At 36.1% G+C, this 72,089-nt stretch overlaps 1 protein-coding gene across 1 annotated transcript; it reads right to left on the bottom strand.

Annotated features, from left to right (window-relative positions):
* Positions 1–60,343: 60,343 nt before the first annotated feature.
* LOC145681977 (uncharacterized) lies at positions 60,344–61,162 on the bottom strand. Its single transcript, XM_081753578.1, has one exon. It carries the CDS (start codon positions 61,160–61,162, stop codon positions 60,344–60,346), a length of 819 nt encoding a protein of 272 aa, XP_081609704.1.
* Between the last annotated feature and the right edge of the window lie 10,927 nt (positions 61,163–72,089).

Raw genomic sequence — 72,089 nt, 5'->3', positions numbered from 1 at the left:
GAAAATAACAATGCAAAAGATACACTAACACAGGAAGAACTTCAAAATGATTAAAGTAGTCAAACGACATTTACACAACAGTATAGTAAGCAAACATTGTACCTACAGACATGCTCAATAACATCATATGTAATGCAGTGTTGCCAACTGAGTACAAAATGAAATGAAGTTTTGTTAAATGGCACGGAACACAAATTATAGCATCTAGAAAATCTAACTAGGAGTAGAACCATACCTGTGACGTCTTGATGTACAGTATTGCCAACGTTTGAGGATAGGTCTATATGAATTCCTATATGAATCTTGGATGTAGAAGAGTACATACAGTGCACGATTCGAACTAGCTAAAACCAAAATATGACCACAAACAAGAATATAATCACTGAAGTACAAAAATAAGGGACGAAGCACAGTGTCGAAGCAGATTTGCCCAAGAGGAAAATCAGAATAGTATCAAACACAGCACAAAAAACTGACATGATACATGCTCTTAGATTGACAATTGATTAGCAGGCTCACGTTTCTGATGCTCGTAATAGTGTATTGTAGCACCTCACACATTATTGGCAACACTGTACATTACGACTTATGGTTCTATTCCTAATTAGACTTTTTAGATGTTATCATTTGTGTTCCGTGCTATTTAACAAAACTACATTTTGTACTCAGTTGGGAACAATGTATTTCATATGATATTATTGAGCATGTCTGTGGGTATAATGTTTGCTTACTATACTGTTCTGTAAATATCATTTTGATTACTTTAATCATTTTGAAGTTCTTTCTGTGTCAGGGTATCTTTTGCATTGCTATCTTCACATGATTCTAGATCCTTCTTTCCTTTGTATCTCTTGTGTTTCTGGGTGTCGGCCAGTAAAATTTTAGATTTCTCACTTTTCGTTACTCCCCTATCGATTGCACATTGTTTGATTGGACAATGCTACTGTCAATATAAGATGTTCCCTTGTCAGACGCGCCTCCTCAGTTTCGGCAATTGAAGAATTTAACCGAAATGGGCTGTCATCATTGCAAGTTTATTTTCTTCAGCCTTTTACATCATTTTTTTTGTGTGTGTGTGGAGAAAATGGAGAAAACGAAACAAGGAATAAGGACAAGGGGGAGGAGGGACAAAACCACAGCACAGCAGAGACAAAACAAAACAACAAAAACAAAACAGTAACAACAAAGAGCAACACACTTGAGCTATGTAATCCTATCTTTTAAAGCAAGCATGCTCATTAAGTAATTTTAATTCATAAACTAATCCTCATCCTACCCTATAAGCTCATCGTCCTATTTTATATAAATGAAATCAATAAATTTACATTATTTCTGCACTGTTGAACTCTAGCTTCATTTTCACAACTTAGGATGATTCCTTACAGCTGGATTCCTCTTCATCTTCTTGTTTTTTTCACCTATGTTTTCTTCTTCACCTGTGCGTATGTTTCTCTCCTATGGTTTACTCTGTTTGGTTAATAACCATTGTATTCACTACATTTACAGTAAACACTACACTTATACAAAACACTTCACTATAATTCACCTGTGTGTCCTTCACATCACTTCATTCACTAATTATTGTTTGTAGTTATAACTGTAATTTCTCAGTTGAATTTAAAGTATATCTATCGGACCGTGATGTATCGGCTTGAGGTCCAGGGCCCACTCGGAGCACTTAATGCAGGCCCTGGTCAGTTTTATCCTATCGCCGCGTACACCCGGACCGGAAGTCGCACGCTATCGTAGCCGAATCACGAAACGGCTTCGAGATGATGCCCTTTTCCCGAGTCTTTCTTATCACAATTGGGATGTTACTTTATTTTGATTAATTTTGCTACGTAATAGCATATGTTTCCAGTTTACTAGCACATATGGGTAAATACTCATCCCACCACCAATACGTCCAGTTACACTCCCGAGCACCCGAAGTTCCTTATCGAACCAATGCTCGGGATGTCCCAGGCTCTCGCATACCATCACTCACACTTCCATCCTGGCTGCGCGGAAATCCTGCGCCTCCTGGAGTTGTTTCCGATCCAGAAGGAATCCTTATCCAGCAGCCATATTCATTTCCATTTAAGTTATATTATCTCCATAAAAGGCTTTTCTGCATAATTCTGAATATTCCTCTGCTACATCTACCAGGATTTTATACTCCTCTTCTGATTCCAAGATGTCTTTGATTCCTTTACGGCTAATTTTGTCGCTGTCTCTCAGGTACTCCTCCAGCAGTGGGCACCACAGAACACTGTGTTCAGGTGTATCCAACTCTCCGCAATCACATCTGTCATTTTGCTTCTTATTCATCCTGTAAAGATGGGTGAAATAGGGACCATGTCTTGTAAGTATATATATTAATCCTTTGTTAGGGTTTAAGTAGTTCCAATTTAATCGTATCTCAACATCTAGGATAAATCCAAATAATCTTCTAGATGTGTCTTCCTTTGTCCATTTTTGTTGAATTAGCTTTTCTATTTCCTCCAGTTTTTCTGCTTTAGTTTCTAGTAATTCTTTCGTTTTATTTATATTTCCTTTTGTCTGCCAGTACGTTGCCGCTCTCTGGAGTAGTTAAATACATAGGTTTAATGCCCATCAGAACACACAGAGCATTATTCGGTGTCGTACTAAAGGCGCCACCGAGCCGAATTAATAAGTTTTTTTTTCTTTTGGTGGACGATTGATTTTTACTTTTAGAGAATTATTTTCTGTTAAATGATGTGCCCATACACTGGAAGCATAGTTCATCGAGGCGCTTAGGAATACCTCCTGATAGTTTTTTTTTTTTTTTTTTGGTAGCCTGTACTTTCTTAATGCCAATGAGATGAGTTTATTGCCTATTCCATGACCCTTTCAGTAACGTAATTGATATGCTCTCCAAAATTTAATTTATCATCTACCATAATTCCTAAATATTTGAATACTGATTCCTTTTCGATCTTACTGTTTCCAATTTTAATTATAGAACCTCTTAATAAGTTAGTACCAAAAATCATATATTTCGTTTTCTTTTCCGAGATTTTTAATTTAGATTTTCTACACCGTATAAGTAATTCATTTATAACACGTGATGCTTTTCTTTCGTTCTTGCCTAGAATTGACTGAGATAATTACTGCCAAATCATCAGCAAAAGCAATTACTCCTACAGTATCTTCTAATTCGTTTAATCTTTCTAAACACGGCTGGAATTCCAAATCCCACATCTAAGGTCCTAGAATCGATCTTTGTGGGCATCCTTTTTGTGTAGTAAGCTTTATTTTCCGTGCTCTCATGGGACTGGGGGGACTCTTCTCCCCGTAATCCGATTTGAAATGTGTTTTTTGTGGGAAAAATATGATGATTTGTGCCCTACTGCCACTTTGTCTACATCGCCTGAATATAATATACAACAAGTTCACCTCAGAAATAGATTCATCTATCGTAATATCAGTCTCATCTCTCCCCTCCCCCAGAATAAACTTTAAATCGGTCCACCTCCCAATGTTGAAGACAACTCTGCTGCCCCGATCCTTCACTTCATTGTTTTTCATCTTCATAAATATTTTTAACATCGCAATAAATAAATAAATAAATAAATAAATAAATAAATAAATAAAATATAGGAGGGACGGTCTTAACTAGTTATGAGCGCAAGAATCTCGCATGCAAGATCAAGACCATGGTGGAAAGACTACAAGGTGGATGCAATGCAGTGCTACATTCTTGTCGCTCTGGCGCATAACGTCATTTTGGTCGCAGACTTGGCCAGCGAGAGTCAGATGAACTTTTAACAAGCGCTTGCTCGCTGGTATCTCACACGCAAATTTCTCTTCTATTTATAGTGATCTTCAACGAAGTAAAAATTTTAGTACAAACAATAATTATATAAATGTAATGTAATCAATGCTTAAGCTAACTGAATTCAAAGGAAAATATTTACAATAGCAAAAGAAACAGCAATATCAGTTCATAAATTTATTAAACAACTTTGAAGCTTGAACAAGCCAATACTACTCACTACATTTTCTGCTTTTTCTTTCTTTTCTTTCCTTTCTTTCTTTCTTTTCTTTTTTAAACATCTGAAGTAGTACACTCGAGTATGTATAGGCCTGAATAATCTATAACACAGTGTGTCGTTAATGCATTTCATTATTATATATTTATGTATGCTCAAGTACATTTTCGTAACACATTAATCGGTTTTGATTTACTATTATTATTGTTTTGCTTGAAAGAGAATTCTTTACTGATGACCCCATATAAATTTTGAGAATATCTCAAGGGGGAATTCATGGTTTTCGTAAACAGAAATGCACGTACGTATATTTTCGTTATGCTTGGATAGTTTTTTTTTTTAAGAGGTTGCTCCCACGTAAGTTTCGTCAGAATCTCAGGGAGGTTAAAAACTTTATTGAGCAGGGACGCACGTATTTAATATTTTAAACATAGTTTTTTTATTTATAAAAAATCATCTTATTTGAAGTCGCTGATCGCTAATTTATAGAATTTGTATTTAAACAAAAGGTTTGTTGAAACTGACAGTTCTCTGAATATTAGTGTCAAAATTTACGCCATAACAAACTGTATTATTGAACATTTGTACGAAATAAATCGTTACATATACTATTGTGTTCCATAAATATATAGAAATAAATATGTGTAGCTATACAAAGCACCTCAAACAAAGAAATTGCAACTTGACTATTTCAAGCAAGAAACAAAGTACTAGGCGTAGGTGAAGACGATGTAGGGGTGTTACAGCTAGACTAGAAAACATATAAACCATAAAATTACATAATTTTCTTAATTTTCTTGATAAGTTTTCTGTCCCGTGGACTAAAGAAGACAAAAGATAAATGCAAGTGAATGATTATGTGGAATTTGGTGGAATGAGAATGCGGGAGTACCCCGAGAAACTCACGGACACGATGTTGTCCACCACAAACTCACTTGACCGAGAAGCAGACCAGTATCCCTTGCACCAGAGGTAAGCCTTCTGCCACTGAGCCACCGTGCTTCCTTGATTGGTTGAGAATCTATCATATTTTTAAATTTACTGCAGTCATTCTTAATTTTGGAATTCTGGAGGGGGCCCCTAAATATGTATATGTAATTATCCAAAGTTATGATTAAAATGAACAAAAATTTCAAAATCTGAGTGTAAAAATGTCCCGACAATGTCGCCCTGACATGGTAGGTGGATACTTTATTCTCTTAATCTAATACATTGTTATATATCTTTGTAACCGTTAATCGTTATTACGAACCTTCCATTTGTTAGTTAATCTGAAGTGCAACGTCCCGTTTTAGCACCGAGGCTACAGGGGATGCAGACCTCCAGAATGAAATGGGACCTGAACTACTTTAACGCGTTCAATGCTCTCCATTTGCGTAACTCGAGGGAGGTAAGCTTCCTAGATCATTGTGCCTCCCTTCTGGAGTTACATGCCTGCCTCTGTGGAGAAAATTTTGTCTCAATATCTTATGTAGAAGGAAATTATGATAGAAATGATAACCTCTGTCGGTTCCCCTCCCTCATGATTTCGAATCCGGGTCTTGCCTCAAAGTTTGTCTTTTTAAATCGTACCATTGGATTTTTGTACGCTGAATCAACACAAGCTACTGTAGCCCTATGTACTATTATTACATACTATTAATACTAAAAAGAAACTACATAATGAAATCGCTTTTTTATAATTTCATTTAACATTGCATTTATTTATTACTTTTATGTAAAACTTACCGTATTTTACATTTATTTTGCCCTGTCGTCTGCAAGCTAAAATCCATTCTGGAGACATTCCCCCTCTTTTTGAGGAAATCTCGTTGCCTTAGTATTTTATATTAGTTCCCTTAGTTTTTCTGTAATAATTACTACAGCCGTACACTGCACAGTTAGGCATTCTCGATATCATTTAAAAGAACAAAGTAACAAATAATTTCCACTTGTCACTTAAAGCCGCGCCTTTTCCCGTTGTCTCTTGCAAACCAGATGACGTCACAGCCACGACAGCGCTCCAGGCGACATGCGCATGCAACCACCTTGTAGTCTTTCCACCATGATCAAGACCAAGACCAAGACTGTTGCGCAAGAGTCTTGCAGAAGTATCGACTCAGTTGTATAGCGTTCATCTGTGGTGCATGGGGTCCCTGGTTCGATCCTAGCTTGCGCAGTGATCTTTTTTGGTGGGAAACACCGTGTGCGTGGGTTTTCTCGGGATTTTCCCGTTTCCTCCTACTTTCTTCATTCCACCATTTCATTCATTTCTCATCATTATCGTCTCCTTTAGCCTCGGTGCACAAACGTGAGACGTTAAACTAGATATTTCATTTCATTTCAAAACATATTAGTGGGGTTGTTCTTCAAAAAGTAAAGAGAAATGTAGTATTGAACATCGGGTAATTCCGTACACTATGGCCTTGCCGACTACGTAGGTATGGCTCAAGCATCCGTTGGAAATTTTTAGTGTGTGTTCATAAAATTAATATCGAAATAACATTTTCATGACATTGAGAAAAACTTAGTGCATGTGACCGCAAGCTTGATTTCATGGCCGGATGCTTATATGTTGAATATATTTTTTTATCAATATAACTTTAAGCCTCCTTAAGTATACAGCACATCGAGAATTGAGCGATAGAACATTATACAACAATAAATAATCCATATTCAAAGGTACAGTAATTTCAAATAACTTGGAGTTTGATGCCGTTTATATTTCTAATATACAGTGACTCAAAAAAGTATTCATACACACAAAGTTTTTGACGTAAGATTATATATAAAGGTTAAATAAAAACAATGTTACAATCATCTGAAAATGTACATAATTTATTATGTTTGCTTGTACAAAAAATATCAAAAGAAGAAATATTTAGATGACAAAGATAACTAAATGTACTTTCTCAGCTCAAAAAAGTATTCATACAGCAACACAAACTACAAATCTCGACGAGTTCTAACAATCTGTACTAGAAAATCAAGTTTTTAATACTCTGTATGCATATCTTTAAAACAAATTAATGCCTCGAGACGCCTTGGCATGGACCGAACAAGCGTCTTGGTCATTTCTGGGGAAATCTTAGACCACTCGTCCAAAAATATCTTTTGTAGTTCTTCTTTGCTCAATGGACGGCATTTCTGTACTGTACGGGTGGTGTGGTCGAGATATTCCCACAAGTGTTCGATAGAAGTGACATCTGGGCTTTGTGAAGGAGTCAGAAGCCGTTGTGGAGGGTTCTACAGTAACAATTCCCTAATTTTCAAAGCGGTGTGCATAGGGTCATTGTCCTGTTGGAAAACAAAGACTCTGTCAAGACCCAACTTCTGCACACTATTTGATAAGTTAAGGCGCAACATACTAATATACTTATTAGCATCCATGATCCCTTCAATAAAAACTAAGTTTTCCACTCCAGAAGACGCCATGCATCCCCAAACCATCACACTTCCTCCTCCAAGTTTTACTGTAGAGATAATATGTTGCGATTGCCATTCACTGTTTGGCTTTCGTCATACCCATCTTTTGTCATCTGATCCGAATATATTAAACTTCGATTCATCGGAAAATACAGCAGTATCCCAAAATTCGTTAGGTTTAGTATGGTATTCGTTGGCATATTTTAGGCGCTTTTGTTGGTTTACTTCTGAGATGTATATTTTTTATTTTGGTTGTCCTAGCATGAAAATTGGCATTATATAGTACACTTCGTATAGTTTGAGGATTCACAGTGCAAGTAGATGTTGACGCGATTTCTTCAACCAAAGACACAGCACTTCGGAAGGGTGATTTTCGTGTTAAATTGACTACTTTCCGTTGGTCGCGGCGTTTAAGCACTTTTGGGCGTACTGATCTTCGTCAATTTTCTGTTGTTCCAGTTTCTTTATACTTCTTTATAATGGAACTACAGTACCAAAACTAATTGAGAGAGTTTTTGCAATTTCACGATAACTCCTACCTTCTTTATAAAGACAAACAACCCCATCAAAGTTCACTTTTCTTGCTCCGCATTTTGACTACTAGCACTCACAACAAGAGCAGACTAACAGACATGCAATGAGATGCAGGTAACGAACAATGCAGGTACAGTACAATTGCTCGAGTTGAACAGTACAAGTGTTCAAGGCACAGAACAGGATAACAATCCCTCTGTATGAATACTTTTTTAAGTGTCATAATTAAGTGATTCACATTGTGTTCCTCTCCTTATAGTCTTGGCAGATTTTCAACTCATGCAACTGTTAGTGCTCTTCCGTCTCTTTGTTTGAATATAACTTTTAATTTTCTGCTCTCTCATATAACTCACCCACGACGAAATTTTTGGGTGTATGAATACTTTTTTGAGTCACTGTAGGTCAAAATTATTTACGTAAATTGAGTTTACACAAATGACATAGACAGTTAAGTCGTTTTCAGTTTTCACTCAAATTATTCTAAGCTTTTAAGTGGTTTGATTATAATCATTAGGCCTATTATTTTAATTTTTTCTCTTATTTGGCCAATACTGCTAAACATACCATAACCATCATCATCATAGCTATTCTGCCATTAATAGCAGGTCACTTACTGCAACTGACAAGAAATGGACATCAACTGGACATCTGAATCAAACCTAGTCCGTTCGATAACAAAGATATGTTTATGCACAAATAATTAGGTGCCATGGACAATGGAGTAAGTTGATGGGGCAAATTATTCTTTTTCTTGAAACACTTTGGTCGTTGCGCAACGCTAACATTAGCCGCCACTGACGTCACCGTTTAAACGACGTCGCCGATAACGAATAAATGTTTACCTTTGATGTCTACCTGGGTATTACATATATTGCGCGTGTGGGGAACATCGCCGCCATCTTTAATGAAAGTTTTAATTTGCAAGTAGAAAGAGCAACACGTCGTATATCAAGCAACACTGGCGAGAACTCGGAAACTCAAACGGGAATTCTTTCTTTCATACTTTGTATCAGAGATGTACACAGAGGGTGAAAGCTAGGCGTTCCAACCTCCGACATTTTGACTTTTCTGTAAATTTAGTCTAATTTTAGGAATGAGTTTGCAAATTTTAATATAATTTACGCTCATATTGAATTTGCACTCTTCTCGAAATAAATTTCTGCGTGCATGCCATTCTTATATGGTGTGACATTTGTTCGAACTGGGTTGTTGATACCAGGGGCGTCATTTAGGGGGGGGGCAGGAGGGGGCAATTACTCCCCCCCCAGGGTTTGAGGAATACGTATATTTTAATCGATTGTCTACTTATATACTGGTACAAGACGAGAAATTCTTCGGTGGCGCTTTTGCCCCTCTCAAGCGAAGTCTGAAATGACGCCCCTGGTTGATACGATTAAAGAACACAGTCCTGTAGAGGTAAATGGTCTGGTGAAATATAAGGGACACCAGCATCATCGATTCATTTTTCATCGGCACTATCTTAACGCGCAACACTATCTGACGTCCCTTGTTAAAACATGTTTCCTTCCATTCCGAACCCAGACAGTAACATTTCTTTTTAATTTCAACGCAATGGGAACCCTTCACGCTATGATGATAGTGCATATACCATACAATTCCCAGGGAAGTGGATTGGTTGTCGTGATCCCGTGGAATGGCCACCCAGATCACCTGACTTTACCTTTGATTTCTATCTTTGAGTCCATGTATAGCAAATAGTGTATACTGAGAAACCCAGCAATATAAATCACCTACAGGAATGCATTCAGCACGCGTGTGACCGTATTGCACTGGATCTGCGTGTGCAGTCGGAATGGATACGGCGATTATAGTTGTGTATTAGACAGGACAGCCATCACATGTCCTGTAACGTGTTGTTGATACATGATTATCAAACTGCCAGTATACGTAACGAGCAAAGTATACAACATATGAAAGAAACCATTTTACTTTTGGATTCCTGAGGTCAAACCTGTGTGTATTGCTTGATATTCGACATACCCATATTCTCACTTGAAATTTCGAACTTGCATTCAAGATGGTGGCTATTGTCACAATGTACCCCACAATTTGCTTCTCACCTTCTACTATTATCTCTCAACAAGAGATGTTGTATATTGCTCTCAAATTTCAAAGTAAAAAGATGCCCTTAGACTTTTGTCTCATCCTGTATATCATAAAATGGATATAACGTGATTAGTTAGTGAGATGGGTCGGATATGATTGGATATGATGGCATAATTGAGGTTTGTAATTTGTGTGATTCCCCATGATATTTATTTCTTTTTTTCATTCTTGTTTCTTTTCCTGTGGCTTAGGTGTAAATCCAGTGTATGCTCGGTTCAATTCATTTGCACCGCATGAAACAATGTGCTAATGCATGAAACGATGTTCCTCCCCATAAGGGAAGAATTCCAGTCCAAATACACTTAATGAATATTTCATAATTACGATAATAGCCATATTTCTATCGTATGATTATATAAATTATATAAATATTTCCATGCCCAAAAACCTATCAGGAGAAAATATCTCTATTTAGCTGTCTAAAATAACATGGTTCGTACAAAATTATCAAAAGCATTAACATTTTACCCATTACAATATTGATGTTCTCGTTTCTTTTAAATGAAACTTTTTTTTTTTTTGTTCATTTCCTGAAGTTTTTGCTGAGCTAGATTATCATAGATTTGCGAGGGGGCGGCGGTTGAAAGCGAGAGCAAGAGAGAGAGAGAGAGAGATCGAGGCTCCAGGTTTTGCATTAGGAAGTGGACGCATGCGTAGCGGCGCCTGTTTTCGGCTCCAAGTCAGCTGTTTTTATTCCTCCGATCGCCCGTAGCTGGGCTAGTTGTAGGAACTTACGTCTTAGCTCCGGTGGGTGACATAAGTTCCGTGTTTCGCTCGGCGAGTGACAAGTGCTCTATGGCGACCAGTTGCTAACAGCACGTGTAGTTACTATTACAGCAACACGCAATTGACAATAATTTACGTTGTGCGGTTATATTTAAAAAAAAGAAAGGAAAAAAACTCTCGTGAGTAAATTACAAGTCGTTCGTACACAATGTTACTGTGACAACAAGAAATATAGGTAAGTTCCATTTTCATGTTGTGGTACTTCCTAATTAAAAATAACACATATACATACATATTCCTTGCTATAACTTAGTGTATTAAGCTGTTTTGTTTTATACAATTTCTAATGACAAATTCTTTATATCGTGACGGTCAAATTAAACTCTCTCATGGCTAAGCCGTTAGCATGCACGTCTTTCGTGTAGGAGATCCGTGTTCGAATCCCACTTTAAGCTGTAGGTTCACGTCTCATATAACCTCGCTGCTGAGAGAGACGCTAAACTCGAAAGCAAATCTGGCAGCCAAATTGCAATGAGTTGAGGACCAATAAAGGAAAGGACAAAATAAGAACCATTCTTGACTCATGGATACGGTGGAAGAGGGTCTTTGGAGGAGCCGTTAAAAGTATATATCTATATATATATATATATATATATATATATATATATATATATATATATATATATATATATATATATTCTTCATTCAATTGGGATTTTTCTTTCAAATTTCAAATTCCCAACAGCGACAAAATAATCATAACTATTCTAGAAACTAGATTAAAATAAAATTAGGTTTAAAAAGAAAGGATTTAGCAAGAATCTACTGGTAAACACCATTTGGCAACTGATAATACAGGAATTTATCGACTTTTGAATTTTCACTTCGTTATATTTCATTATTATAGATTGGGGACAAGGGGCTTAGAAAATTTGTCCTTAGGATCATGATACATATGGGTAGCCCTGCTTGGGGACCGTACAAATTAAAAATAAACATACAACGATAGCATTTTAAGACTATATTATTCCTGAAATATTAAAACCAAAATATTTCATGCACAGAGTTTCAAAGAGAAATCATTCCATTTTATTTTTTTTTATTTGCGGATCGAATAAAATCTACATGAATCATCATTACATTGTATCATTTCAGAAACGACGGTAGTGCGGTTCATGTAAAGGGTCCAATAGATTAGCATGTATTAATTCCTTTTCTTTTAAAAATCAAGTAATTTGTTTTCAACCAACAAATCCAAATAACAAGTACAAATCATAAATCACTGATAGTTATATAGGTATCGTCAAATAGCGTACCACAGTGTTTGTTACCCCTTTGCCCACACCCCCGGCCTTTCTTACTATACTATTGCTTTAAAAAATGTGCCAAATTACGAAAACAAAGCAGTTTCATATTGTTTTCCATTGTTGGGGAAATACTCTACCAAATTTCAATAATTCATACTTTTTATCATCTTCGTCTTGTTCTTATTCTTCTTCTTCTTCTTCTTCTTCTGGAAATTGCAATGAAGCATCAGTTTTCGTGAAATGAAATAAAATCTTCTAAAGGAGACGAATTATTAATAAAAGTGAAAGGAATCAGAAGAATGAAAATGTGGGAGGTAACAGGAAAACCTTGAGAATTCCATATAAATACAATGTTATCCATCATAAGCTGGAATCATGACTAGCGGTCGAACCAGGAATTCTCGACATATGGATAAATATAGGACATCTATAAATTCTTTCACAGAATAGAATTCTTACGCTTCGACTATTTATCCAACACTTTTAATAATTTATTTATTGACAGTAAATATGTTATGATTGGTTATTTCCTTTAAAAAAAAGAAAGAAAAAGAACTATATAGGAATTTTTCTCACTTGAATTTATGAAATACATGTTTAAAGTGTTAGAGTGAATTGGTAGGTTTTTTTTATTAGGGTTATATAAGAGCAAAAGCGCCCATCTTGTGGTTTCCAAGGGGGGGGGGGCAAGTATAAGCGACATTTCAAATGTAGTCTCAAATTTTGCGGTAACTATTCTAAAATATCTATTGGGTTTTCGATCTTCCGAAGTACAATTTCCTCTAAAGGGGGGTAAGTGCCCCACCTTGCCCCCTTGATGGGCGCCCTTGTATAAGAGTAACCTATAGCTACGAAAATTTCATTATTTAAATATACCACTTTCACTTAGCATAAGCAATTGTGAAAAGTTATAGTCCACAGGAATCATTCTGAAATTCAAATTTTGAAATATTTTCAGATAGCGAAATATTGTCCACGACAACTCTGGTAAAACGTATCTGATTTTGATAAAACTTACATGTACCGTCCTTTCACTTCCACAAGGAACCCTGTGTTTGGGGATTTAACCCATAAAGAATAAAGGAGGTAAAATTCCTCCATGTTGCAAGTTTGAATATAGACCCTACACACAATTAAATTGATAGCTTTGCAAAGCATTGTACTCTGAGTAATAGATTCTGTGAGTTTATTTGTGAATGTTTCAACTGAAGCAAATTTATTGCATGGGTTATATCGCAATTGATATTTACCGATATAATACAAGTAATTAAGTATTACCTTAATTACTTCTGTTTCCATTAGCACTAAATTACTTCGGCGTGTTTATCAAATATTTATTATTGGCAAACCAGCATGTAGTACAAATTTACAATAAGTGTTCCTACTGGAAATTTATTACGAACTATCTTCCCTTTGGGCACAATCAACTCAAAGTATCTTGAAATTGGTTAACTTTAGAATAGCCCTGGTACTGGTTAACTTTAGAATGGCACACTCGTTATACCTATAAATACTCCTATATATAGCTATCTGCCAACAATTCGCAACAACCTGTGCAAGGTGGTTACAACAAGTATTTCTATATATATCCCAATTCAGAGTAAGAAGCTGTTGGGCACCTCCGGATTTAATTTAAAACAAAACAAAAAAAAAAAACATTTATTGAGAAAATAAACTTTCGCTTGGCTTATAGAATGCACATCAATAGCTGTAATTATCTTTTACTGATCTACATAATAGGTGCATTTTGTATTGTTCTAAACACATTGTTCTGTGGATATTTTTAAATATCCAGAAATAGAAGAAATACTATACTTGTTTTACTTTTTCAATCAACTTCTCTAAATTCTTCAAAGTATTTTGAAAGTTTAATTTCAGTGTTCGCTTGTGTTAGGAGCATATTAAAGAACGCTGTCTACAGGATTTCAATATTTGGAGTGCAGAATGATCTGAGTGAACCATACATTTTCAAATCATGAAGCAATTAATAACAAGTCAAAATCGATTTTGAGATAGACTGTACCAGTCAATGTCTCTGACAGCAGCAGCACAATTCAATGCTACGTATAGTCACTATTTTATAAAAACTTACTGTCTTACACTGCTATAGTTTATATTATTATTAATAAAAAATTTAATAAATGAGTCGCGATTTCGTGAGCGTTCAGTAAAATAATACATCAGCCAAAAAAAGATTGGGAACCACTGATTAAAATAATGAATTACTTCTATATATCGGTGGCAAGTATTCTGTGCTACATATGAGTAATCGGTATGGTAAAACAAATTACGGAAGACTGAAATGAAACATACTAATAGCTATATTTAAAAAAAAATCAAAATATACGTTGTATGATGGAAAATATGAAAATACGAATAAGTATTTGAAGAAACATTACACACTATACAATTTAAAGTAAAAAGAGTGAGAGTAACTCCTCCATTTTACTGGATTTATTTATTTGTAGAGATCCGAGTGCATTCAAGAAATCATATCTGCATCTGCAACATCTCGATCCCTACCCGTATTCGCAGATAACGAAATAACAAATATATAAAACTTGTTTGTTTTATGAGAATTGCCATTTGAAAAAGAAGTTTCTGCAATAACAAATGTAAAAATATCTCCTTTATAGCTCTCTGAATCCTTTAATAGAAACTCCTTGTTCACCTCAACCATAGGTTGATGGGCAACATGGAAATTTTAAAGCTTTTTCCTCCGTTGGGAGAGATGTTTTATACTTCGATAAGACCTCTTTTTCGGAACTGCATCTAGATATTCTATCCTTGGTCTTCCTCTTCCTAGTTTTCCTTCTGTCTATTGGCACGGTGATCAAAAAATGAAATGAAATCTTTAACTTTTACGTCCCACGTTTATGCGGGTTAGGCTAAAGGAGACGGTGATGATGAGAGATGAGTGAAATGGTGGAATGAAGAAAGTGGGAGGAAACGGGAGAACCCCGAGAAAACCCACGAGCACGGTGTTTGTCCACCACAGCACGGTGATCCAATCGGAGTGCCGAATAAGATGGCAAAACATACTGTTTCTTCTTTTTCCCATTATCTTCATGATCTGTCGTCCTTCATTAGCTTGCTTTGGTACGTCTTCATTCCTTTCCCTTTCGCTCCATGATATGCGCAGCATTCTGCGTCAACACCACATTTCAAATTATTCCAGCTTAGAAATTTTACTAACAATTATTAATAGAATAACTATTAATAAAATTTAAAGGTTAAGCATTCAATACTATCTCGTCTTACTATAAATAAACTCTGCTAAACAAAATGTAATAACATTCATGCAAACAGAAATACGAAATTAGTGGGAAACGCACTCATTACACTTAAGATTCCATCAAACGCAGATTTCTGACAAGAAGATAGTAAAGCTGTCAATATCATACTTTATATGTGTTACTTTAAAGAACAAATCCTTTGCTTTGTTTTTCCTAATTTATAATAAGACATTTGTGTCTTTGTTTAGAAAGCAAAGTTACAATGGACGTAAAGGATCATCCAGAAAAAAGCATGTCACGTCACACATAATACCATAAAATCAGATTAGCACGTCATATTTATTAAAGGGTTTAAAAGCAGAGAAAATGACTAAGTAATTAATGAAATTCAAGTTTGGTCTGGTAATTATTTGTTCCAAATGAGTAATCATACTTTATTACAAGATCTCAATCTATATTATAAAATTGAAGGTGACTGTGTGTGCCTCTTAATCTCTTGAACCGCCCGACCGATCTCGATCAAATTTTTAACAGACGAGGTTCAGTCCTGGGATGGTTTTTATCATATAACTTTGGTGATGGAACTTAGGTTAGAGGAGGGGAGGGGGAGATATATAAAAATAAATAAAACCTAATAACTCTTGAAGCACCAGACCAATCTCTTAATCAAATTTTCAACATAGATGAGAGTCGGGACTGGAAAATTTTTTTTAAAAAATATTTTCTCTTCGACAGTAGAACCTAGGGTCGAGGGAGGGGAGGGGGATCTATCTATCTATAGTTTATATATATATATATATATATATATATATATATATATATATATATATATATATATATATATATATATATATATATATATATATATATTGAAACACCCGACCTATCTCCATTAAATTTTCAGCACAGATGAGGTTCGGACCTGTGATGGTTTTTATTATTTTACTTTGAGGGGGAGCAGGGATATATATAAATGAAAGTAACTGTCTTTCTGACTTCATCACTCTTCAACCACCCGACTGACAAAATCTCGATGAAATTTTCATCTTAGATAAGTTTCAGACTGAGATTTTTTTGTCATATCACTAACGATGCAACCTAGGGGAGGAAGGAGGGGGAACATTTATAAATGATCGAAAACGACGGACATTAGTGTCGTATCTATAGTTCTCCGGGTTGCTTAGATGCATAGTGACACTTCTGATGCTGATTAAATCCAAATTCAGCGCAGCAAGTTGGGGGGAGGAGGAAGGAGATACATAAAAATGACTAATATCAGTGTCAGATCCATGGTTTTCGGGGTCGCTGAGATGAACAATGATACTTCTGATCCCGTTTTCATCCAAATTCAGCCCCGTAAATTGAGAAGTGTTAAAGGGAAATAGCTGCATAAAACTGATCAAAAATAACCCATATTAGTGTCGAATCCATAGTTTTTCGGGATCGCTGAGATGACCGGTGACACTTCAGATGCCGTACCCGCAACAGGGAGGAGGAGGAGGAGGGGAGATATATAAAATGATTGAAAATGGCCGATATTAATGTCAGATCCATGGTTTTCGGGGTCGCTGAGATGAACAGTGATACTTCTGATCCCGTTTGCATCCAAATTCAGCCCCGTAAATTGAGAAGTGGGAAAGGGAAATAGCTGCATAAAACTGATCAAAAATAACCCATATTAGTGTCGAATCCATAGTTTTTCGGGATCGCTGAGATGACCGGTGACACTTCAGATGCCGTACCCGCAACAGGGAGGAGGAGGAGGAGGGGAGATATATAAAATGATTGAAAATGGCCGATATTAATGTCAGATCCATGGTTTTCGGGGTCGCTGAGATGAACAGTGATACTTCTGATCCCGTTTGCATCCAAATTCAGCCCCGTAAATTGAGAAGTGGGAAAGGGAAATAGCTGCATAAAACTGATCAAAAATAACCCATATTAGTGTCGAATCCATAGTTTTTCGGGATCGCTGAGATGACCGGTGACACTTCAGATGCCGTACCCGCAACAGGGAGGAGGAGGAGGAGGGGAGATATATAAAATGATTGAAAATGGCCGATATTAATGTCAGATCCATGGTTTTCGGGGTCGCTGAGATGAACAGTGATACTTCTGATCCCGTTTGCATCCAAATTCAGCCCCGTAAATTGAGAAGTGGGAAAGGGAAATAGCTGCATAAAACTGATCAAAAATAACCCATATTAGTGTCGAATCCTTAGTTTTTCGGGATCGCTGAGATGACCGGTGACACTTCAGATGCCGTACTCGCAACAGGGAGGAAGAGGAGGAGGGGGAGATATATAAAATGATTGAAAATGGCCGATATTAATGTCTGATCCATAGCTTTTGGGGTCGCTGAGATGACACTTCCTATCACGTTTAAATCCAAATTCTGCCCCGCAACTTAGGGGGAGATTCATAAAAATGATCGAAAATGACCAATATTAGTGTTGAATTCGGGGTTGCTGAGATGAACAGTGATCTTTCCGATGCCGTTCAAATCGATGCCACTAAAAGCGAAAACAGCATATTTCACGAGTACCAAAAAATGAGATATGGAGTTGTGAATTTTCATTTTAACCCAGCGAAGCGGGTAATCGATGCTAGTAATTAATAATACAGTATTTAGAAGAACATTCACTAAAATTTTTTGTATTTTCATGAATAGCTATTCGCATAAAAATATATTTGCAAAAACTTATAATAATCCGGAGATGACACTACTTCTAATTATTTGTATTTTTTTCTTTTGTCAACATTGAGGCTATACAAGGAGAGACCTACAGTGTAAATGGGATTTAAACCACAACAGCGCATGGATACTCTCCTGTCTGAAGACTGAATTTCTGACCTTGTCTACTAAAGGAACGAAGCACTAGCCATTAACAGTGAAGTGGACTCGTCCCATTGTTGTACCGACGTCTATTTGTTAGCTGTGTTTCCACAAAACTATCAACTTCTAAACTTTCTGAGGGATTCTGATCTTAAATCCATGATTTAGAAATTTTGTTTTACGTCCTCACAAAATATCGAGGATATCTCACAAGGTTGAGTACCGGTAGTAAGTCTTGCAATGTTCAAGTACACAATACACCAGTATTCATTTTAGTACAATGAAAGCAGGTTTTACATACAAAGTATAGCTCCTCGTGTTGGACTGTCCGCAGTTACGTTCCTGCCAGTTCCTCAGTTCCATGTTGACACCACGTCTCGTCTTTAGAAGCAAAAAAGTCGGTTACTGCTGTATCCTTGTCCTGATGTTCCTGATGTTGGTGAACTCTCATTATTTGAGTAAATGTGCCAAGGTTGTAATCCGAAGGGGCAAGGACAAGACGCTGTGCCGGCGATCCCACCAAGTTCCTAAATATTTTGTTGCGTTTTTTAAGCTGAGTATGGTTTTGTGTTATCCTGTTGCATCAGGGCGCGCTTTTGGTCCACCAATGCACGATATTTTTGGCGTAGTGCAGCACGCATCCGCTCCAACTGTTCAGAATAAAGGTTGACATTGATGTTACGACCGTTTGGAATGACTTGTATTGTTGAGGGCTATGGTCTCGATGGACATTAGAGATGCTTTTTGTACATCATCAATTTTTAGGATTACAATCTATCTATCTATCTATCTATCTATCTATCTATCTATCTATCTATCTATCTATCTATCTATATATATATATATATATATATATATATATATATATATATATATATATATATATAATGTGTGTGTGTGTGTTATGAAGTCAACACAACGGCAACCAGCTAGGGTTTGGAGTGAATAGGCCTAAGCAACAGGCGTTCGATTATCACTTCTAAATAATACATTTTTATTAACTTTACAGTAAAATAGTGAGCCATAGCAAAATATTATGTGAAAATATTGAATTGTCCTCGAGTTGACGCATCTGTACAACATTTCGAGCTCTAGTTACTTGTATATAAAACTGCGTAAAGTTTCAACACTTCACTCAAACATACAAACAAAAAAGAAGTCCATGAGCATTGTAATAAAGCACATGTTGGCAACAAAAAAGAAAAAAAGAAAAGAAAAGAAAGAAAAAAGAAAAGAAAACCCCAATATAAATTACAGTTGCTTTCTGTCTCTATATGTATTGGTCGTGACGAGGGTTAGCTAAAAGTGACCAATGCTTGGCCTAAAAGGTAAACTTTTGTTCATTAGAGCGAAAAGGACTTCTTCTGCGGGCTAAATTGGCTTAATATCTGGCGCAAAAAAAACTTCAAACAAACTGTTCTTCGCTTCAAACGGAAGAAAACAAATGAAAACAACAACAACAAAAATGTTTCTTCATTCTTTTGTCTTTCCTGGAAATAAAAATCAGTTTATTAGCTATTTCCTTTAACATTTACTATTTTTAGCGTTTCACTATCTTTAAATTTTGAAAGAATATAAACACAGTAAAGTTTATTCAAAACTGTTACCGAAAATACTCGTAATAATAAAATACCTACTAATTATATTTTTCAAATGTAAAATGATTCTAGCGAAAATATCTATAGTATTCCGGATTTTCCTGTATTTGACACCGTCTATTAATGTGGGTAAAAAAAAAATAAAATATGCCCTAAATTGCTTGATACTAGCAGGTATTCAGTTCACAATTTACGAGAGTGGTATTAGCTGATTAATGTAAATAGTAGAGTGGTTTGTGAATACGTTGTTACATGTTTCGTAGTTGATAAATAATTAATTTCAAATGCATTTTTCTCAAGTAGTACCGGTACGTCACTTGACAAAAATGCGTTTGAAATTAATTATTTATCAAATACGAAACTTATAACAACATACTTATTACAACGTATTGGAAAATACTTGAAATTAATTCGCTTAAATACAAGTAAGTTACGGAACATTAAAGTTGGTTCCCAAAATTATATTACCAACAATATTATGGAATATGATTGGATTGAATTTAGGTTTTAGCGTTTCGTTCAGCAGTGAGGGTATAGGAGATGTGGATCTACAGGTTAACGTGGGAATCGAACCACATGACCTTCCTCCGGGAATCGAACCTGGGACTCCCACACCAATGGCGCATACCGTATCAACTAAACCGTGAGGGAGCTCATCATATATTATATGACGCATATATTTTCAAATTGCCGTAAATTGTGGACCCAAATTTAATGTTTCGTAACTTACTTGTATTTAACTGAATTAGTTTTGAGTATTTTCTGTGCTTTATGATTTTAGAGCGAATGGAATCACGAGGCAGGTTTTTTTTTTTTTTTTAACTTTTCCAGTATGAATTAGCTATAGCCGGGATTACAGCTTATAATCATCGCGGAATTAGGGCATATAACTCGTTAAATGACCCATTATTCACCAAGTGCAGCAATCCGTTGCGTGATCGATGGTGGTGGATAAAATTTATCCAGACTATTGTTGATAGTAGGCATTTCGTTTAGTGCACATAAAAAATGTAAAAAGGTTATCTTGATTGCAATTTGCTGTGTGGAAAATCTCAAGGAAAAGGTTTACCTTAAAATTTACTAAAACATTCAGGCTAATATTTCTTCCAGATTACACTATCTTCGGTTTAAGAAAAATGTCTATCATAATATATTCGATTAGCAGTGTCATTGCAAATTTTGCCTTGGAAAAGGGGGGCAAATGCCCACCGTCATATTTTTTTTATTACTATATTAATATAAAATCGATTAGAAAGTATGGACTTCTCAAAATTAGAAGGAGCAATTGCCACCTCCCTGCAGTTCCCAAATGATCCCTCTGTCTTCAACTCAACAAAACTTTAATTTAGTCTACTTGTTGAGTAAATGGAAAATCGAAGAAAAGGAACGCAAACATTTTGTGCTCATAGTTCTTTTAAAAACTGAACGACAACGTTTCATGACCTTTTGTAAGAAAAGAAAGAAATGCGTTCCATCGTGTTTCCATCCAAAAATGAGCCAGAGACCATGTTCTTTCTGAACCAAGGCCATACCAAGGAAATTATGGGAGGATATAACCTCCGGAAATTTTCTGTATTTTACAGAATAAAATCATATGTAACAGAATAAAATGGTAATCTATGCTACTTTAAAGTCACTTATATATTTAGAAAATTAAAAAAAAATATATATATTAACATCCCATGATAATGCCTTCTAGACTAAAGGAGACGTAAAATTAATGAAAGTGAACGATCTTGAATTTTTTTTTTTTTTTTTTTTTTACTGGGAATCGATTCTGGAGCCGTGTGATATATATTCAGATACAAACCTATCTGCCTCAACTTCTTTCCTAATACGACTTGATTTTAAACACTGGTGACAATTTCCGCTTTATTCTTACGGTATCGACGGAAATAATGTATTCTATAATAATAATAATAATAATAATAATAATAATAATAATAATAATAATAATAATAATAATAATAATAATAATAATAATAATAATAATAATAATGATAATCGATTCCCGGTGGGGTCACTCGGTCGAAAAAGTGTGACACGCTTTTTCAGGCCATATACCCTGAATGAGGTTTTCCTGGGTTTTCCTCATTCGCACCAGGCAAATGCCGGGGTGGTACCTAACTTATAGGTCCCAGGCCGCTTCCTTCCTTCCCCCCACCCTTTCTTCCTTCCCTTTCCCCGGATTGTGTGCTCGCCAAGGGACGTCATCCCTCAAAACGTGAAGGGCTAAATGGCCTTAGATGCCGAAAGCCCAGAAATCTAAATCCTAATAATAATAATAATAATAATAATAATAATAATAATAATAATAATAATAATAATAATAATAATAATAATAATAATAATAATAATAATAATAATATAACTAAAAGGGTTCTCTACTATTCTGCACGAATGTGTCAAGATTTTATTATCGAATTAAATTAAATTATTAAAAAAAAATAATTTTCATATCATACTGTGTGAATATGAAAATCGGCTTCTTACTCGTAAAGGAGATCAGTGGTGTAGCGAGAAATTACCATATATGTTACGTAACAAAAACATAGCTTATAGAAATACCGATTACATAAATAAATTTCTTCGTAATGAAATGAAATTTTTGAGTTTTACGTCCCACGCTTATGCCGGTTAGGCTAAAGAAGACAGTGGTGATGAGAAATGAATGAAATGGCGGAATGAAGAAAGTGGGAGGAAACAGGAGAGCCCTGAGGAAACCCATGCACACGGTGCTTGTCCACCACAAAGTTTCTTTTTTTGTATTATTAGCTGATTTGCTCTATTTGCTTTGAAATTGATAATTGCAACAATATTAACGAACATTAGCAGTTGTCTGAACCACAGATGAAGTGGGTCAGTGGATCGTGGGTCAACAGGAAGTGACTCACTCTGACCCACCAACTAACTCTGCTCAGTGCTTTGTAGACATCTTCTGAACAGAGGTGAATTTGTGTACGTTTTACTTTCACGGCTTCTATTTTTCTTAATTTTCATTTTTTTGTATTTTTAACCTGATATAAGTGTATCTAAGTATTGAAAAAAATCTTCAAGCACTTTGGGATATTGATATTTGTAATTTTAATAATAATTGGATTTACTACATAGTTTTTGAGACACAACTTATGCGTTTTTAGAGGAACTGATTACTGAAAAAATATTTTTGAATGACGTCTAATATATGAATTATTATATAAAAAAAAATGAATGTAACTGTGTGGGCGTGATCATCATGGCTAAATGTCAAAGTCAAATGAAATTACTTTTGGTATAGTTAGATCCAATCCTAACTGGGATGTTATTGCTTTCATTATAACACATATCCTAAAGAATCAAAATTTTTGCGAAAAATTGAGTGGGTCTCAATCTTACGAGTGGGTCACGATGGGCCGTGGGTCAAAGTGGGTGTTGGGTCAGTGGATCGTGGGCCAGGTTTTCATTGACTCATGTCATCTCTGGTCTTCACTCCCCCCCCCCAAACCGGGACAGCTTTCCATTTTCCTAAAATCATACTCGGAACATTCTTGGGGCTCAAAAAAGAGGATATTTCCGACTAAAAGAGGAAGTCTTTTAACTCTAATTATTGTATTGACCCACGAGAGAGCTTCCTTCCACAGTAATTTCCAGAGCTTTTCTATCTGCAGCAATGAACCCTTGATTTTGTAAGAATGAATCTTTTTTTTTATGTATTCCACATAATTTTCAAGATGTCTCCAAGTATAATCAATTATATTAAACTTTTGATATTCCATTCGTGTTTTATCTGAAGTCGATAGTTTAAATAAATAAAACACGAATAGAATATCAAAAGTTTTAAATTAAATAAAGAAACTTTCTGTTTCTGAAGCATAAACTTACTTAATCAAGTGAGTATAATACTAATTGTTGTGCTTTCTAAAAAACTAACTTCTTATAACTTTTTCCAGGAACTCTTTTTCCATAGACACACACAAACATAAATACCCATACATTACACAAAATTATCGTCAAAGAAATGTTTAGTAGTAGGTTGATTAGGAGTTTAACGCCCCGTTTGAATACCGATTCTATACTAGATGTGGACTTACACGTTAATGTGAAATTGCAACCTCAAGACCTCCCACTGGGAATTGAACGCGGGGTCTTCTTTACCGAAGACACATATTCTAACCATATTACCACCAGTGAACTCAAGGAGTCTATAGCTCTCCCGCTTGTCTGGTGCACTACTGCGCACACGTTCGGTATACGAGGTTCCGGCTTCGATTACCAGTGGGACAGTCTTGACCGCATTACAGTGCTTTGGATTGTAAATTAAGCTGTAGGTCTACATTTCATATAGTTTAGGTGCTAAAAAGAGACATTCAAAGAAGGGACAAGGAGCGGGTAACAAATTGTGATATCTTCTCAACCCGACTATCCGGCCCAGCTTTTTGTATTGTTGTGTAGGTCAAGTATCATGAAACTATTACTTTCGGTATAAAAAACATTGCTGACCCCCAAAAATGTCTCTGCTCCTCTGCTTGTATCCCTAAGCAATCAAAGCTAACGTTGTCACTACCTCTGAGTCGTAACGTAAAATAATTTCATTAGTTTTTTTTTTTAAAAGAAATAGAATAGTTCATTTGTTTCTTTTATACATTTTGAAATGTGTAAAAATGATAACTTGTGGAAATGGATGAAGAAATATTTACGTTATTTCTGTAATAATTATCATGTATAATGCCGATTTCAGCGAAGAAGGCGCGTAAAGCGATTTGAAACTCAAGTTCTGTTTCGTATTGCACTTTAAAGTCCTCTCTTACACAAAAGTAGTGTTAGGAGAGGATATTAAATCCCAATTCATTAATCAATCAATCAACGTAACACAGTAACAAACATGACACAGTGCATTGTAGAAAATTTAGCATAATATAGAGTAAGGGAGACCGGGGCTGCTTGGCAGCAGGAGCTGGTTGACGAACTGCATATAACTCTTTCATTAATTAACATAATGATCTGTTGCTGCTGTCATAAAAAAGCGACCTATGGATGCAGCTGCCACCTTCATATGGAGTTTGTAACTTGCGGATTATGGCGTCTATTAGATAGAGTGTTTTTGCCAGTCTGAACTATTTTTTTCAGTTCTCCGTTCTCCGAATGAAAAGCTCGCCAACCAGCCCCGGTCTCCCCTATAGACCTTACATAAGTTAGGATTTGGTTATTTAAAGGGTATTGAGCATTTGGGAGTAAAAACTGAGAAGACATTTATTGTCATTTAAAAATAATATTATGAAATCATATATGCACCATTCAATTCGATCACCTTCTGCCATTCTTCCGACAACACCATAACCCCATTCCTGTGGAATTTCTGTTGTTTTTGGTAAGAAAAGTGACACGTGTGTTTTTCCTGGTTTCGTTTCAAACAACCTAAACACTATTCAGATAACTCTGTTGAGACCGAAACAAATGATTGTGTGAAGACGCCAGGTCTGTGGTATACGATGGATGTATTAAAATCTTCCTGCCAAGTTCTCGCATGCAAGAAATAGTTGAGATAACGTAAATAATAGTCGAGCGATTTAGGCAAGTAATTTGTTAACTATTTGCTCGTGTGTTTAAATCGTGTAGAATTAAGTGCTTTTTATTTTTTATTTCGTGCTTCTGACCTAACCCGAAAATGACGACATTCCTTTGAAAAACCCTTTATTAACTCCTTCATATTGAAATTAGGAAACGATATTATACGAATTGTAAATGTAAAATTCCATAACAGAAAACATAGTATAAAGCAACTTCACTGTTCTATTCTTATTCCCTCGAGCGCGAGAGACTAAGGTTCAACTCTCGGTAGGAACACCTGGTTTGAATCTCGCGTTGAGTCGTGAGTTCACGTCTTATATAGGATTGCTGCTGAAAGGGATACCAAACTCTGTTAACCAATCTCATTCGTAATATAAAATCTTTCCACAAGGTTTTCTTAACAAATAGAACATTTCATCTGTACCTTGTTATAACTTTTGAAATAGCATAATCATAACTTTTGTGGAAATGAATGTTACGTTGGTATTATAGTATTACCGGTCCTTTAGGTGAAACCGATAGTGTTACAAGCCAAAATTCAAACAAGGTTGTACCTCCGATAGAGTCCCATTCTGATTTCTTACATTTTTATTTTATAAAGTAGTAGAATACGGTAAAACTTTAAAATTAATACGAACTGAGTCAATAAAATGCAATAGTTATGTTATTTAATTTTCTCCTTAAATATGACAAGTTTGATAATGTAAGACACTGTACTCATGGATTTTCATCAAATCCCAATGCAGTTTCGTCTTTAGAATCAAAATAAGATTTACAGTTAGTGTAACAAGTTGTTTGGAGTGGAAATCGGGAATGAACTGACGTTTCAAAAATATGATTTTATTGACATTTTATTAAACTTTGACATTTATATCAGCTCACAGTTCACCAATCGCCATTGGAACGAATACCAGTAATTCTTTAACTCCAAGGAAACGCATTATACTCGTGTATCACTCTTATTTCTACTCCTATGTTTAATACCATACGATGACTTATTTCTACTCCTATGTTTAATACCATACGATGCACTCTATCATATTTGTTACTATGGTGATTAATTAATTAATTACATAGGATTTAATATCCCTTTCCAGCACTACTTTTTATGTAAGAGAGGACCTTAAAGTGCAATACGAAACAGTATTTGAGTTTCAATTCGCTTTAAGCAACTTTTCCCTCGTGGAAACCGGTATTATACACGATAATTAAATGAGGAACAACGCACGTTCATTTCCACAGTTATGTTTTGTACATTTCAAAATGTATAACAAGTAACGAATGAACTATTCCATTTCTTAGAGAAAAGTGCGGAATTATTTTGTTACGACTCAGAAGCAGCGACAACGTCAACTCTAACTGCTCAGATAGATAAATAGAGGAGCAGAAACATTTTTTTGATTGGCACCAATGTTTTCTATACCGAAAATGATAGTTTTATATTACTTGACCTACACTACAATACATGCCGGGCAGAGCATTCGAGTTGAGGATGATATCACTATGGGTGCCCATCCCTTGTCCTCTCTCTACCGTCGTCATTGTTCAGAGGCTAATAGTTGGTTAATTGGAGTTTGTCGTCCCTTTCAGCAACGACCCAATAGGAGACGTGGACCCACAACTCATAGTGGTATCTGAACCACATGAATTCCTATCAATAATCGAACCATGGTCTTTCGTGCTCGAGGGAATAATAATAGAATAGTAGAGATACTTTATACCCTATTTTTCAGCTATATCATTTTACGGGTTCAATTAGTATAATATTGTTTCCTAATCGAATTTCGAAATAAAGGAATTTATAAAGAATTATTCAAAGAAATGTTCTCAGTCTTCGGGTTAGGTTAGGAGCACGCAATAAAAAAAAATTACCTCCTACATGAGTTAAGTACATGATTAACAAAATATTTGCCGATACCGCTCGATTATTTCTTTCGTCGCCTCAAATCGACTTTATGTAAAATGGTTACCTGTTGCATACTGTATTTTTTTTTTTTTTTTTTTACAGTTAGATACGACTGGGTATGTGATAAATAATAAGAAGTTACATCACTTGCTATGTGTAAACATATTTTTCGCACAAGTAATATTTTCTTTCACATCTGACTAACTGAAATAGGTTGAATCTAAGAAATGACGACTGTTGAAGTGATCGTCAATAATAATAAAACAATAACAATTTCCTAAACAAAATTTTATGAAGAAAATTAACTCAACTAATGAAAGTCTCTACATAAAGCTGTAGTGGCTCGTCAGGATTTGCATGAAATGATTTTGACTACTAACAGATTTTGTGCAACCTCAAGACATTGATTAACGTAGATGAGTGATTACCTTGGAACTGGGCTTTCACAGAAGAGATCGAGATTCGAATCCTCGAAGGACCGAACTTTTTAAGATGCTTCAATTTCCATTTTAGTGTTTACTAAGTGTGAAAAGTATGATCTTCTTCTGTGGAGAAGGAAAGAGATACTGGAATGACGGAGAATTGGATAGGACCATGAATGGGGACAGAGTTTTAAAATATATAAATTTCTTCAATTTTATAGAGTTGATATTTTCAGTTTATTTCAACCATTTAGTAACTCACGTATGATCAGTTTTTTTTTTTTTCATATGCACTATGTAGTGAAATGTATCGTTATACACATGGGGAGTTATAATGTTTTTGATATGTGGCATTGAATTAACAATTGCTCCAAACAGGAGAGATTAATCTTAAGTTTGAAAGTTCTTTTTCTAGTATCAACTGAGCAGCCAAAGCCTGTTTCAGTGGTCCACAAGCTTATAAATTGTCGTCGCCGACTGGAAATGTTACGTGTAAATTGAATTGTAACTGTCCAGGCGTCTGCTGTACCAGAAAAAAAATACTGGACCCAAACTAATGGATTTATAGCAGTCAGAAGTGCAATTAATTTTGTAGCTGACTGTACCAATATAATATTATATATACGCGTGTAAATATACTACCGTGCTAACAACTGAACTTTAACATTTCTCCTGACGAGATATTTAGCTGGAATGTAATACATTTTTATGGTAAAATAAAATATGTACATAAATCTTTATAACATGGCACTAAAATGTTTTATTTTTGGCAGAGGAATCGTTCCATGCTGAAACATCTGTGTCAAAATTATATGTTTACTCTTCTCTCTTTAAATGTGTTCCTTTTATTTCTTGTCATTGAAAAACTCACTTACGAAAAAAAGACTTAATGTGTAAGAAATGTACTTATTTCTTTGTCATTGCAATTCCCTTTTTTATGGGTTCATTTTTTTATAGGAAATTTTTGGACTACAATTTGTGAATACTAACTAAGTATGTTGCTTGAACAAGATGAAAAGACGATTTTGGTGTAAGACTTTCAAGGCAAAGAATTCAAGTTATTGTGTAGCTTGTTTTCTACAAGAAATCATATTGTATAACGTTTAACAATTAAGAAAGTCAATACGAGGGTCGTTCAAATCTAAACCAGAATTTAATGTTTAAACAGTTAAGAAAGGCAAACTTATAGTCAGTAAGGAACTTGGTTTCAGTATAATCTTTATTAACATTAGAATATTTTTGTTATCTTTTATGTATGTATAATTTTCCCCACATCTTTTATGAAAAAATGGAAGAAGAAGAAAAGCAAAGGGCCTACCCCTGACGCGAGGGTGTCCCTGTTTTAATCCCAAGGCATGTGAGTTTGTGGTGAACAACTCTCGTTCCTTGTTTCTTCCCACATTCTCATTCCACCTTTCATGGCCGTTTACTTTCATTAACTATTGATCTACATGGCACTACCGCAGGACGTAGAACTGAAAGATTTCAATTCATTTCTCTCTTTCTCTCTCTCTTTTTGAAATAGAGAAAGAGATTTTATTCTGGAAATAATGAGTTTTCAAGAACTTAATAATAATAATAATAATAATAATAATAATAATAATAATAATAATAATAATAATAATAATAATAATAATAATAATAATAATAATAATTGTTACATTACCCAGAAATTCACTTGTTTTCATAACTTTATTTTCTATAAATTAAAATGAACCTCATTATAGCTATTCCCTCAATACGCAAAAATTACTGGTCAAAATTTAATTTTCAACAAACTTAAAAATCTGTTAGTGAATTTTCTATGTCTCTGTGTGCGTATGTCTGTTATTTGAGAATTTTTCAATGTTGAGCCTTTCATTCGATAGAGCATCAAAAAAAATCTTAGAAAAGTTATGGAATTTTTCGCTTCACTCTTACCGTTCCCGAGATATAAGCCAAAAAAGTTCGGATTTCCGGAGATTTAAGAAGCCAGGTCTCGGAAACCGTAAATCATAGAGAGATGATATTTTGCGAATTTTTGAATTTTGAGCCCTCCATTTTAAGCATGTATCTCTATAAAACAACATATCGTAGAACGTTTTAAAATAATTCTTAAACAACACATGTGGAAAAAAAATTAGTACTCAAGGAAATTATAAATGGATAGGTAGGCTATATCACAAGAATTGTCTAATGAGTATAATAATAAAGTATAACAATTAGAACAAAGCCTGTAGAAGTTAATAAGAAAAATTAATTCTTTTAAAGTTCGTTCTGGCAATGCTCTTGGAGCATTCTGAACTGGTATAAATATTAATTCAGTCTTAGCCCTGGCAAAAATTATATATCAAAATGCGAATGTGAGTTTCTGTCTAGTAGCATCACAGTATAATTACTGAACCAATCGAAATATACTTGGCATCAATCATAGCCTCCCCAAGGATCATATAATATCAAATTGATTAAAATACATATCGTAAACCGAAGCAGGATCATGATTTCTGGGAAAAAATTAAGTCCTTCAAGTCAAGATGAAACATCACATATAAATTCCTCGTTAGAAATGAAGCACCCATATTTATGTGTTTTTGAAAATTTCCGTTTTAAGGGAGGAAAGCGTCTATTTACCTTTATAAAATGTATACGTATATGTATATGTTACAACGTAACTCTGAAATCCTTGGAGCTATTTCAGCTAAACTTGGAAGTAGTATTTATATAACTTACAATCTAGAGAAAATAGTATATTATAGAACATATCTAGTACTCCTAAGGGAGGGAGACCTGGGTAAACATAATTGAAAACAACCGAAAATAATCGATCATAATCGAATGCAAGCACAAGTTTAGGCAAAAAGGGCATGTTATGTAGCATAGGAATCGACATGAACAAAGCCAATTCAATTATTATGACGCCATCATTATTTATTTCACTCCTTTATATTCGACAGAGGCAATACTTTACGAACTCCTTGTTTCGCGAACAATTTGGTTTACGAATAACTTTTGTAAACAATTTCTCCTTAGTCTTACGAACATTTTTTTCGGGATACCAACTCACACACACACACACACCTAAACCGACAATTACACGCGCCTAAGAATTCTTCTGCGCTTTTCCCGTAAATATTATGTCAGAGTTCTATGTTCACAATCAATTTTGTGTTTGCTCGCGCTAAGTTAACTTTGTGGCGTACAAATAGTGTGCGTGGATTTTCTCGGGATTCTTCCGTTTCCTCCCACTTTCTTCATTCCACCCTTTCACTCATTTCTCATCATCACCGTTTCTTTTAACCTAATTTAAAGTGTTCACATTGCAAACTGGGAGAGCGCAATGGCCTAATATAGCAGAGAAAAAGCGTCTTAAGAGAGTAAGTTTGTTGGCAAATATTACACAAGTGATCAGCACCAATATTTAAGTGATACAAACGTTCTTTTGTTTCATATGCGTTATTAACAATAACATACCAAAGAGATTTTTGGATATAGTTAAAAAATTTAGCGTGAACATTACACCAGATACGAGACCAGTTGTGAGAGGGATGTTTGACCATTATATGTGGTGTAACTGCTGGATGAATGTTTAAATAGTACTAATATAAGTCGTGAACTGACATGCATTCCATTTCACATTTTGCCAAGAGTACATAAGCCATGTCTATTTTGACGTCTTTCAGGTGGGGATATGTCCAACTCCACGGGAAGGCATTGATAGGTCCTTCAAGGTCAACACAGGCAAAACACGCTGCAAACACAACGCAGAACTATGTAATGAGCTGGCAATATTATGGGGGAGGGGATAAATCAGGACGAGATGCCAGAGTACGCTATACGCAGTCTGTTTAAGAAACAACAATCTTCCTAAGAAACTAAAATGACGATGTTTATGAAAATAAAGGATGTTTCTAATTTTTGCAGCAACGTGGGCAAAGTTAGTAGTAATAGTACGTGTGGTATTAGAAAACCATTCAATTTCTAGTATTTTAAAAGTCGACAACCGCAAAATAAACCCCATACGCTTCTGTGCAGTTGTCATTTAAACACACAAATTTCGTTTTACTTTCATTTAATTTTGCACCAGATGTCGTTTGATACTTAGTAAATGCAGAATATGTTGAATCTCTACAAGGTTGTTCACGAAGTAATGCGTGTCATCAACATAGCTTTGTACAACAATTTTAGTATTATATACAGGAACCCCTTATAAAAGAAATTGAACCAAAAATAACAAAGGAACCAGAGATAAACTAAATAAAATGCTGGACATGCTATCGCCCTGAAGATTTCCGTTATTGAAAGGAATCGCTACACTTAATCCACCATTGATATTCAGTTTAGTCGTTCTCTGAGAATAAACACCCTTAATCATAGAGATAAATATGTCACCAAAGCCATAGCAAGTCAACACATTAAACAAATAATGATGCTGAATTCTATCAAAAGCCTTAGAGTAGTCCGTTGAAAGAATAGCCACTGTATGATCAGTTTTTGACTCATAATATGCTATGAAATCTCGAAGATTAGAAAGCGCTTTATACATACGGCGAATCTGTCCATGGCCATATTGTCAGCGGCTTAAGAGTTCTTCAATGTACGTATGCTTTCATTCGCAGTGAGGCAACAGGTCAAAATTTCGCGGTCAATACACAATAAGCTGAGAGGGCGAAGGGTATCAACGTCATGGGCGTTTGCATGTTTAGGAACCAATACAGTGATACCAGTTCGTAAGGAGGTTCCTAAAATGCAACTATCACGATACTCGTTAAAAAGATCAGTGAGAAAGGGAGCAAGGATGTCAATAAAAGTTACATAGAATTCTACGGGCAAAGAGTCGACACCAATGGATTTGCCTCGCTTACCAAGTTTAATGGATGTCGTGACCTCTTCTACCGTGAAGGGATGGCTAAGGTGCCCCCTGTCACCATTGGTTAAAGTAACTGGTATGTAATCAAAAATAGTATCACCACTGATGAACAAAGAAGGCTTGGCATAGAGATGTTTAAAATGTTCTATAAGATATGCAGTCACATGAGGTCCCTCATATAAATGTCCATCGGGGTCTTTAAGGTGCGAAATCAGTTGTTGTTTACCTCTACTGCGTTCTCGCTGTATATGTACAGTACTAACAGATTCTGTGAAGTCGCTCGGAGGAATGCTACGAACAAAATGGCCATGTATACGTCGGCAGTGCATAGAAGAAGAAAAGCCTTGATTTGATGTATTTGAGGCCGAACAAATTGTCCTTGAGCCTGCACCTTCACATAGTCCCGTAAAAGCTTAGAATAATATGAATACTGTTCACAGAAGGCGTTATGACAGTGGATACTGTATTGTTTACTAACAAGCGAAACCCAAGTTATACACGTTTCTCCAAAAAGTTCATAAGAGTACCTTTATAGCTGCGTTCATCCTCCATTAAAGATACCCACTCAGCACGAATGACAGATTGGTAGTCCGCTTCAGCGAGTATCGATGTATTGAAATACCACAGAGAATTACTTTTAAGGAATTTAGTTACGGGTAAATTGATAGTCATAATGACATAATAATGACCACTAAAAATCACAGGTTCAATTTTGATGTCCTTGACGTAAGGCAATAAGATGCGGTTGACGTAAATTTGATCGAGTATCGAGGATGAATGCGATGTCCAGAAAGTATGACCCGGAACGGTAGGAAAATAGAAACGCCACACATCGACGAGGTTGTATGTTTCAATCACTTTGTGGAGGGAAGGTGAGAAGGGGTAATGAGGCTGGTCATCTATCTCTGTAAGTGCTGCGTTGAAGGCTCCAGCGAGGATACATGGGTTGGACCCATTGTATAACACCTCCATGAGATCAGTTTCGAAGAAATAGTTCCGTGCCCTAGTTTGAGAGGTCCCAGAAGAAGCATAAGTGCTACATAACTGTATATTCCGTAGTTGGCTCACAGTAAGTCTATCAGTTAGAGGAGTAGGATGTTCAATAAAGCCTATATCACTTCTATAGATAATTGCAGTTCTAAGTCTTGACGATTAAAATTAGAGCACCAGGAGTGATTAAATAGGTTGGAAAATTCAGACAAAGTCACTTCCTGTGTGAACAGTATACCTATCTCAGTTTTACGTATGAAATCACTCAAAGCATGTTGCTTAACCAAGGAAGTTAAACCGTTTAAATTTCGAGTGCCGATACGAAAACTATACTTGTAGATCCACCAAAGAAAAAAATTGAAGAAAAGAGAAAAAAGAGGATATTAGAGAGAGAGAAGAAATTAGATTGATCCGATGCAGTGTCAGTCCCTTTCCTAGGACGAGACTTTGAACGGGTACGAGTGGACTCTACAATATATCTTGAGACTTTATTAATTTCAAAGAAAAATCACTCTCACCACTTTCAGTTTTCTTTTTCTTGCGCCGGGTTTGGGACAAAAACACATTTTCACTTGCACTAAGGTTACTAGCAGTAGAAACAACCACGTCACTGAGCGAAGCACTAGCACTAGAAAGCGACGCAGTGACACTAGGTGGGGCACCAGAAGGGGACATAGAGTTTGATAGTTGTTACATCAGATTACGGTGCACAGAGGTAACTTCTTCACTGTTGAGAAAAGGTTGGTCGGAGAGAGAACATAAACCTGTATCAGGTTCCTTTGTAGAAGCAACAATATGGTCAACACTAATGAGAGGCCTCTTCAATATTCACTGTGCCGTGGGCAGAATCAATAGTATTAGAAGTCGATGGAGCTGTTGGCATTATGGAATCACAAGGAGGGTGCACGGGAGTGTCGAGGGATTTGATAGCGGAAATGTCACGAGGCGAGTTCAAAATAGGAAAGGTGTTGAAATTAAGTAATTCTGGTGCAGGCGTTGCTGACGGAAGATTAACAGGAGCAGGCGTGGCAAAGAAGAAGATCGGAGTACGGGACTAGAGGATATGGAAAGGGTACTAGAGCGACGCTTATCACAATCTTGGAAAAAAATGTAGAGGACTATTACAGAAACTGCATGTCTTGATTTGACCATTATAAGTGACCCACAATCTTAAACTTGTGATTGTCACATAGGAAGTCATGGAATGCTTAAGGTTCATTCGTATCAACTTCCTACCAGTACGAGTTTCATAAAGTGACCTGCATCAAAGTATTCGTCTTCAATATGTTGCACCTCGCCGTACTTAGAAAGCACACTGATGATTTTAGCTTTGTCAAGTTCACTAGGACATAAATGTAATTTAACCAGTTACGACAATCGCAGAATCAAGGTCCAGAACAAATTCACTGGCATCACCTTTGTACACCACTTTACCCTGTGAATCACGTAGTATTTGCTCAACGTAATCGGCTTTAAGAGTTTAATATGTAATATTTTCCTGTTGAAGTCCATTTCTATTGATATAACCTGGTCCGGGGATAATTTAAAGATTGAAGCAATCCATTTATGTACTTTAATAGACGTGAGACGATTATTCACAGGACGAAAATTAATTTGTATAGTATTCACTCGTAAACTAACCATGTCGCAAAACCGTTATCAAAAGACCAACAAAATAGCACTGGGTCGTAATAAAGAAGTTCACAGTCCAATTTCACACACAAATGTTCAGAACACGAGGAACAAAAACGAAGCGTTCGCAGCTACACATAGGTTACAAGCACACACCAGACGAGCGATGTGCACACCGCGACTGCACAGACCGAACTGATTCTGCCACTCCGTCACTTGATAAATTTGCGCAACGTGCCGATAAATGCGGTGAGTCGAAAACTTTAAGACGCTTTTTTCCTGCTATATTAGGTCATTGCGCTCTCCCAGTTTGTAATATGAACACTTCAAATGTGCACTATCACCTTGAAAAAATGACCCCGAAGTTCATTTACCAAAGTCTGCTTTCCCCTTGTTAGTATTACTTCTTTGCCTATGTCTAAAAAGGATGTTATTTTCATTTTATGTTCCTCTCAGAAAAAAGACATTTGAAAACGTTAAAAACACATACCGGTATATCTTTCTCTGGCCAGAACGGATTAATTGGTTTATATTACTTTCAAATGAAAAATAATTTCGATTTACGAACATTATGATTTATGAACAGCGTTACGGAGCAGATTAAGTTCGTAACTCAGGGTTCACCGTAATAACGTTTTCTTATACAATACCATGTCAATAGATGTATATTTGTGTCTGAGTTATTATTATTATTATTATTATTATTATTATTATTATTATTATTATTATTATTATTAGGCCCTATTATTATTATTATTATTATTTTATTTTATTTTTATTTTTTTTGCAAGTATTGTTTTGTGATTTACGTACACCTCGGGTTACGAACTTAAGTTGTTCTGTTTGCGAATCGAAACAATTTTTAACAATGAAATTAATGAACATCCAATTAATCCGTTCGCCTGACCCAGAAATATAGTGTTTTCACCTATTTATGGAGTTACTTCTGGCGAAAGTATAACAGAATAACTGCCTTGATAGTTGCTGGCAAAGGTTGATGAAGAAGGAGAACCAAGACTACTCGTTCGAAGGAAAATCAAATTCCATAATAAAGTCAGGCAACTGTGTACATATTAGAAGCCATAACAAAGGTTAATTTAATGTCAAAAAATCAAGAACAACGTAATGACAACATGCGCACGCACGAAAACTTAGGTGCAACTGTTGCCGAAGCGAGCCAATAAAACTGGCGTCAAAGCCATACATTCGTGTGCCAAGGCATTGCTCGAGAATCGATTCAAGATTAATTCGGACATTGAGTTCGTAAGCAGATTTGTTCGTGGCCCGAGACACAATTTTATTTATTGCAATATCGGAAAATTTCATGTATGTTGCCGCATTATTACATTTCGAACAATGATTCGGTCAAAATATCGGATTTTGGTCCATGTCTTCTATTTTGCTATGGTCACATTACAAGATCCTAGATTGCTTTGAATAACGGGAAATTAAATTTTAGGAAAGAACTATAGTGGAGACTCACCATTTTCTGGACAAACCTTCTGATTTTGTGACTGTTTCAGTTTCGGCGGGAATAACATGGAGTCTGGTTACAGGGCCGGCCTTAAGCCGATTGGACCGATTGCTCCGAATCGGGCTCCGCGCCTAAGGAAACCAAGCGCTAGTGCCCTCTATTCTACTCTTCAGTGCCGTTTTAACAGCATATTAGGCCCCAGAACAAACAAGTGTGTTCTTGTCCCTATACCTTGCTCCTAATACATGTAATTAATATATGCAATTCTGCTCGCGGGGACCCCGGCTAAGTGGCTATGACACCGTTAAGATGGCTCTTCTAATCTCGGTTGACAAATACACACAAACGTCCTGCAATACAGGTACATCCATGGACTCCACAAGGGAGGGCATAGCCTCTCCCTAATAAGTAAGTGAATAGTTTTGTATTACGTTTCCGGGCATAAGCAAATATTTTCTTAAATATTTTCTTCTGTTTAAAAATAGATATTATGTCCAGGGAGCATCCTGCACATCCCCAACATACTTAACACTCCCCCAATTTCCTTACACACACCCCTGGACGTAAAAATATTGTTTTCTTTGAGTTCGTGTAAAAATGACTTCTTCGGGCTCCGAACACAAGAAATGTGGATCTGTTCAACAACATCTTCAGAAGTTCTCTGTCTACCTGGTGATTTTGCTTTTAAAACACTACCGGCTTCCTTGAACGACTTTAGCCAATGACGGATAGTTTTTGCTGTAGGTGGTTCACCACCATACGGACGTCTAAAATTACGTTGCATTGTTATAACTGACTCTGTTTTCACAAGCCAAATAACACACTGCGTTTCCTGTTGCGGAGTACACATTGTTTGCTGAGTTGCTCTGCACTACACGCCTGCCTGCACTGAACTGAGGAAACAGAGGAAAAAAGCAGCACTGGTGGCGTCTCAAGGTCGAGCAGACCTGCCAACTGCCGGAGAGCCAAACTTGGAGAGTTGATGAATGAAACACCACAAACTAGAATAGTGTATGTCACTTTGTACAGATTCTAGGACACATTAAAACTAGGGACTTCTTTTTCAAACACCCGAGGCTGCTATTACTTATGTTAGCGATAGTTTTAAATTTCGCCCTTCATTTCTTTCTTCTTCACTGAATTTACTAAGCAACAACACTATTTACGATTATTTTATCATTGAAATATAATTGAGGTAAGTTTTAGTGATCAATATATAAACAATGTATCTCAAATATAAAGTCAGTGATTTTAGAAAGAATAGCATAAAGAGCAGTAGGAAATGTCAATAAAACATAAGATAAAAGATCCTCGTATATCATTGAGTGTGACTAAAACAATGAACGTGAATTCATTTTCTCATTCATTCATTCATTTTCAAGTGTGCCTTTAGTAAGGGACGACTTTTCATAAGAACGTATACGCAGGTGTTACGTTTTATTTAGTCATATTAACAGAAACTGCAAGTAGGGCCTATTATTTTAACCTTAAATTGCAAAATAAAAATCGAAAGTCATGTCGTGTAAGGCTAAATTGGCAAACTATGGTATTTATAGTTATTATGACGTGTATACACCACAGGCACACGCGTTAACCACTAGACCGTCAGGGAGAGCGATATATATATAATATGGTGTTAATAAACTATACCGACAAGAGGTGATTCCTCACATCAAAATAAGAGAAAAAGTTCATATGGACCTATGGGGAAAAGTGCATAATTTCAGAGCTAGAGCTGTCCAAAATCGCGAAAAAGCCAAATTTCGAGAGGCCCTATTTCGAATTTGAGAAACTGTGGATCGTGGTCCTTTTCAGTGTAAAGGAAATCATTCATACGCAGTCCAAAAGTGTACATTTCATTAATGACCAATGGGTGTACAGAGTATTTCCTGCAGGATAAAATTCCCAGATATGCCATCAACCGAATTTTGAGATATGCTCTGATTTTATAATTGGTGGCAAATGATAAGTCTTGATAGCAGTGAATATGGAATCCTTTGGTACGATGCCGGAAGTGTTAAGGATCGTCAGCAGCACGGTCTCTTGTACTCGGGAAAACGCATGCTGAAATGTTTACTTTCACGCTTATAAGTAAAGAAAACGTGAAATATACCTTGACGAAATACATCGCATCACACGTTATTCTGAACACAACAAACATGGAGATGCAGGTTCCGAACACTTTCCACTTCCCTCCAAAGCATTGGATGTCCATTGTTGTCAAGGTTTACCTCCTGCCTACTTTGAACCCCCCTTTGAAATCAGGATATATCTGAAAAATCTATTGAGAGCATATCTAAGAATTACACTCTGTAGGGAATACCTGGTACACCTATTGAAAATTGATGAACTGTATATGCGTGACTTTTGGACTGTATATGCGTGACTTCCTTTACGCTGCTAAGGACCATCATCCACAGTTTCTGGAATTCGAAATAGGTTTGTTGAAATTTAACTTTTTCGCGACTTTGGACAGTCCTAGCTCTGAAACTATGCACTTTTCACCATAGATCCATATGAACTTTTTCTCTTATTTTGATGTGAGGAATCACCTCTTACAATTTGTCGGTATAGTTTATTAACACACTATATATATATATATATATATATATATATATATATATATATATATATATATATATATATATACAGGGTGGGCCATTTTAATTAATCCACGGAAATATCTGAAAAATGATAAAACAGAAGAAATTTTTGAAGTACACGTTATATACTGCTAAGGGGGAAAACCAATTTCGCCAAAAGTACCCCTCCCCGCCCCTCGTAAATGGGGGTAACGGGGGGTAACTTTGAAATGTCAAATGGGAATATGGGTCGAGTAATACCTCGTTCGAAAGGTCTTGGAAAACTAAGTAACGCTGTACCAAAAGATGTTTCATATTGTGCACCAGTTTCAAAATGGCCGCCATGATATGGTTCGGAAACTCCAGTACCCGTAGTATGAAAACCATGGAAGGTAAATGAATGGAACAAAATTGAAATACGTAAATATCATAGGGCATATCGAATGATGTAATCCCTGTGATCCCAGTGGCCTCCCTGAAGGGGTCTTGTGGGCTAACTTCAAAATTTCAATGTCTGACCGGACAACGGTTCGGGCGTACGCTTGACCTACCCAATGCTGATTGGAAGGCAGACTTCATGCATAGAGAATTGGTGCACTAAGTTAACGCGGATGGCCACAGTTACATTTTGATTAACTATTAGCATTCATGTCATATTGTGAGCTTGAGGGACGAAACGGTGTGTACGTATATCCCCGAAATGCTTTCTGAATATCCAGCACGCATTGCCTAAAAGTTTCTCTTTTTTTAGTCACTACAGCGTCATCCTTACAAACAAATGTTTCAACCACACCATACCTATTTGTAAGGTTAGCCTTAATTTACGAATTAAAGTAGAGTTCTCGTTTGAACTTTCACTTTACTTTCCACCCCACTCACATACAGAGCGCAGGGAGAGATTATTTTGCAGGACTTGGATTTCTCTCTATACCGGTACATTATGACAATTTTACTCTAATATTTTTATCTCTATTGTATTATTCTCGAGCCTTGGAACGCCTCCGTGGTTTTCCTATTTAATTTTCGTTATTTTCATTTATGTCTAACCGTATTCATACTATGGGCACTAGACGTTTTCTTAGACACAGTCACCATGTCTTTGCGATCATTTTGAAAACGGTGTCTCATGTCGAAAATTTTCTTACAGAAGCTGTTTGATATTAATTTGTCTATGTAACGTGATGTTACTCGCTTCAAGCTGCTATTTGAAATTTTCAAGTTGGCCCCGGATACCTTTCAGTTGGCTCTTGGAGTCACCCCGACAACACCTCTCGATATGCCTTACGTCAGTTAGCTACTCCAGTTTTTCTTTTGTTGATTTATCTCAAATCGCTTTCATACTACGGGTACTAAACATTTTCTCTGACACGGATACTATGTTTCGGCGGCCTTTTGAGAACACTGCAATTTCACATCAATCGTTTTCTCCTGCAATATGCTAGATTTTGCAAGATTTATCGAACGAGGTACCACTCGGCTCATGTTACTATTTGAAATTTTGAAGTTAGCCCCCAAGACCCCTTTAGGGAGGCCACTGGGATCACAGGGACCACACCGTTCGATATGCCCTATGATATTTACGTATTTCAATTTTGTTCCATTCATTTACCTTCCATGGTTTTCACACTACGGGTACTGGAGTTTCCGAACCATATTATGGCGGCCATTTTGAAACCGGTGCACAATATGGAACATCTTTTGGTACAGCGTTACTTAATTTTCCAAGGCCTTTCGAACGATGTATTACTCGACCCATATTCCCATTTGACATTTCAAAGTTACCCCCCGTTACCCCCATTTACGGGGGGCGGTGAGGGGTACTTTTGGCGGAATTGGGTTTCCCCCTTAGAAGTATATAACGTGTACTTGAAACATTTCTTCTATGTTTTATCATTTTTCAGATACTTCCGTGGATTAATTAAAATGGCCCACCCTGTATATATATATATATATCGGGTTTTGCAAAATAAGTGTTACAACTCTGGGGAGGTGACTCATACCACTGAAACAAGAAAAAAAGTTCTCTTGAACTTTCAGCTATCGGACATATTTTCGGATCTACAAGGTGCCGAAAGCGTGGGAAAATGACTTTCGGACGCCAGTAGTTCGGAAACTATCCAACGTAAAGAGGGCGGGTAAAAAATTCACTGAAGAAGTCATGCCTGCTGTATTGAATTTTGCATGTTTCACAATCCTACCATTCACGCGCAAGGGATTCCCCAAAGGAACGTAGGGAGTCCCTCATAATCTGTCAAATGAAAATTGGTCTAAATGGATATGAATTGATAGGGTTTCTACCAGGTAACAATAATTCGTTTGTATTAAGTCGATATCTGGAACAAATACAAAATGGCGGACACCTTCATGCCCATTGTGTGTGGTTGCATAATCGCCAGGTACGGATGCTGGCCAACAGTGACGTTCTCAGTATTAAGAGTAACGAATTTGTACTCAAATGCTCTAGAAAGACATTTGGAGTGTCGGTAGAGCACAACAGATGAAGCAGGGTGATTCACATGTGTGGAAACACATAACGAAAATTGCCCAGAAATGCATCATGCTCAGTAAACGTAAGTTCAAAGCGTCGGAAATGTAAGGATTAGCGTCAAAAACATGAAATCCATTGGCAATTCACCAATAGAATTCCATCACTCCGATGCAATATAATGTGCACCGTTGCATACCAATAAGGATGCAACAACTGAGGCCTAGTTGAAATTATTCAAAGGTACTCACTAAGAAACTGGGTAAACTAAATGAATGTCACTAGGGGATCGCATGATCGATATTGAAATGTGGTCAATGTGTGTTGATAACGACATGTAGCTAATGGACAAATATCAACATGTCCCACTACTGCTGGGACACCGTCCTACGTGCGAAAAATAGGAAAATAACTACTCGAGTCTTGAATCTGAGGCCGTGGACTCCCTGTAGGTTTGGAAACTGCGACCACGCGAGGGAAAGCGAGCGCTCTAGCCCTGAGGCTCGAGGGAGCCTCGCTTTCTCTGTATTCATTTCTTTGAGGAGTACCCACTTTGTTTGGCAAGCGCTCTTGTACAGCCTCCCGACATGCTTGTGTGTTTCATTTTGTTACTCCTACTGCACAGTTGTAAACAATTAGAGCTTTAAGACGTTTCTTCCTATATCTCATGTCGTTTTATTTTCCATATGTATGGTGTTCCAACTATAGTGTTACATGTGCCAAATTGGTTCATTTTCGTCTTTGTCTTGGCATGTGAACTGTGTGTAAGATACGAATTTCTGGAGGTATTTTCCTATATTTCAAGTAGGACATTGTTCCAGAAGACGTGGGACATGATACAAGTTTGTTATTTTCACGCTCTATCAGAATTTGAACCATGGATTAAGAGATTTCTTTTCATATGTGTCGACTGTGGGACAGTGTCCCAAACAGAGAGACATTAATACAATCGTGCTCTAGTTACGTTCTACCAAAAAGTGCACCAGATGTAATAGCAGAACGTACAACTTTATTTTCCTAGTTTTCGCACGTGAGACGATGTCCCAGCAGTAGTGAGACATGTTGACATTTGTCCATTAGCTACATGTTGATATCAACACTTACATTGGCCACATTTCAATATCGATCATGCGATCCCACTAATGACATTCATTTAATTTACCCAGTTTATTTGTAAGTCCCCTTGTCTAATTTCAACTTGGCCTCTGTTGTTGCATCCTTATTGGTATGCAACGGTGCACATCATATTACATCGGATTGATGGAATATTATTGGTAAATTGGCAATGGCTTTCATGTTCTTGATGCTATTCCTTACATTTCCAACGCTTTGAACTCACGTTTATTTAGTATGAGTGCATTTTTTTCTGGGCATTTTTCGTTATGTGTTTCCACACATGTGAATCACCCTGCTTCATCTGTTGTGCTCTACTGACACTCCAAATGTCTTTCTAGAGCATTTGAGTACAAATTCGCTACTCTTAATATTGAGAACGTCACTGTTGGCCAGCATCCGTACCTGGCGATTATGCAACCACACACAATGGGCATGAAGGTGTCCGCCATTTTGTATTTGTTCCAGATATCGAACTTAATACAAACGAATTATTGTTACCTGGTAGAAACCCTATCAATTCATATCCATTTAGACCAATTTTCATTTGACAGATTATGAGGGACTCCCTACGTTCCTTTGGGGAATCCCTTGCGCGTGCATGGTAGGATTGTGAAACATGCAAAATTCAATACAGCAGGCATGACTTCTTCAGTGAATTTTTTACCCGCCCTCTTTACGTTGGATAGTTTCCGAACTATTGGCTTCCAAAAGTAATTTTCCCACGCTTTCGGCATCTTGTAGATCCGAAAATATGTCCAATAGCCGAAAGTTCAAGAGAACTTTTTTCTTGTCTCAGTGGTATGAGTCACCTCCCAAGAGTTGTAACATTTATTTTGCAACACCCGATATATATATTCATTCTACAGATATTGGTGCAAGTTAGTTGTAAACCTTGGGCCACGCAAAATGTTACCAATCGGGCCCCGCACCTCCTAAGGCCGGCCCTGTCTGGTTACATTCAATTTATCACTTACTTGCAACCAGTGGCGTATTTACGATTTTGTTTCGGGGAGGGCTTTGCTAACTTTCGGAGGGGGATTTGCCTGAAAATGTAAAAATTCTGCAAGATATTTTATATACTTTTCTATAGTAATTAAGATTTCGGGGGGCTTAAAACCCGGAAGCCCCCTCTAGATATACCACTGCTTGCAAGTAATATAATGTCACTCGTTTCCAATGAGGACAATACCAATTTTCAAGAATTGTGTTGTCTTCAAAGTTGACATGACCAGCGTTACGGGTAGATTTCCAATATGAAACAAACATAATTTCTTCTTTATATTTATGGCCACTCTTATTTAAGAATAACTGAAAGCTATTAATTTGCCAATGATTAGTTGTAATTTTACTAACAGAAAACTATCGTTGTTTATAATTCAATTAACACTTAAAAATAACATACTTTAGTTATCTTGCAGTTAATTTTCAGAACAAGAAATGTTCACAATTTTGAATCGTAAGATTTCAGTGATCTATACGACGTGAGCTTAAGTTTATGATACCAAAACAGTTAAGGATCATTTGCAACTAGTTCACTTCTGAAACACAAGAGACAGGTCCATTTCATGCATGGTAATCTGCTTATATTAACTGACAGCAATATTTTACAAACCAACAGCAAACAGAATGAAGAGTAATGAGCTAGCTGCGACATTTAAAGCAATTCTGTCTCAATATATAATTTATATTGATTCAAATGAGAGATTTATATGTCAACCACTTCTAAAGCAATATTCATTCATCACGATTTTGAGAGGTGTGTGTGCTCTATCCTGATTAGACAAATACTGTATTGGGAAATATTGCTTTGACAAACGCACACATTATGAAAATAATAGTAAATTAATTTTAATGATGTCAATGTAGCAAAATGTTTATGTAAATTATAATTTTGGAGCGACCGTTGCTCTTAATTAGCGTTAGTTTGGTTCTGCAAACCTTTGGAATATATAGCATTGAATCTGAAAGAGCCAATGTAACTTTTTGGAGAAATCGATATTTTCGTTAGTTTTAACGTCCTTAAATTGATATTTCTTGTGCAAGAAAGGCAAATGTCAATGTGGAATAGTTCTGAATTTTCTGCTTGAAATACTTTCAAATAGAAAAAAGATTGAAAACGAAAATTAAAATGTGTATTCTCAAAATCGTAAGGGCCTACCCAATTTGACATAAGGACCAGATTATGTCACGTGATCAGGTCAAAAGTCACGTTACGTGTTAAATCGAGTATGGAGACTCCAAATCCAAATGTGAAATATTTCAAGCACGTAACCGCCGCGAGGGGCGCCCTGGGTAATTCATAGAAGATGCATATGCCTGTACTTTATCATTATTATTGATTTTAATCAACTTTACTTTTGACAATGTTCTATCCATATTTACCTTACGGGCTATACATCGTTTTTAAGCTCTTCATTATGTCTTTGCAATAACTTTCAATTAGCCATCTCCTTATACATTTGAGTTGAATTTCAACCGTCTCCCCCAAAGTCTGTTCACATCATTGCAACCGGATAAGCACTCTGTAAGCATTGTCTCTTTTAGATTCAAGCCTCTTATTTTCAACTATACTTTGGTGGAAATTAGTTAGTTAATATCTAAATAGTGAATTTCTCATTTTACTGAGAGATGTTTCCGTTGAGGTATTAGAACAATCGGAATGTTTTGTCAACGAGGTTTTATAGAGAAGTTCACAATTCAAGGAGAAATTATTTTGTGGGCATTGACGAAACTAAAAGACTTTGCTAATGGGGGGAGGGATCCATGACCCCTTATTTCTGAGAATTGACAATATTTTTGAGAAGATGATGTTATAATAATATTTAATGTCATTTTTGTTTACACTCTGAATAGTGATAACCATGAGTTGAGATTTAAATCTGTGTTGTTGCTTAAAGATTTAAAAGTACTGCGCCGTTACTATTAGTTCGTCATTGCATCTACCAGGTGAAACTTTGTAATCTTTTGACCAGACAGGGACATATTATTGCCTGCACAAGGTATTCAGCATTATATCAGTGCCTTCGCTGGGTTTTGAACGCATCTCATGGTAAAAGGGTGACCCACTGTTTTTTTTTTTTTTTTTTTTTTTTGCTTAATGTTATGTCAGTTATTACCTCCTTCAATTTGATTTTAAGTTGTCGGATCATTCTGTATAATTTAGCAAGATCTTAGGCCCATAGTTAATTGTTTTGCGAATGCTATATAATACACAAAAGGAAATAAATACAGGAATACTGACAATAGTTTAAAAAAGAATAAATTCTCCTCTTTAATATGCGACACATTCAATTATAGATCTACCGATGTTGATCTATCCTTGGTAGTAAAGCCTGATTTTTTTTATTTATTTATTTTTTTTTTAGAAAAACATAAAGATTGGACTTTTTCCTGGATAGCTTTTAAAGAAAATTAAGTCTATAAATCTTCTCAAAACGCATCATTGATTTTCCCAAGAACGAACACCTCGAAACACAAACGTACATATTAAATTATGTACGTAGTGGTTTCAACGGACAGTGAATACTAACTGCTTCCAATGAGGAATTTTCTAGACGATATCATATTTGCAACAGTATATGCCTCAGCAAGAGCAGGTTTTACAATATTGTATCACAATTGCAGTGTGAGAAGAAAACCTTCGTCCAGATAGTGTTTACTGTTTTATATATTATCCTTATATAAATGTTAGTTGATTTTATGGATTAAAGTTTAGTATTTCTTTCAGCATTAAGGTTAGATGAGATGTGGAGCTACAACTTAACATGGGATCCGGAACTGCATGAATTTTCACCAGGAATTGAACGCAGTTCTCTCGGGGAGATGGCGAGTAAACTAGCATATACGCCCGACATAGCTCATCTATGATATGTCCTCATTCTATCGTGAAGATGCTCTCTATATGAAGCGTAGATAGGAGAGAAGAAAGTCTTATGATCGCGAAAAGAAATCGAATTTGAGAGTTCAAAGTTTTACAACTTCCACTACCACTACATACCAAAAAAAAAATCGTCCATCTGTCCGTTCCTTCCGATGTACGTATATATCCACATATACATCTAGAGGCTATACCGCTCAACATATCCAGACGAAATTTCAAATTTAAGGCTATTATTGGATTCTCACGAGATTTTTCCCTGAATTTTCTTCCTTCTTCCAAAAATAAAGGTAATTTACGGAAAGTAAAAAATAAAATAAAATAGTTCTCAGTTCATCAATAAAAATTAATTAATTTTTTTAGTAAATTGTGTGAAGCTGGTGAGCAATGAGACGGGCAAATAGTCTCTCCCGTTAAACTTTAACCAATTAATCAATTAGGTTAATGGGAAAACAACTTCATGTGGTTCGGATAATCGATGGTTTTGTGCGTAATCTATATCTTGAATTTGAATTGGAAATTTTAAATGGAAAGAGGGTTATGGCGATACATAAAATAAGACTAGAATTTTAAAAGAAATACAATGTTGCAAGTTATGTAAGTAAATATGACAGTAGAATTACTTTTCTCGTTTTAATTTTAACTCCAGTATCGAAAAACGATATTGGTTCAATGATTAAAAAAAAACAAAAAAAAACAGCAAATAGCAGTGTCACATGAGTCATGTGAAGAATTTTTGTTTTATTGCGTGATATTTTCCCAATTAATGTTAAAACTTTAAGTGTTAGTAGATATTTACCACTTCCGGTTTTAGCACAGATTACAATGGAGAGGAAATATATTTGATTGCAGAAAATCGCTTATTTATTTATTTATTTATTGGTTTTATCATGGTATCTATTTACAGGTTTTACTCTGTAGTAATCAACGCTAAAACCGAAAGTGGTTGATATTTGCCACTTCCGGTTTGAAAAAGCGTTAAGGAAAAAGATAGTATGTATTCATAGAATGTTAAATCATTTTTTTAAAAAAATGCTTCTCTATCTCTTATCGTTTCTGTTCTATGTAGCTCAATATATTCAAATCGAAAGTTCTAGTGGATTTTTATCATTGTTGGTTTTGGTGGAGAGTTGATTACAGAAATAAAATGTATTCATGAGATTCTTAATCTATTGTAGGAAACTGCTTCGCGCTGTCTATTTCCGTTTATGCTTTATAGTGATTAACGTTAAAATCGGACAAGGTTCGGTTCCATCATTTCTGGTAGATGGATTACCTTCATCAAGGAACTCAATTCCTAATTTGTATCAGTGGTGGGCACGAAAACCGGTTTTTCGGTTTCCAGTCTCTAGAAAAACCGAAACCGGTGTTTGAAAATTTTCAAAAACAGTTTTCCTCAAAAACCGGTTTTTACCGAAACCGGTTTCGGTTTTCTCCAACACCGGTTCGGTTTCCTCAAAAACCGGTTTCAGTTTTTCCAAAACTGGTTCTATTTCTGACCAGAATAGTGCTTTATTGTTCTCCGGAAATCGATTCCGTTTCCACAGAAATAGTTTTGTGTTTTTTCCGAAACAGTTTTCACCGAAACCATTTTCAGTGAAAACCGAACAGTTTTTTTTAGGAAACCGGACAGGTTTTGGAGAAAACCTAAACCGGTTTTAGAGAAAACTGAAAAGTTGTTTTTTCGGATTTCGGTTTTTGCAGAAACTGGTTTCCGGTTTTTATAGAAACCGGTTTTGCTCATCCCTAATTTTTATACCCCTACTTCCTGGCTAAAATTGATGCTAAATAACATTTAGAGCTTTTCGTCTCCCGAACGAACGAACACAAGGGAAATATTTTTTACCTCCCGGACGGATGGATACACATATAAATAGGTTAAATATAAAAGTATCTTGGTTGCCAAACCGAACTCCTTAAAAATAGAAAATGCAGATTAATGAAATGAGTAAATGATTAATAGAATTGGATATGCACTGATTCAAACATAATATACTAATCCAATACGAGCTCCGTATGGAATATTTTGGATTGTGGAAATATACGAGGGCTGCTGGAAAAGTCTCTGCAAACTACTACTACTACTGTAACAGTGACACTAGTGTCCCGCTATTACAAAAATCGAAACAATGGACCTTTCTATGTTTAAATTATCATTGATTGTTTGCTTATTTTTGACGTCAATTTGAAGTATAATTTTTGTGTGAGAAATGGTAATTTGTCATGACACTTCCAGCGACTACTTGCAGAGTAGAACGTCCATTTAATACTTTTATGAGAGTAAAAACTTGGTTACGCTCAAGAATGGAGGAGGAAAGACTCAGTGGACTGTGTGTATTAAGTGTCCATCGAAAATGTGTGTTTGAAACGAAGAAATGTTCATAGAGAAAGCAATCACACGATTCGCTAAGGAAAGTCCTCGTCGGCTGCAATTTCTGTTCGACGATCACTATATATATATATATAATGTGTGTGTGTGTTGCCCACTTTGGAAAAAATCCTGCAGACGCCCATGGCTACAAATGAGTATGAAATAACTGTGTTAAGAGAACGAGAATTTGTAGGGAAATGGGGCAGAGCTCTACGGGCAAGATATCGTCCAAATCAAACTCTCACAACGTCAGATCGAAGTACTGACATCTTGTGTTAGAGATTAGCGCTGTTATGTATCAGTTGAGCAAAGAAATTTGTTCTATGTGCGATTGAGGTTCTCAACTGTGAGAGTTCAGTCTTAGACATAGGCTGTGACTTTTTTTTCAATGCATTTGGGACAGCATACAGTACGTGATTCTCAGAGTAACAAGACTTTATCAAGTTTTCATACAAGTTGAGAGCAAAAGCTTAAAAGTAGGCAATTGAAAATTAAATGAACTTGAGGAAAATAGTCAACCGTAATCTTTCGGAGCTAGCTTATAAACATATAATAAGTAGTAGTGTCACGTGTACAGCACGTAAAGAAGTTTGGTTTCTATGGTGTGACATTTGCTTAATTTTACTTGAAACCGGAAGTACGTCTCTACTACTTCCAGTTTTAGTAGGGAGATTAGTTTGGAAATGGAATACATTCTTGATTAATAGATTGATTGATTACAGTAAACAGTTTCTCGCTATCTATTAATGATTTTACTCTATAGCAATCAACCTTAAAACCAGAAGTGGTTGATATCTTCCACTTCAGGTTTGCATAGAAATAGATGGTGCGTATTCTTAGAACCCTAAATCGATGCTGAAAAAAGCTCCTCGTTCTTGTTGATTTTGTTCTATGTGCATTAATACTAAAACAGAAAGTTAAGTCTATTTCTGTCACTTCCAGTTTTAGTACAGCGTTAAGAATGGAAATAAAATGTGTTCTTCTAACGTTTACAGGAAACCACTTCTCGCTATATATTATTGTTTTTTGTTCCAGAGTGATTCACATTGAAACCGGAAATGGTTGATTTCTACCACTTCCGGTAAATGGATCATCTTCAATTACAAACTTTACTCGTAACTTTTCACTCTCTACATCCTAGTCAAAATTCATAGTGATTCGTCAAATTGTTCTTGAGACGGACGGACGGACACACACAGACTGACAGGATAAATGTGTAAATGAGTTTTGATAAACCAGACTCCTTAAAAAAAATACCTCTCGGGAGTATACGCAGTGGTGCTATTCAGGCTGTTCGCACCAGTTCGCTAGAATCGATTAAAATATTTCGAGTTCGCAGACCCGTTTGTTATATCTAGACCTAACAGTAAATTTTACCCAGTTATTCCCGAACAGTAAATTTTAGTTTAACTATCTTTGTTTTTTAGAAATTCTTACAGCTACGGGTTAATCGTACGATCTCTCAGAACAAAGTATAACCGTTTATTTCTTAATTTCAACTGCTCCGATACCAAGATGAGAACTGGGATCACATGAGTGTAGTAGTGAGGATTATTTATATTTGAAACGGGTAATTACCATTTTGTTAATCTATTGCTGGATTATGGTCTTTCCAATACTTTTTGACGACCATCTGTCTTGGATCATTCTTTTCCAAGATATTCGCGGTACTACCTAATTTCGTCGTTTGTAATATTAGGATGCCATTTGTTACTTGTGTCCAATAAAAACTGTGCTTTTGTCTACCTTGTATGGTTTGCTTCCTAAGATAGTTATATTTATCTATCTCCTATCCATATCCAACTATATATATATATATATATATATATATATATATATATATATATATATATATATATATATATATATATATATATATATATATATATATATAATCGGTTGTTAAAAATTCAGAAGAGGGCCGCGGTGGCTCAGTGGTAGAGCGTTCACCTTTGGTGCATGGTCTCCTTGGTTCGATCGCAGCTCGCGCCAAAGGAGCTTTGTGGTAGACAAACACCGTGTGCGTGGGTTTCTTCGGGGTTTTCCCGTTTCCTCCCACTATCTTCATTCCATAATTATCACTCATTTCTCATCGTCACCGTTTCCTTTAGCCTAACCAGCATAGACGTGGGACGTAAAACTGAAAGATTTATTTAAAAAGAAAATTAGAATAACACCACTGTCTATACGTGCCTTCTACGTGGGTGATCGGGGTTCGAATATCACGTTAAGTTGTATGTTTACAACCTAGATGTTGAACGGGACGCTAAAACTCCAAATGAACCAACAACCAACCTACAAGAGATAGAGAAGACGAAATGTCTAAGGAAACTGCGAGAGTGCCCTTGAGTTATGATGCACATAGAAATGCTAAGAGGAAACAGAATCTGAAAGGTGAACTAATTAACATGCATCGTGACATAACACTTTGCTAATATTGTTTAAAGAACTTAACACAAATAGAAAAAAAAAGAAGCGTGTTGTTTCAATCCAGAAAAGTTTCACTTCAAGTGATTTGATAATGAACGTAAGCGGTTTTCTTTTTGTCTACACATTGACTTAAAGTACTAGTATTTACTGGTAAAGGCTCGAAATACAAATTGGATGACCTTCCTTATGTGAATTGTCCATCTCATTTTCCTCGTCTTAGACAGCAATCCTGTGTTGTAGATTGCATAAGACAATGCGAAACATTAGAAAAGAAACAGTTTCATTTCTTTAAACCGATCTTAGAATGCAGTTTATGCTACGTGCATTATTTAAATATGTTAAAGAAAATATACAACATTATTAGCGTTTAACGAAAATAAAATGTGTAAAGATTCTATCTGTCTGTCGAAGCGGTCCCGGGGTCCATTCCCGGTGGGGAGAGTCAATCGAAAAGGTGTAACAGCTTCTTCAAGCCAGCCTTTGTGAGTGAGGGTTTTCTTGGGCTTTCCTCATTCACACCAGGCAAATGCCGGGATGGTACCTAACGTAATACTCCGAGACTGCTTCCTTCCTTTCCTCTTCCTTTCTTCCTCTTCAATTCCCCGGGAAGTGATTGCCGAGGGACGTCATCCCTCATATGCGTGCGGACTAACATTGCTTTAGATGCCCAAAGCCCAGAAATCTAATCTAATCTAATTTATTTATTTATTTATCTATAGCTCTAGTTTGTAAATCATTTTTGACCTTATGTTCTTTATTACTCTCTCTGTAGTTATTCAACAGACGTGAGACATAGCGCATTCGAATGGTGATGAAATGACCTTTCCAACGTGATACACCATGTGACAGTGACATATTTGAAAAGGAAGTTCTTGAGCGAAATTGGGAAAGATTTAAAATTATTTTAAGATAATTAAAGGAAAATGAATAGCAACACAGATTCCCAAATTTCGCTCTTAATAACTTCCCTTCCAAAGACACCACTGTCACGAGCTATATACTATTGTAAAAATCATTCTATCGCGATTCAAACTGCACTATGTCACATCTCTGTAAAGTAAGTACAGGGTGAGCAATAAGAAACGTAAAATCAAAAATGGCTCACAACCTGTAACTCTCAAACCATTGGGAATAGGGCACATGGTCATCTGAATATTTTTGCTTACGATCACTCATACCACCTTTTACCAAAGTATTGCTACCTGCTCCCGGGATACTCTGTATACCAATTGATAGCTCTTATCGAGCTCAAGAAAATGACATTGGCGAGTGTAAATTCTCATGCGCAATTTTTCAAGATAGTACAGAAAGTTACTTTTCTCATGCGCAAGTTACTTTTGTATACCTAAAAGTTGATGTTATTCGAGATCATGAAACTGATGTTAAAGTATACCCTCACCAAGCCTTTTATTATGGCGCTGATAATGACGGCAGTATAGGAATGACCAATGAGATGTAAGCCAATAATATGATTAACTCCTGAACTTTAATTTTTAATTACAGTATTGTCCGAAGATACGTCTTATACCAATTGATAAATCACATCGAACTGAACAAAATGAGTTCAGTTGATTTTGAGTTTAACGTCCTGTTCAGCAGCGAGGCTATATGAGACGTGGACCTACTAATTAACGTGGACTCCGAACCACTTGAGCTCCCGCCGGGAATCGAACCCGGGTCTTCCGCGCCAAAGGCGAGTATGCTAACCGCTTAGCCACGAAGGAGCTCTAACTGATTAAAATGAGATGCTTGAGGGTAAATTCTCATGCGCACTTTTTGATAAAATAAAATTTAAAAAACTGAACTCGCGCTTTGTCTAGTGGCTATAGTGCGTCCAGTAAGAGAACGTCTCTGACAGCTCGCAGTTACATTGCCACTACTCGCGTGTCAAGGTTTTTTCGGTGCAACTGTAGTGGCAATTTAATTAATGGTATAAGACAGAGTGATCGTGGTTGGTAACACTGGTATCAAAGTAGGGGCTGCAATGTCCCACCGCATGTGGTAAGAAACGTCAGAGACCATCTCTTGTTGGCCGTGCTATAGCACGCTTAACTTCTGTTCGTGTGGTTCCAAGTTAGATTCCTGGTGGTAGTACAGTTGAACGACAAAAGTGGTTTGGATTCTACTATAATCAGTAGGCCCACGTCTCCTTTAGCCTAGCAGGCATAATCGTGTGACGTTAAACTAAATCAATCCAAACAATAAAAAATTGTGCTAAAAATTGTTTCATTGCTAATAGTAACTTATAGTCTTTTATTATTTATTTATGTACTGTATATGTAAAAAAATACGCTATTAACTATTAGGTTGTATATATTGTTTTGTATTCTCCTAATGGTAGCACACATACTACTTGTAAAATTAATTTAAGGATCGAGCTCTCTCATGGTACGACTACAATGCATTTAATTTAACTATAATGCACCTCGAGAAGTGAGAAGTTTCAAGCAAATATAAAGAGTGCACTGATAACTTTACATCTCGAAAGCAATTATTCAAAAGTTCACACCTTAATACAGTAGCATCACAAGCTCTATTTAAATTAAAATACAAACTTCGCTGTAGTTTAATGAGTTCTGAGTTATAATGCGAAGACAGAACTTTGTTTCATCCCATATTGAAATACAGGTAGTTCTTTTACTTTGGACTGAAATTCAGCTAATTCTAATCTGCAAAGGAAAGCAAAACTTTAAACTGATATCATATTGAGCTCTAGGTGATGATTAGTATTAGTGAGATTACTATATTTTCATGTCCTTGGTATGGTCTCAGGGTTTGTAGTTTATGGATATTCTAGCAGTTCTACAGTATAAGGTTGATGAGAACGAAATGTCTACTTTGACATCTGGGTGGAAACTCACCTCAGCAACCAACATAGGGATGGACTAGGGTCACACGTTTGACACACAAACTGCACTCGTGCAACAAAGAGGCTGAGGTGCCCAGATAGTCAGGAGGCAGTGCATTGTTGAATAGTGTCGTGTGAAAGTGCACCATGGAAAACAAACAATTTACAATTATAATTGTTCTTTTTTTACAAATTCAAGCTAGGAAATCCTGCTCAGCAAGTCGTAGAAAACATTAACTTATTTTGTCTTATTTTACATGTCGAGGTTGAACCTTATCTACTACCGAAACATGACTCAAAATCCAAGCACAATGCAATTTTATAGTAATTAAAAAATCAGAAAATAAAAATACAAAACTATTATGAATGTTGTAAAGTAACACACGCTGTATCTATTTCACGCGTCACGTATATATTGAGGAGGAGGATGATGATTTAGATTTCTGGGCTAGCCCGCCATGTTTTGAGGGATGATATCCCTCGGCGAGCACACTATCCGGGGAAAGGGAAGGAAGGAAGCGAACTGGGACCTATAAGTTAGGTACCACCCCAGCATTTGCCTGGTGTGAATGAGGAAAACCCAAGAAAACCTCATTCAGGGTGGCTAGCGTTCCATTCCTGCACCAGAACTGTTGGCAACTACTGCATAATCCTTGGTGCATCCGAACGTCTGCAAGACGTCTCCCTGTAACATCCAACACGTGGTCGATGGGATTCAAGTCGTGGAAACGGACAGGCAGTGCGAAGGCACGGGAACGGGTCACAATAACCTTAACCGATGAATATATCGCGTTCAAAAATTTAGGGTTCGGCATGACCATGAAAAATTATGTCTCCCTCGCAAACAACTGGATTATGAAAACGGTCATATTCGAGAATGTTCCTGAGTTCATTGAATGTCTCCAGATGGCTGTACGTCCAGAATCATTACTCAGACTGGATTTGGTCTCGTCTGACAGAACTTGGTCCATTCCTCCAAGTCCAGTCCTGATGTTCTTGGCACAACCGCAAAGTGTTGCTGATTTGCAGATGCCAACGTGAAGCAACATAAGGTCCGTCGGGCAAAGAGATCATTTACATGTAATCGACGTGCCACCGTGGAGCGTGGGATTGCACGACTTATAGTCCTCTTAGATGTGTTTAAAATTGCACCCACTGTTTGATGTTGGTTCTTTCTTTCCTGTTGCACGATGTAGCGATCGCCCGCTTTTGTAGTTACTGTGGTCGGCCACCTGATTTCCTTTGCGCATAACATTCGGAAGCTCTTCATGCAAGTGACACACTCTTGTATACAATACAAAATTTCGAGTCCACACTCGACACACTTCGTCCTTTGAAGTCTCCGGGCCATGTTGTTGTGAGTAATACTGTCACAATGCACCTTAACACCTTTCTGACATACACAGTGTCTCGTCAGTTTAATTCAACTGATTGGTGCTGGGGAAGCAGATCCATTGACGCTACGGTCACGTTGTCACACACCATTCAACTTCTTACTTCCTGTACAGGTATGGAAGACCTCTAGCAATATGCTGCCGATCTATAATTCATTTCCAAAAACTACATAACATGTTGTTACTTTCTTTATCTATTTCGTCCATAAATTTTGCGCACCAGTGCATATACATGTGCAAAGTACCGCCCAACTCTGAGTGATTTCGTTAAAATATTAAGGATTTCTTAGGTGCCCCTTGTGTCTATGTAGTTAACTTTATTGCCTTTTGCACGGAAGATGCGCGCTCTCCCCGCTGGTCTAGTTGCGATTATCGCGCATGCCTTTGTTATACGCAGTCCCAGGTTCGAGTCATGCTGGGAGAGCCTTGAAATTTGAACTACTGTGGTTCGGATTCCAATTTAAATTGCATTCCGCGTCACATATAGGCTTAGTGCTGAATAGCTACTCTAAACATGAAAAGAAAAAACACAAAATGAAGATACGGTGAAACTTGAGGTGAAACTTCTTACCTTGTTACATGAACGTTAACTTATCCCATTGACTTGGAGCTGAAATGACACTTTTTTCTTAGAAAAAAAAAGTAACTATCTTTAAAATACATGGTGCTTATTTAAAATTATAGCATTCCTTACGGATTTAAAAATTACATTATAAAATTTAGATTTTTTTTTTTTTTTTTTGCATTGCAATTTCTTTAGCGATACTAGGAAGGTAATTTATCTATACATTCTTCTTTCATTCCAATTCAAAATGATGAGGAAACAGCATTGAAAATATAGGCATTCGTGATGTGTTCTGAAATTCAAGAGAAATTAATAGTTTTTTTGAGAGAGAGAGTTTATGCATGAAGAAAGAAAAACAAAAATTGAAATCTGCTTCCTGCTTTAACTCCCTTAATCGCCATTGAGCGTTAAATTCCTGCTCATTTTCACCATCCTGAAAGCCCTTTTGAGATCGCACAGTTGAAGATTAAAGAAAGGAAGGAATAAAATATCGGAAAAAAAGAGGTAGTTGATAGATAAAAAGATTGGGAAAAAGTTAAATTGCTCTTTGACATAGAGGAAAGATAAACTGTAGCTAGACAGAGAGAGAGAGAGAGGGAGAGAGAGAGAGAGAGAGATTTAAAGTAGAAAAACATAAATAATTTGGTTATTCTAGTAATTGGCTGGTTGAACTGGAGTTGAGCAGCGAGAGTATATGAGACGTAGTGGACCTACAACTTAACGTAGAATCTATAGCACATGAGCATGTACGGTTTATTGGCTACACTTGTATATACAAGACAATTATCAATCACACTTGGTTGGCTAATGAACTACAATATTGAAATTAGCACACAGTGCCGAATTAAGATCTTCAGAGGCCCTAACGACTTGAAAGATTTGGGTGCTCCCATATATATGTAATTCAAAATATAAACAATAATAAACCATAAGATTGTTTTTTCGAAATTAAACAAAATTGACTGTACCATCGAAAATGATGTTTATTTTTCTGTACTTCCACTTTATATATATTTAATAAGTTTTGTCCTATCCTTTTTAATGGCAAACTCTTTGATCGTCTTCTATTATTATTATTATTATTATTATTATTATTATTATTATTATTATTATTATTATTATTATTATTATTATTATTATTATTATTATTTCTTTCAAAGAGGTTAAGTTTTTGACGAAGTATATGCGTGTGTGTGTATTTTTCGCTGACATACAATAACTATACACATTTCACAGACCGCATACAACGTTCTCCTGTATTTATTTGCCGATGTAGGAGGATTTTTTCACCTTCACTCTCACAACCTTTGGTGGAGGTCTGCAGCCAGTGAATGTATCTATTATTAAATACATACTAAAGTAATGGAAATAACAAAGATAGCCACCTTATAGGAGACCTAACAAGGAAAGAAAGGGAGATTATATATCGAAGTGGAAGATGGTTTATATACCAATCGAAAGCACTGATGACGCCTATTACGAAACTGTAATAAAATTTTTCCGAATGCATATACTTTGCGAGTTATATGAATATACAGGGTGTCCAGAAAATGTTTCCTCCCCTAGAAATCGCCAACGATAAGACAGATATCAAAATAGGAAAAAACATGTTTGATCATTTTAAATGTACAACTTAAAGCAAAAATTGTTGTCCCAGGTGGGGTCTAACACAAAATTGCAAAAGATAAGGGGTTCAAGTAGCATATCATTGGAAATCTATTGGGAAATGAAAGAAGATGGGACAAGTCTCGACTCTCTAAAATTACCCTGTACAAAATAGCAGCCGGTCAAAATGTCAACAAAAACGTCATTGTAAAGTCTATGGCCACCCCCAAAAAAGCTCAAACGGTGAGACAGATGTCAAAACAGGACAACATGTGTGTCATATTTTCAAAAGGACAATGATTGAAAGTAAAAATATTTGTCCCAGGTCCTCCACAGGGTCTCGGACGGGGCCCTACTCAAAATTTTCAAAATGCAAGTGGGGTCAAGTAGCATATAGTTTGAAAGCTGTTGTTAAATAAAAGTAGATGGAACAAATCTGGACGCTCTAGGATAACACTGCAAACATCTTGCGTTTTAGTTCTTTCTGTAGCCGGGTTTTAGTTTATTTTCACTTTAATTCTTCTAGTCAACGGAAAGAAAATGCTCCTACTGTAAGATTCTGCTCTTTGGGCCCAGTAATGTCTAAATAAATAAAAAGAAATATATAATAAAGTAAAAGCAAATTAAGAAATAAAGAAAAGAAAAGACATAACATTTGACATCTTTGAGTATAGAACTGACTAGTGAACATATAATGTACCACCACAAACATAAATAAGTAGAGGTTTGAGCTATAAGAAATAAATACTTATTTGCGACTATTCTTCGTAGCCTGTACTTATTTACGACTATACAATACTGGTACTTATGCTAGTTGTCTGAATTCTCAATTACAAAATGCATTTTAAAAGATCTTGTAGCAGGAACAGCGAATACGTGAAAATGTTTCGCAATCACAATAAGTGCCGATTGCTAAATGGAAAGTGATTGCGCTCGGAGAATCGAAATGAAGTTGTTCATTTTGACCGGCTGTCATTTTACACAGGGTAATTTTAGAGAGTCGAGACTTGTTCCGCCTTCTTTCATTTCCCAACAGCTTTCCAACGATATGCTACTTGACCTTTCTTAGTCAAAATTTTCAAATTTTGGTATTACCCTATCTGGATCCTGTGGAGGACTCTGGGACAAATATTTTTACTTTCAGTCATTGTATTTTTGAATATATGACACACATGTTTTCCTGTTTTGACATCTGTCTACACAGAGAAAAATCCGTTCTCCGGACAGCGGTATATTGTACAAATATACGGTATCCTTTTGCTTACTATAGAAATCAGTATGGAGCATACGTTATCCGTATACTACATAGGCACTGCCCTTAGATGTTACATCATGCCGTTGCAGGATGTCTGACATCCAACAGTTTTCCGTATATCACATGCATATACTTACGTTACCTTCGTCAGCTATATGTTCAATTGTATGTGAGATCCTGACCGCCTACATTGTTTCATACGGAAAGTACGTATAGATGGAACACTTATACAGAAAGTATTATAAAACATGCGTTTTCAGTTATACGTCTGCTGTACGTTGTCCAAAAACTACAGGAATTATGCATGTAACCTATCTTTTTAAGTACGCCACCTACATTTTTTTCTCAATGTAACCGTTTTAGATTTTTTTTTGGAGTGGCCATAGACTTTACAATGGCTTTTTGCTGACATTTTGACCGGCTGCCATTTTGCACAGGGTAAGTTTTAGTGATTCAAAACTTGTTCCGTCTTTCATTTCCCAACAGATTTCCAACATGCTACTTGACCCCTTATATTTTTCAATTTTTGAGTTGAACCCCGCTTGGGACCCTGCGGGTGGCCCTGGGACAACATTTTTTGCTGTGATACGTTGCACTTTTAAAATGATCAAACACGTGTTTGGCATCTGTCTCATCGTTTGCGATTGCTACGGATGGAAACGGATTTTCTGGACACCCTGTATATTCATATAACTCGCACAGCAGATGCATTCGGAATTTTTTTTTTTTTATTACAATTTCGTAATAGGCGTCATTAGTGCTTTCGATTCGTATATAAACCATCTTCCACTTCGATATATAATCTCCCTCTCTTCCCTTGTAAGAAGAAGCAAAAAAGAAAAAAAAGAAAGTCTAGTAAACAGAGTGCAATCTGCGTATTTCCGGAGTCACAAGATGCCGGAAACGACGAAAAGTAAATTTTAAAGCTCCATAGCTCTAGACCTATGGGACCTATCGTAATGAGGTCAAGAATTTACACAGGAATTCCCCCATAAGTTTGAGCAGTACATACGTTTTAATGAATTGTATATTAATATACAGGGTGTCCGAGAATTATCTATACAACTTTACGACGTTATATTGAAAGAAGTTAATGTGATGTTTACATGCGGTTTTTTGCATTCAATACAGAAAGTCTTAAAGTTTTTTTTTTACCTGTTCAGTACACCTCTATGTGGGCACCACGTGTGATACGAAGCACATCCAGACGAAAATCAATTTCAACCCATTTGCGCTACAGCAAATCATCAGTTACTGTCTGAAAAGCAGCAAGTATACGCTGCTTTAGCTGTTCAAGGTTTGCTACCTCAGTAGCGAAGACGATGTCCTTAAGGTACCCCCACAGGAAGAAGTCCAGTGGTGGCAGATCCGGCGACCGCGGAGGCCATGATATCGGACCGTCGCGACCAATCCACCTATTGGGAAACACCTCATCCAGGTATTCTCGAACTTCTAAAGACCAGTGTGGCGGAGCTCCATCGTGTTGAAACAGAATGTTTGGTTGCAGATCCTCCAACTGAGGAATCACATAAAGCTGGAGCAAATCCAGACAGACCTGACCTGTGATTGAATTTTCAGCGAAAAAGAAGGGTCCAATAATGCGATTATGCATTAACCCACACCAGGCATTTACCTTAGGGCTATTTCGCTCCATCTCACGTGTTACATGAAGGTTCTCGGATCCCCATATGCGAACATTGTGCCTGTTCAAATTCCCAGACACATGGAATGTTGCCTCGTCACTGAAACAAATCTTTTGCAGGAACTGGTTATCGTGCTCAATGCGGTTCTGCATGTAACAAGCAAAGTCAGTACGTCTGGGTTTGTCGGTTGGTAATAAGGCCTGAAGGAGTTGCACCTTGTAAGCGTGCAGCTTCAGCCGTTTATGAAGAACATTATGAACCGTAGCCCTGGGCATATTCAATTCTCTCGCCGCTTTGCGAACAGATTTTGTTGGACTATGCACAAAGGCCTGTTTCACTCTTTCCACATCTTCCTGACTGGTACTTGGTCTTCCAGCTCCTTTCTGGTGCAGAACACTTCCCGTTTCCATGAATTGTTTATACCAAGCTTTAATTGTAGCTCTGATTGGAGGATCACGTGCATACTTGGTCCTTACATTCCGACTTCGTTTCTATGTACCAGGCGACACATAGAAACCACCACTGTGCTTTTTCTTGTGGTGTCCACTTCTTCATTTATTCTTTGCTAACCTGTAAAAAACAAAAGAAGAACCTGTAAGACTTTCTGCATTGAATGCACAAAACCGCCTGTAAAAGAAAAAAAACTTTAAGACTTTCTGCATTGAATGCAACAAACAGCATGTAAATATCACCTTAACTTCTTTAAATATAACGTCGTAAAGTTGTATAGATAATTCTTGGACAACCTGTACTACAAAGAACTTAAAACTCTTATGGACGATCTTGCTCCACTGACAAAATATGATGTAAAGCTACTGCTTAGAAACAAAATCCAAATAAAACAATCAAGAATGCAGTTCATTGTATAGTGACAAGCAAACCTACGTAAACACAAGTTCAACGAAAAGAGTCGAATAATTTAGTTAAGTTTTAGTTAAGTACATTTCGCACTACCTAGATTTCTTTTACATAATATACTTTGTCCCTTCATATTCAATGGAAAGAAATGTGAAAGGAAAAAGATTTGAATAAGAAAACAGTTCTTTGCTTTATTCATTTTGTTTATGTTCTAATTCGCTTCAAAACAAACAAACAGAAATCCGAACTACAACATGTCAGAGTTTTAAAACGAATAGAAATAATTGCTACTGAATATCTCCATTGACTATTAAACAAAATATCAGAGTAGTGCATGTGCAGCAGAAAACATTAAATGCTATAGAACAGAGTTGGAAAGTTGATATTGCGACGACGAACGTGATAGAGTAAATGGCGCCAAATGGAAGACTCAAATTCAATTTTTTGCCAGGTCAGTGATAACTGATTGATAGAATTCAAGTTTTGAGTTCTATTTAACAGAGAAGCTATAGAAGACATAGACCTACAGCTTAAAATGAATCCGAACCATACGATATCCACCGGGAGTCGAACAGGGTCTCCCGCGCCTAAGACGATTAAGCTAACCATAGGAAGATCAACGACCAGCCTTCTTTTTTCAACATGCTTATTTTCTAATCTATTTAGGCTACTACGTAGATCTACGTAGCTTCTACTTAGGCTACAATCACTCAGTGGTATTCAACAAGTACAATCATTGGTATTTGTAAGTCTTCAAACTGACCGCTCCCGTCGTTCTAGTGTTAAGTAAGTTTCCCTTGGACGTCTTAGTACCAATATTTCATTTTTGATTTCATAGTATCAAATAAAAATTAAAACGCCGGTCATACGTACGGCCGGTAAGGAATCTGTACTAGCCATGGACCTTCTTCACAATGACTACATTATTTGCTGTCCTGCCGGTAAAATACCGCTCAGTTGGGATCTCTAATTGTACGCGACTTACAGAGCGAACCCGATGTTAATCAAACTGCATAGAGGTAGACTTTGATTTGATTAGTGAGTGTGTGGAATATTTTCTACAGAATGTTAATTCAAGAGTTACGGGCAAACAAAAAAGTTGGATTTTAGACTTCGAAAATTTTTATTTAAAGGAAATGGTATTTGGAACAAAGGTTTGAGAAAAATCCACGGAACAAACCCTTTAAACATTAATTTGAGGTTACACGTTAAGTAAAAAGCAGTACGTACTTATAATAAAGGTTTATTACTGCTATTTTTAACAGAAAATACATGGAATGAATCTATTAACATTAATGTATGTATACTTATAATCTTAAACATTAAATAAATGTAGTGTCTACTTAAATATCGGTTTGCCATTGCTATTTATTACAAGAGTTAGGGAATGGCACAAGGTACAAATCTGTTAAACATTAAGTAAATGCAGTGTTTACTTATAATAATGGTCTGCCATTGCTATTTAGAACAAAAGTTAGCGGAAAATAAGTGCAACAAGTCTGTTAAACATTAAAATAATCTTAAACATTAAATAAATGCAGTGTATACTTAAATAACGATTTGCAGTTGCTGTTCATAGCAAGAGTTAGGCGATAGTACAGGGAACAAATCTGTTAAACGTTAATTTAGGGTTTAACATTAAGTAAATGCAGTGTCTCTTTACAATAAAGGTTTGACATTACTATTTAGAACAAAAGTTATGGGGAAATATATGAAACAAATCTGTTAAACGTTAAGTAAATTCAGTGCCTATATATAATATAGATTTGTCATTGCTATTTAAAACAAGAATTAAGGGAAAATATAAGGATGAAATCTCTTAAACACTAAATTGAGATTAAACGTAAACTAAATTCAGTATCTACTTATAATAAAATTTTGGCATTGATATTTAGAACAAGAGTTAGGGGAAAATGTATGGCGCAAATCTGTTAAACGCTAAATTGAGGGTAAACGTTAAGTAAGTGAAATGTTTATTTATAATAAAGATTTGACATTGTCAGTTAGAACAAGACTTAGTGTCAAGAGTTACATGAAACAAGTCTGTTAAACCTTAAGAAAATGCAATGTCTATTTATAATAAAGGTTTGACATTGCTATTTAGAATAAGAGTTAGGAGGAATATATGAAACAAATCTGTTAAACGTTAATTTGAGGGTAAATGTAAAGTAAATACAGAGTGTACTTACAATTAAGATTTTATTAAAACAAATGAGGGGTGATTTTTTTTTCACAATCAGAAAACTCATTATCACTTTCCTTAGTTATATTAGCCAATAATGATTTTAGATTTTCCTCGAGAGGGGAAGTGAAATTTTATATACGGGAGTTGAAAAATTACTGTAAAGATATGGTATACTCCACATTGAACACCATTGCTGATATGATCAAGGTGGGGCGGGGAAGGAGGTACTTTTGTATCTCCGACTGAGAGTTTTCTTCCCGTGCCAATCCCTAAAATCTCACTGTTACTCGCTTTTGAGGAACGGGAACATATGTTGAGGGCTGTAGTTTATTTACGACATATTGAAAATTCCATATTTTTAAACAAATAAAATAAAGATATATATGGCAGAAAGTTTTTTTTCTCTTTTCGTTAACATAAATGAGAATTTTAATGTGATATGCTTTTGAATTATTTTGCGAGAACGTTTTATAACATCTGCTATTGATTCATGTGAAGTGAGTGCCATATACATGCAGCACATTCGTTGCATACGTGTGTTACTCTAAACCGGAGTTCGCTGTATTTGAACTCAAATGGTTTCCAATCACTTGCTGAATTAACATTGATTAATTCAAATTTAACATTGAATTAACATTCTGTTTCCTAAGCGAAAATTTCAAAACACTCGAATCAAAGAGAGATGTTAACAAAACCCATACAAGAAACTAAAGGGCAATATTTACAAAGATCTTTGGTGTCAAAGTTAGTAATTTTAATCGGTAGAAAATAAGTGGAACATGATTATTGTTCAGTTCCAGGTACCGAAATACTATGTACAATTGAGGACATGAATTGAAAACCATACAAAGTAAACATTCTTTTCATATTTTCAGTTTCTTCGTCGGCATCTAGGTTCTAAGGGCTATTCACTTGCCTATTATTACAGCCTAAACCCAACTTAAAATCTTATTTTTAATACAATATAATTTTAGGTGAATAGAATAACATCCTAAGTCAAAGAACTTGGGATGTTAGTCAGTTCAGTTGAGGGATTTAGGACACTTTTCCATTCAGGCGAATCACATGGCTACAATGGATAACTTTAGTGATTAAGAAATATTCTGTTCGGCCATAGTGCTTGATTTGACCTTAGTAGTAAACAACGAGAAACCAAAGTTACAGTTCTTTTGCAGATGAGAAGCAACATAAGGAGTAACCAATGGTACACAATATTTAGCGCAGCGTTGTCGGATCGGATTCTCCTTCCTTTTCTCGCTCTTTTTCCACCTAGCGTTATAGCAAATGAATTAACAGCAAAATGCATAATGTCAAAAATGTTATTCCAATAAAATTTAGAATATTCAATGTCCATGCTGGAAATACGAATATAAGCCATCTTCCTGTTACATGGTTAGTTTCCTTGTTGGTTTAGAGAGGCCTTCTTCCTTGATGACTTCCTTGTTTCAGCTAAAATGAATATCACAAACGAATTCTAAAGCCTCTGTGTATTTGTTCAACAATCATGAGTTCCTATTGTGAGTAGAAGGGTAAAGAGGAGAGGGGGGGGGGGTTAAATGGATGATGAAATAGTCAATTGTGAAACTAAAATTAAAAAAAAAAAATCACATTACCTAAACAGATAAAGATGTGTTTGTTTTAAAATTGCTTTTCAAAAGAAATAGAATCTTCTACTTTCTTTGTTTACACTACTTTTGTTATATTATTCATATAAAAATGTTTGCTTAAAAATACTCAGTTACATATGCATCTCCAAATAAAGGGAACCCACGTAATATTCGTAGGTTGTTTTGTTTACTTCTTATGATAGGTTATGGGTTCGACTTTATATGACAGAAAAATATTAAACAAAAATTTGAATCAAAATCTACTAGCAGTTATTTTTACAATTGTTTTCTATAGAAATATTTAAAAATCTGTATCATGACTACCAGTCGACATAGAAACATGTGGTTTGCACGTATGTATTCATAAATCAGTTTCCTACTCGCTGTAGACAGCAATTAATAAAGCAATATAATATTTTTAGGAAGCATGTCTGGTATTGACAACATTCGCAGTGGTGCGAAAGTCAATATAATATAATCACCTGCCGCAAATTGACAACACCGTGCTACTGCAATTGGAGAAAGCAGACAGCCCTTTCAAGGTCACATAAGTTATCATTTGAAAAGCGCTATAGTCGCCTCTTCCTAATCGGGACGTTTAATAACATTATTGGACTCTTTCGTCTGCCTTTAAAGTCGTGCGGTAATATATATATATATATATATATATATATATATATATATATATATATATATATATATATATATATATATATATATATATATATATATATATATATATATATATATATAGCTATTTGATGTCGGTATATTTCTGTATAGGCCTATCTAGTATCACAACAATACATAAATTACAACAATCACTCAACAATATATCACAACACAGTGGTGTCATTTAAGGATTAACTTGGCAGGAGGCAAGACTTTCCGATATAAACAGTCTCTCTTTTCTCATTAGCACATCAATGAATTGAAATCTTTTAGTTTAACATAACACGATTTTGCTCTTTAAGCTAAGGGAGAATGGCAAGTGAATGATGAAAGAATTGGTGGAATGAGAAAGTGGGAAGAAATGGGAGCACCCCAAGAAAACAAACTGACACGATGCTGTTCACCACAAACTTACTTGGCTTTGGATCGAATCATGGAACCCACGCACCCGAGGTAAGCGCTCTACCACTTTTTTTCTTCCCAACCGGGATATTAGCCTCTATTGCCATGTCACGTACAATCTACGTAATCCAAACATGAGTGGAACACAACACAGAAACATTGAAGATAGATAAAATTCCAAAGGCTCTCCTACCGGGAATCGAACCCGGAACATCAAAGACGCACGTGCTAGCCACTAGACCAGCGGGAAGGAGCCTACTGAGTCACCGTGCCCCCTATAAGCACCAATCATTCACACTTTGAACATGTAACAGTACTGTACAGCACAATAACATTTCAAATCGAGAAACTGAATTGAAAAACATCCCAACTCCACAGACATATACTATATAAGCTTACATATTTTTCATGTTGATGTATCTGTTTCACGCAGTTGTAACTTCAAGGAGGGATAGAAAAGGACATAATTAATAAGACAAACTAAAAATTTGCACTTCCAAACAAAATACATTTAATATTATGAATTTTTTTGTTCCTCCTGAAAAAAAAATACTTCCAAGGACTTGGTACCTTTTTTTTTTTTAAACTCAGGTCTTCAATTGGAATAGATGCTTAAGTAAAATACATAATGAAAAGCTATGAGTACTTCGGTGGTCTAACACGAGTACTATAAACATTTCATTTGTTGCATAATATTTACAGAAGACACTATTGATTAATCTCTATTAGAGGTCGTACATATGAAAATCAGTAACCTAATTTTAATATTGGCAGTTTTGTCAGCTTTATTATCAATATCAAAGATAGATTGCTAAAATACAATTGTATAAATAAAATTATTAGAGTTGGTTTCGAGTAAATGAAATCTTGGTTTTCACTTTATATTTTATTACCTTATTCTTGGAGAAAGAGCTGAAAGAACAAAATCATTCTGTAAAATCTCGTGAAGATCTTAAAATTTGGCATCTAGTCATGTTTACGTACTAACAGATGAAAGGAGAAATAAACAATTGCAGACAGATATACATACAAAAAAAATCAATCAAAAAATTTTCAGCATTATGGGCCATGAAACATGTAAAATCGGTTGAAATATCGATTTCGACTCTATTCACTGTCATCTTTCTTAATCTTGTTCTGAAGAAGCAGATGGGAAATTTGCAATATACTGATTTAGATCTAACAAATCTTTCAAATTGTAATGGAAATGATGAATAAACCATTCAAGAAAATGTTTCTCTGCCGTAGGAATGACCAATTCTGTAGCCATTTTATGAGTATTTTATGAAATTTTGATGCTTGTTTTACCACTAGTGATGCAGTGCATTGTATAAGCGAGCGACAGTTTTCTTCTTCTCTTTCTCCTCCTTCTCCTCCTCCTCATTATAATAATAATAATAATAATAATAATAATAATAATAATAATTATTATTATTATTATTATTGTCGCCTTACCTTAACCAACAAAATTTTACTTTTTTTCTGTAACTGGCATGAGAACAGCTAATCTTTGTTTTCGGGTGTGCTGATAACGAAAATGTTAATGAAAATGCAAGATTAGCTCTCGTTTTAAGGTTATGATAATTTTACGTTATTGCCTATATAAGCTTATCCGTGTACTTACCTTGTTGTTATTCCTCGGAGGAAGGCCACTGAAGGCGCAACCGCTTTGCCTGACATTTGTAGTTTTCTGCTGGTGATTCCCTGATTAGTGTCCAACAATAATCGGCCAACATTGTTGCTTCCACTTTCCCTGGTATCTCATTTCCATGTCCGAAATCGCTGGTGGAAGCGTTCCCCGTGCTTGTCGCTTACAGCACCACAGTTGTCAGGAAAGAAGTCCAAGTGGGAATCTAAGAAATGTAACTTTAAGGACATCTTACACCCCAATCTATTGTAGCAGTGCAGAAAATTTGCCACAAGATCCTTATAGTTTTCTGTCCTCTTATTTCCTAAAAAGTTTGTTGATACTTGAAAAGAGGCATCCCAAGCTAACTTTTCATCACCTGTCAGGATGGTGTTGAAATGCTCATTTTTGTACAGTTTACGTATCTGGGGACCCACAAAAATCCCCTTTTTTATTTTCGCCTAAGACGTGCTTCGTGCATAACATTGTAAGGTCCTGGTTCAAAGATTGGCGCTTAGGCCAATCTTTCTTTCTTTTTATAATGAAGTGCTTTGGCGCGGCTATCCCAGAGGCACAGGACGCAACAGTATTGGTGTAGCCCTGTTGTAGCCCAAGTAATATGCCTATGACTTTCAGATCCCTGGAAATCTGCCATTTAAATTTGTCATAGTTCAATCGCAATAACAATTGTTTCATGTTATTATATGTTTCTTTCATGTAAGGTGCATACCCAATCGGAATCGATGGTAGCACGTTGCTATTGTGCAGGAGGACACATTTGAGACTTATTTTGGAGGAGTCGATGAACAACCTCCACTCATCACTTTTATAGTCAATGCTCATAGTTGCCATTAGTCCCTCTACATCACTACAAAATACCAAGTTCTTTTCACTTTCGAAAAATGGAAGGAATGACATATGGCGGTTGCGGAATGCAGTCACATTTACCGTCTTATCAAGGCAATTCCACTGTTGTAGTCTTGACGCCAACAGTTCAGCTTTATCTTTAGGCAATTCCAGATCTCTCACTTGGTCATTAAGTTCACACTGTGTCATTTTGTGATTCTCTGTACACTCATCGTTACACATAAAATCAGGATCTTTCGAAGAACTGGGTTTTGATGGTGATGGTGCAGCACTAGTTTCGCTACCGCCCTTGTCACTATCACAATCAGGTGGAACAGGAACAGGCAGTCCATCTCCGTGAGGCACTGGTCGCATGGCCGTCGGTATGTTAGGATATATCAAGGAAGACTTTTTCTTCTTGGAAATATGATGTGTTAGCGGAGTTGTCATACAAAAGTAACAATCATCCACATGGTTTGATGGTTCTCGCCAGGTCATGGGTATAGCAAAGCCCATAGAAGATCTTTTACGGTTTAACCACGAATGAAGACTTGAGACACAAGATATGCAACATACATGAGGAGCCCAGGGCTTGTCCTGGTCCCCGATTTCACTAAGTACAGTCTGTACGCCTTGTTAATATATGCCGTTATTGGCCTCCTTTGCGATTTCAATGTAGCCTGTCCGCAAATGTAACAAAAATAGTCAGCACTGTTTACTCATTTGTGAGGCATATTGAATCACAGGAATTACAATGACCACACGCACTAACTACACTTCAATAACACGTTCTTCCAGCACAAGAACACAACACAGCTTGTAACAGACAAACTACGCTTAAATGAAATATGCTCCACTCCTCCCTTCCATTCTCCTTTCCCTTCCCGTTGTTGTTACGAGCCCGGGCTAAAAATAGCGACAAAATACACACAACTATTGTTGCCTGCAGGAAACTTAATCACTTTGTCTACAATCAGCGGGATTTGAAACATATATGGGAAGGGATTGACAATGAATGCTGATAAAATATAATTAATATAATTAAATGTAACCCCCTCCTTTTAACTTGGAAACGAGAGCTAATTCCAGTTTTTCATTGTCGTTTTCGTTATCAGTGTGGTCGATATAGTTATCAAACATTTATTTCATTCCAGTTACATTTTCACTGTTGGGTAGTGAAATTGGAGATTTTTTTTTATAAAAATTGCGCTGAACATATACATATAGTACTAAATTCACTCCCTATAATTGACTGATTTTAGTTCCAAATAATAGGAACTATGGGAAAGCGCCATAAAACATATACACATATTCTATCAAAGCCGAATAATATATTTTTTTTTACGAAAGCTAAGGAACATAGAGTATTTTCTAGATCGCTAGAGGGATGGGTACAGGCCTGTAGCCAGTCCAAAAATGTAGAGGGAGGGGCGATCCAACCAATAGTTCATCAACATATAGTTCATTTGCAAGCCTACCGTGAAAATTTTAGGGGGGATCCGGCCCACCATAGCCCCCCCCACCCGTGGATACGGGCCTGGATGGATACATTTACTCTCTTACTCTCGAGTGACTTTAAACCCAGGCAGTAGATACGGTTGAGAAGGCTTAATGGAGATGTGCGCCATATTGCTTCAAAGTCATATATATATATATATATATTAAGGTGGTTCTTAGTTTTCGACTTCCGAGTTTTTTTGAATCTGACCTCTTAAAATGGTTCCATGTCAGACCAAAGTAAGCCAGAAGAAAAATTAGCTCAGTTTAATAATATTAAATGGTGCCGCAAACGATCCCAAGTTTTGAATGCTTTTATAATATACAATATCAGCCAAAAGTATCTTGTAAGTTTGGAAATACACTTGTAAGTTAATTAACATATATTATGAAGGTAATATCTATTAAATAATTATTGATAAGTTGGAAATAGTCAGATGTGTATTTATGGTGAAAAACTATCCCAAAACAGTGTGTCATATGACCCTTTTCTATTAAAAATTCGGAATCTAAATTCACGATCGGGAACTTTAAGATGGCCACCATAATGGTACTATACAGTAATAGATGCAATTCTACCTCCATTACTCTTATCTAAAATATGGTGTCGCTCGTATTAGCCATCCAAACTTACAAGGCTCCTTAGCCTCATATTGTATAACGTAAATGCATTCAAAACTTGAGGTCACTTGAAGTACAATTTTAATGTTACTTCACTTGAGCTATGATTTGAAAAATGTTTCTTCTGGCTTGCATTGTGTAAGTTGTCAATATAATACATTTACTTATTTTTCAATAATACTAGCATGGAAGCTAGTTTCTTGAAGGGTTAGGTCCTTGATTTGGAGTATTTGCATATTGTCTGTATGCAATACTTCATCCACGGAAGCGAAAGGATAACGAATGAGTTGTATTTTCGCTCTATGAATCCACAATTTCGAAGGTTGGTTAATAATTTAGTACAGAAATTCTCTCTTTAAGGGGGCAGACTACTAAGTATTTTTGAAAACCCAATAAGTATTCTTTTGCCCGTTTTTCGTAAGTGGAAAGAGGTGATAAAATGTAACTTATTACAATAATAGATAATGTTATTCTACAACCGAAAATACAAATCGGAAGAATTTTCATTGTTTCCATCCATAGAAATTACAGTGTGGCCAGAATTTGAATTACTTAAAAATCTAGGTAAAGGCAGCGATTAGAAAAATAAACTCAGCGGTAATTGATGACTTATCATGCTGTCTATGTTCCTTGTTTACTACTTTTTAAATAATATTTGTATTTATTTTGTAATAACTTATTTATTTTGTAATAATTTGTTTAAGTTTTACAAAATAAATAGAAACATTATTTAAAATGTAGTAAACAAGGAGCATAGACAGCATGATAAGTCATCAATTACCGTTGAGTTCATTTTTCTAGTCGCTGCCTTTACCTAGATTTTTGAGTAATTCAAATTCTGGTCACACTGTAATTTCTATGGATGGCAATACTGAAAATTCTTTCTATTTTTATTTTTGGGTTTAGAATAACATTATCTATTATTGTGGTAAGTTACATTTTATTATCTCTTTCCACCTACGAAAAACAGACAAAAGAAAAAATATTAGTTTTTCAAAAACATTTAGTAGTCTGCTGCCTTA

The sequence above is a fragment of the Thermobia domestica genome, chromosome 3, assembly GCF_964235325.1.
Source record: "Thermobia domestica chromosome 3, izTheDome1.hap1.1, whole genome shotgun sequence".
Classification (NCBI taxonomy): domain Eukaryota; kingdom Metazoa; phylum Arthropoda; class Insecta; order Zygentoma; family Lepismatidae; genus Thermobia; species Thermobia domestica.
Note: the sequence above shows the minus strand (reverse complement) of the source record. Positions and strands in the feature narration are given on the sequence as shown.

Coding starts and splice junctions, on each gene's coding strand:
- LOC145681977 (XM_081753578.1), bottom strand. CDS start 61,162: ATGGAAACGGGAAGTGTTCTGCACCAGAAAGGAGCTGGAAGACCAAGT.